This window comes from Sitophilus oryzae, unplaced genomic scaffold, assembly GCF_002938485.1.
Source record: "Sitophilus oryzae breed Bouriz unplaced genomic scaffold, Soryzae_2.0 scaffold_1218_pilon_pilon, whole genome shotgun sequence".
Lineage (NCBI taxonomy): Eukaryota > Metazoa > Arthropoda > Insecta > Coleoptera > Curculionidae > Sitophilus > Sitophilus oryzae.
In genome coordinates, this window is record NW_022145858.1 from 1,153,876 (window position 1) to 1,225,964 (window position 72,089).

A 72,089-nucleotide genomic window follows, 5' to 3' on the forward strand; every position below is an offset into this window, starting at 1 on the left:
AATGGGATACGATTCATGAATAACCGATTGTATCAACGAAGCTGAGTTGTCCAAGGGGCGTCCGCTAGCTAGGTGGCGGTGGAGAGGGTTCCCAGGGGGTTCCAAAGTACGTAAAAAACGAAATCTGGAACGATTTTCTTAAGCACGAAACTCTCACGAGAATAACATTGTGTTTCATAAAGTACCCTAGATATGGTCCGCTGGCTGGGCGGTGGTGGAATCCACGTCCGCTGATGGACCCAAAGAGGCCAAAAACCGTAAATTTGAAAACCATTTCCTTAAGCTTGAAATTTTGATGGAAGCTTACATTTTTATTGACATTTGCGAAAATAATCGTCCGCTGCCTGTATGTGGGTGGAAAAGTCGTCCGCTGGTGGGGTAAAGGAAGATAAAGGGTACCGAACATAAACGCGTTATGATGCACAATAGGCCGGGGCGAAAAAAAAATTTGGGGATTTTTATCTTGTCATACTTTTAAAAGTGTGTGGATTTGATTAAAACTTAAATTGCTTTTTTGTTTTTGACAAAAAAATTGGGGTTGACCGCGCCCCTCACCCTCTAAAAATGTCAAAATATCAAACTCAAAATTAATGGCCGTAATAGTGTTAAAACTAATCCATTGTGCTTTGACTAAAATTTTAATAACTGTAAAATATTATATTTATGACTAACTATGTAGCATCGTATAGATTTATTTAAGTGCGATTCACCAGAAATTATATGATTTTTTTTCAAAAATATTAAACAAGCAATTCCAAAAAGTTTAATCCTCATTTTCCTCATCACTGTCATCAGATTCATCACTGTCTTCAACCTCTTGTGATAATTCATCTTCATGCGCTTCATCAGTGCCTAGATTAAATATTAGAATGACATGAAAAGCAGAAATTAATAATAATTTGAATAAGTACCTTCAGCATTTGTGTTTTCTGGTGCGACCATTTCCACTGTTGACGGTAGCTGATCGCCCTCGAACCATTTGCACACAAATTTTCCTTCTTCAAATTACCAACCATACTCGGGATCCAAATTTGGAGGCTCCTTTTTGAAGGCGCTTTTCCAAATATTGGAGATAAAGATGGTTCTTAGAAGGTGTTGAGCTAGTTCCGATTGTGATAGCGGCAAAAGGGAACCATCAAAATTTTTATTGGGCAACTGCAATCTATATTCCTCTTCACTGAATTTATAAATCTTCATGAACATTGCCACCCGACCGTTGTTCACTTTATCAATTGATTTGAGTCCATACATAGCGCATACAAATTTTTCTATTGTGCCGAGAAGTAACCATCTGCAGGAACTTCTTGGAGATATTTCCAAAGGTACGTGGCACATCTTTCATAGCATTTAACAGAAAAAAGCCATCAAATATGACGTTACAATATGGTGGAAAATCACTTTGTATTTGTTTTTCCAATTCTTTCAGAAGAGTCGACTTGTCTGTTTTGCATAATGTACCGTCCACGTGGGAGAAACATAATGACATAGGTGTTAGCGGATGCGATAAAATTTTGTCAATATCCAGTTTCTTCTCAAGAGATATTCGCAGTAACTGCCCAAATAAGTCCCTCTCCATTCGAACTTCCACTAATTTGCCGGATATAGCATATATTTTCTTCGGCACCACAGAACTGAAGTTAAGTATTTTGTTTTGTTTTATGGGCCGTTCAAATCTTGTCCTGTCTTCTGAGCATTCCTGTAATAAACCTTCCTCGCTGCTCACTGCCAGCTTTTCGACGTTGATTAGAAATTTGGCAACGTCATTTTCAATTGAGCAGTTGGGTAGAGCTATCTGTAGAAATATTATATCAAGGTCCTTATTTAAGTCGGTTGCGAAGGGGTTAACATTGTCTTTAATATTTTCAATTATTTCGTACAATGATTTCAAATTTTTCCTCATCAAACTTGCTCGCAAATCTTCAGTTATATCTTGATTTTTTTTCAAACCTGTTTGTTCATATGTGTAGGTATTAACTGTACTCTTTATAGTATGGCACAAGGCCCAACGTTGACAGGCTGAATATGAATATGTTATATATGAGACTCCTGTCAATTTATTTCCTGCATCACCATTAGACGTCTGCTCCATGATGAGATCAGGTGGGATCATTGAAAAAGTTTTATTTGTTTTTCTAACACCAATAATTGCAATGTGTTTGTGGACTCGTTTCATAATTGGAGTGCAAATACTGAAATTACAAAAATTATATTTTATTTATATGGACATTTTCCTACTTTAAAGATAATTGAATATTCAATTTATAAATTAGGTATAATTCACTCACCCAATAACATAGTCAGAACTTTCTTGTCCTATAAATATCATCTTGGAACACAGGTCACCATGCTTTTCATTAAATGATTCAAGTTTATTTTGTAAAAACGTTTTAGCCTCTAAGTTAAAATCTATAGGTAAATCTATTCTCTCTTAAATTCCTTCATAAATACATCATAACAACATTTATAACTAGGATATTGATTACGATTTGCTAAGCCTTCAATGTAATTATCATTATGCATTTGAATGTGATATTTAATTTTTTAGTTTCCAAAGCTGTTGCTTTAGTTTCCAAAGCTGTTCCCGGAGTATGTCTATTTCTATAAAGGTGCATCAGTTCTTCCCTGACAGCAGAATAAACTTTACGAAATCTTAAAGAATCAGCAATACCTGTGCTATGATTATGTGAATGAATTAAAGTAATTTCACAAGGCATTTTCTTTATAAGGTCATAAGCTTCTTGGTTTCCTGCCAGTATTTTTTCTTCCGAACTGTATGAATTTTCACATAAAATTTTGATGGGCAGTTGGTATTTCTAGTCTTGTTTTTAGGGAAGGAGTATATATTTTTCTTATTTTGTAGAATTGTGGCATACAAATCTCTGTTTTAGTGTAATTTATGGCCCATCTTGAATATCTGTTGACTTTGTGACATAAGAAGTGCCAGTGAGATTTTCATATTCTATTAGCCACTTCTTAAACTGCTCTCTGGTTAATAAATTGATAAAAAAAATGGACCTTAAGGTCTCCCTGAACTATGGTTTGGCTAATAATTTTTGTTGGCCAATTGTCAGGTAGAGGAATCTAAAAAAAATACAAAATACATGTCAAGGTAGCTTAGTGAAAACTGGAAACATAATGATATAATTTAAATCATTCATTATTTGTTAAAAAGGCTAGTAGGTATCACAGAGCCACTAAATTTGTTTTTACTTTTATATAGTCAACTATATGCTCTCAGATGAAATTTCATCTGAGAATATGCTAGTACTATATAATTACTTAAACACTCAAATTTACTGAACTCTGTTTTTTTTACTTGCTGAAGTATCTGAAGTTAAGAATAAATAAAAGGAAGGAGGAAGGTAGGTTAATTAGGTACTTACTTTAATTTTCGAGTTCTGTTGAGCCATATTTTATACAACACACAACTTCATATAAATATAATACTTGGATAAAAAAATCCTTTTTTTCCTCGTCTAAGAAAAAATCAAAAGATTTCAAAATATTTTTGAGGTTAAGAATATAAGAAATGCGCCAAATGTCAAACGACAAATCTCTTAAGGCGTCTTATTGGTCGAATAACGGCCCATAACGGAACTGTGGAGTAGATGTACTATCGCGCAATTTTTTGGCACTTGGGCCTGTTTGATAGAGATTCAAAATATCTCCAAAGAGGACAGCACGATGGAAAAAAATTTACGTGTGCAAGTTTCTCATGGCACTTAGACCCCAAAACCGTAGAAATACCTAATATAACAAAATTGGCACATAGACCCTTTTGCATATTTCACTCTTCAATTGACCCCTCCTCAAAGCTGGTTAGTAAACCCGGATGAGACTCCTCCACTTTCATTAATTTCTCATCATAATAGGCCAGATAACGTGAATAATTCTGCTGGTTAAATGTGAAGAACATATTTGTAATACGTGGTAGTACCCCCTTAAATGTACAGAAATCAGCCGTCCGTCTCTCCTGAGGGATGATACTATAGATCTCATAAGATAACCAGAAGCACCATAGAGAGATGTAATGGAAGATTAAAAATGGTATTTACATGCCTTTTGGGGGAAAGGAAGCTACGTTAAAGTGGGAACCATTATTAATGCGTCTGCCGTATTACATATTTTTTCAATTAGAGGTAGAATAGAATATAACATTGACTTTCAAATTGGAAGATATTCCTAACAATAAAATTGGCCTCGAAATTGGCCAAAATGAACTTGTCTTGTCATTTCTAGAACAAGGTAGGCAAATGAGTCATCGAATTTTACATAGATATTTTAATTAGGTGTAATTTTAATAACCCTAAAAAATAAGTTTAGAATAGTAGGTACCTACTTCTTATTAAATTAAACACAATAAAACAAAAATGTTTGTATATAAACCCTAGATATTTGTTAATTTTTAATATTGATTTAAGTAAAACCTCCGAAAACCATGGAAATTAGGTATAACATTATTCAATAATGGAAAATAAATTTCTTGCAATTTTTAGGTATATAATAAAATTATATAAGAGTTTCTTGCCTTGAACTGCTAATATAGAAATTAATTCCACGCTGTGTTCGACATAAAGTGGATCAACCTGCTCTCACTACCGGTTTCGGGGCCCTACCCCATCATCAGGTGACCTTGGGTATTTCCACAATATGTCGAGCACAGCGCAGAGTATGTAAACACGACTTGTCGTAAAGTAGCGGTAAGATATTAAGCGGTAGTGAGAGCAGGTTGATCCACATTATGTCGAACACAGCGTGGAATTAATTTCTATATTAGCAGTTCAAGGCAAGAAACTCTTATATCATTTTATTATATTATTCAATAAAACACAATTTAAATTTACTTTTTTGTATTTTTATTTATCAAAAACAAACATAAAAATAAAAAACTCTTAAACAAAAAAACAAAGAAAGGTTTTCAAAAACATAAATTACTAATACATGAACAACTTTAATATTAAGAAATATTAATAATTATTAATGTTTCTATATATAACCTAAAATTGTAAATATCAGTTTTTGGTGAACGAATTAGGAAGTATGAAAAACTCTAAACCTACAAAAAACAAACAAAAAGGCTTCCAAAAACATAACATTAAAAGGAACTCAACTTACAAATACAAAAAACAACAAAACAAATCATTAAAAGAACCTAACAATTAAAAATTAAACAAATTTTTCTGAGGTACATTTGCATTTACAATTAGATTCCTTGTCCGCAATTCTTGCAATATTTGCATTAATTTCTTTAAGTACGGCCAAGGTTTCTACCAGTGGCGTAACTAGAAATTTTGGGCCCCGCAAATTTTCGCATGGGGTCCCTCAATTTGGAATAAGAAAAGAGAAAAAAATTCGGAAGTAGAGTCATTAAAACCTGAAGATTATTTTTCTGGGATGCGTTCAAATAGGTACATTTTTTAGTAAAAAACTCATTTGAAATTACAGATGGTTGAATTGGTTGATAATATATATTTATTATATATACCTGAACATGCTACATGCTTGCCAAATCAATTAAATAATATCTACAAATAAATTTAAATCTTGTTTATTAAGCTAATGAAAATGTTACATTTATACTATAATCCTATGATAAGTATTTAATACGAGTACAGAAACTGTAAAACGTATATTTTATGTATGAACAAAACCAGTGCCGTAACTAGCTCATTTTGCGTCCGGTGCGAGCTTACTTTTTTTGCACCCCTACCCCACCTTTTTCCAGAATTTTCCCACAAAAAAAGATCGGTAGAAACCGAGAGTTTTTCATAGTTTCTAATTCGTTCACCAAAAACTGATATTTACAATTTTAGGTTATACAGGTTGTTAACTGTACAGTTACTTATAGAGGAACAGAATGGCAACACTGCCTATTGAGAACGCATGCACTTATAGGGTTTTCTGCCAACTCGTCCCGTCGTGTCGTTTAGGCCGAGGTTGCCATATTTCAACCATAAAGCTCTTGCCACGAGTAATAAACAAATTAACAACCTGTATAGTATGAAGCATTAATAATTATTAATGTTTCTTAATATTAAAGTTGTTTATGTATTAGTAATTTATGTTTTTGAAAACCTGTCTTTGTTTTTTTGTTTAAGAGTTTTTTTATTTTTATGTTTGTTTTTGATAAATAATAATATCATTTTTTTAAGTTAAAGTATTATGATTAAAAAAACACTTTAATAATTGCAACATTGGAACCGAAAAACAAAATAAATTCTATCAAAATAAAAACAAATTCTTAAAATAGGTATTAAATGGTCACAAATATTATAGGAACAGTGGACACAAGTATTATAGGAACATGAGTTAACGGTAGGTATATTTACATAAATAAGAAAGGACTCATTGACACTTACCTACACTTACATATTAAATAACCATTTAAAATTTGATTTAACACAAAGAAACTTTTCTGGCTTTACGTGAAGCAAATTCATTAATGACTAAATCGTAGTCCAGATTTTTAGCTATGCAATTTTCTATAGACAAAATAGCTAAATTTGTTGTTAGTTTTTGTGTCATAGTTGACCTTAAAAATGTCTATTAATTTTAGCTTACTAAAACTTCTTTCACAAGATGATGTGGTTACTGGCAATATATTTTCTATATTCAGACTATCTTCCAGTTTTCCTAAAATTTATTTAGCCAAACCTTCGCCTGTTTTTTCATGTGATTCAATAAAATCGACAAAACTTTCCACTATAGTAACCTTTCCATTAATAATATGCACATATCTTAAAACTTGAGACATTTGTTCATGATGAGAAAAATCGGGGGTGCAATCAAACAAGATTGAAAAATACTTTGCTTCTTTCGCTTGTTCAATGATTTTGTGCCTAACTGTTGACCCTAGTAGATTAATAACCTCATTTTGAGTAAAAGGAGAAAAATACGAAATTTGACCTTTACTAACAGAGCCAATGTGCAACTTTAATTCCGGATTGAAATGAGCTATCATTTCAATGGCGCTTAGAAATATTCCGCTGTGTACTTCCCCAATCTTTTCATTACTTTCTCTTAAAGCTAAATTATTTTCTGCACAAAACAAAATAACACTTATATGTACCCTTAAGACATGTCGCCATTTTTCTTTCTCCTTATCTATTGCAATTTGAAGAGAAGCGTCAATTGAAGATATTCCTGTAAGTCCTTTTTCAATTTTGCAGATGAAGGGCAGAACTTTCGTGTTCCGGAATTCATGGACTTAAATGTCGCCAGTCACTAAATCCTTTTTCTGGATTTGCCATGGATGATACAGAAGGATTGAGATAGAATTTTTTATTAAACAAAAGACAAGGAAAACTTTGATTGAAAATATTGCTTGTCTCTTTTGGCTATAAATTAACCACGTTCGCTCTGACAACTGACCGTTGACTAATTTTCTTTGAAACCATTCCCTTGAAAATTTTCTATTATTTGATAATAGCAAATCAGACTGTGACATTTCTACTAAATGTTTTCCTTGATCGGGTCCTTGCTCAACAAGAAAACAGCGAATTGAATCATTCATAAGGAACCAAGATGCAGGATCATTCCGGTCGATGAAAGTGTCAACTCTATTTTAAGCAATTTGGGACTCTTCGGGATCGAATAAATTAACGTTATTATCCTTGACAGTTTTCTCTTTTGTTTGTGATATGGGTGGTGATGAAAACTATTGGTGATCCTCTTCCATGTCACTGAAATTAGTTTCACTATCATCAATAGTAGGGTGAAATTGCAGCTCTTTTGGATCTGATAAGAATAACGTATTTTGAGATTGAGATGTAGCGAATTCGATGTAGATATAGTTTTATTTTCATCTTCACTAGATTTGGTCAAGTTTAGTAAGATCTTGACAATGCTTTTTTTATAATTATATCTTTATTAACTAAAATATATACAACTGTTTAAAAATATACATTTCAATTGGTAAAATTCACAAAGTGGGCGACACCTACTGTCAAATTTGAATACTAGTATAGAGGTGAACAACAAACAAAAATTAGTATTATTTGTCGTGTAGGTTTTTTAAGTTAATTTTATTTTTTGTTCAAATCAGTGTAAATAAGCAGTTTTTACATACAATTTGTTTTAAATATTAATGTTTGGAGTGAATTTTAAGATATAAAGATTCTGCCCCGTATGTACATTTGAATCCTCGGAATCGGTGTTACAAGTTATATGAGGTTAGCCAAGAAATTTCTTTTGAGGATTTTTAAAACTTTTCTGCATTTAAATTTAGTTGTTTTGGTAAGCGATCTTTCAAGTGCTGAAAGATCGCTTACCATTAGTATGTACTTACTAGAAATTATTTTAGTTTTGTATAGTTTGGTATAAATTTTGAAGGAAAATGCAGTCTGTTCATAAAACAGTAGACACCAAATCTAGAAAAATATGTTCAGTGCCTCAATGTTCATCATATTGTACAGCAGATGTTTCATTGCATGCTTTTCCTAAAGATCCTAAGCTATGTAAAATCTGGCAAAACATATTGAAAATTGGAAAGCCGATAACAAAATATATGTTAGTTTGTAGCCTGCATTTTACAGAAAATGATTTCACTATAGGTAAGATATGGAATGTGTAATCGACATGTTTGGTTTTAAATAATATCTTTACTCTACTTTTAGCAACAAATAAGCGACGTCGGTTAAAGAAACTAGTACTTCCTAGTCAAAAAATCCCAAAGACGAGCCATTCATTAAAAAAGAAAATAAAGTCCAGATCGGAGCGACATTGGCTACAAAAATGCACATTAAATGTTGATGAAAATGTAGAAGTAGAAGAGCATGAAATTTCGCTAGAAGTTGATGCTCAATGTGTCAGTGAAGCAAAAGAACATGCTACTCAACTTGCTAGAACTGTTGATGAACCAAAAACCTTAATTAGTGCTAGCACGTATGAAGCTCAACATTCACTTATATTTTATAAAGATGCCTCAACAGAAACAAATTTCAGTGACTTTTTTGAATTGCCTCAAATTTTAAATACAGATGAGAAATTGATTAATTTTACTGGGATTAATTTTGATATATTAAATACAATTACAAAATGTACTGAGAAAACAGCTACTTTTAACAAGTGCCTCTGGAAAGACATCAGGACAAGACTAATTTTGTGTCTCTGCAAATTGAAAATGAATATTTCATTTGTATGTTTGGCTACTTTATTTAAAGTAAGTAAAAGTATGTGTAGGAATATGTTCTACTCCACTATAAGTCTCCTGGCCGTCAGCTTAAAACCGGGTATATATTGGCCAAGTAAGGAGGAGATCTTAAGTAATATGCCAAAGTGTTTCGACAAATATAGAGATACCCGAGTTGTCCTTGACTGTACAGAGCTGAAAATTCAAAAACTGAAATGTTTAAAATGTAGAGTCAGGACGTACTCCCATTACAAGGGAACACATACTATCAAGTATCTAATAGGAATAACCCCATCGGGATTAATATCCTTTATCAGTGCTGGATATGGTGGTCGCACTACAGATAAAGCAATTTTTAATTATGAAAACGTTATTGATAAAATTGATATGTATGATGCAGTTATGGTTGACAAGGGTATTTTAATTCAAAAGGAATGCGAGGAAAAATTGGTGAAATTAATTAGGCCACCTTTTCTAAGGAAACAGAAGCAGTTTTCAAAAGAAGATGCTGAGGCTACAGCTGATATTGCTCGTGCCCGAGTGCATGTAGAAAGGGCTATACAAAGAATAAAAGTGTTTAAAATCTTGAGCGAACAGTTTAATTGGTATTTATTACCATATGTGGATGATATAATGACTGTAATCGCATCAGTTGTAAATTTATCAACACCGATACTAGCAGACAATAAAATTCGTGAATGACTTAAGCTGTATTTTATATGTTACTGAATTTCTATTATTTAAGTATGAAAATTTTGTTGTATTTTTTTAGTTTATAGAATGTACACCCTTAGATAAACACATCATTTATAAGATATTTATTTAAACAATAATAACGCAACATATATACCTAAAATAATTTTCTTTATTAGTTTGCATTTTAATATAACTGAATTTCTATTATTTAAGCATGAAAATTTTGGTACATAGTAATTATTATTTTTTTAATATAGAATGTATACCCATAAATAAACACATAATTTTTAAGATATCATTTATTTAAACAATAATAATGCAACATATGCCTAAAATAATTTTCTGTGATTCTTTTAATCAATAACTCTGCAAAAGTTTCATTAAAATTAACATTAATTTTTATGAATGATTTTGAAAAACTCGAATACAAAATTAATTTTGTATTTCTTAAACCCAAAAGAGCCATCCCCAATTGAACCTGGCCATAATAAGAATGTGCCTCTTTCAGCTTCATTTCCGTTCCAATTTTAGTTACGAAATCACATTCCGAAAATTTCTCAGGTGGATTATCTTTTCCTAAAATAATAAGTTAAGAGTTATTAGGAATTAATCCAACAAAATAAGAATTGATAAGAATTACCAATAAATGGGCACTTTATTTCGAGTAATGTCGTGGGGGTATCATTCTCAAAAACAACACCATCAGGAGAAAATCCCAGCCATGGAAATGTTGTTGAAACTACTAATCCAGGAGTTACGATTTCATCCTCACATTCTTTTTTAAAAGCCTCCAAGGCTTCTTTCTCATATCTTCTTCCATGTTCAACAAATTTATTCGTAAATGTTTGGGAAAAAATAACTTTTTGGCTTTATTCTCCCATTCATCTTCCTTTTTAAAAGTAAAAATTGAGTAGCATGTTGAGCCTGACAAAAATTAAACCGATAGAAAATAGACAATACATATTATTTTATTTACATACCTGTAATTCTTAATTTTCTTTCTTCTGACCAAGAACTGGAACCTTGCTCGTATTTTGTTGCCACCTCTAGTACATTGCATGACGATAATACATTTACAATTTCTTGACAACAATCCTGTAAGTTGTATGTACTTATTTCAATTTGATTCTTTAAATGTTTTAACCACTTGGAATTTTCCGCATGTGCAAGAGCAACTTTCACTAGTGTAACAAAATGGCTAAAATATAAAAGTTATTAAAACAATAATTATAGAAACATGTTTAAAAAAATGTTTACCTATGAAGAGCCAAAGTTGTAGAAGGGTTTGTTGACCGACCTAGAAATCTGGTGAGTGCCGAATCTGGTACACCTAAAAATTTCAGAAAAATATATTAAAATCAAGTAACACAAAACAATACACTAAAACATTTTCAATATGCAGAAAATTTATTCAATCCTAGCAGAGCACTTTCAACTCTGCTTTCAATTGTGAAGTCAAACTTACTGCCAGAACACTTTTGGATGTAAAACCGAACTTTGTACCTAATCTGCTAATATTAAATAAATAATTATTTACATATAACACATAATTCTGTTTTACTATTATAATTATTTTTAATTTCCCAAAAAGAATAGTTAAATTAAATTATTATCTAGGGAATTAGTTATAACAACCTAACAAAATAAATTAATACCTGTGCTAAGAAGAGCAAAATTTTCCCTATCCACCTCTGAGGATGAAGAAAAGACGTATTTATTGTTCACCACTGGGTGACAAAATTCTTTGAATGGCTCAGGCTTATAGGTTTCTTGGACACCCTTCTTTTCCTTTCCCCATTTTTGCTCCAAATCTGTACAGCTTACCACTTCTAAATCCTCATTTCTACAGACAAAAAGACTTCATAAGCTGGATAAAATGGACTTAAGATATCATATAAAATGGCAAATAAATTACAATAGTGTGTAATATACTGAAGTTCACTCACCTATTAACATAAATTAGAGTGGCTATAATGTGTTTGCAGAAACCTGACATCCCTGCCTTGCAAGAACAACTACAACTCCATTGTTTTTACATCACAATTCAATGTAATTGTTATTTCATGAGGTCGAGTAGTCAGGTCAGAGGTTTGTAAACACAAGCTTTTAATCATTTTTGAATTTGATCCTAATCCACATAATATTACATGACCAGCTTTCAAGAGAGCTTCGCCTTCTTTAAGTGGTCTGCTCCGGTTCCCCTATGTATTCAATAATATCCGATAGAGTAACCTCTATTTTCGGCATTTTTCCAGAAATATCACAACACTACAAACTCAGTCTAATACAACGATCTAAAGTACTAACAACTTGTAACAGACCTTGTAAATACAAAATTACACGAACTTTTATGAACAAAATCAAAGAACATATAGTTGAATATACTGACAATCGTCTTGTAAATATGAAAAGATTTTGTTGTTCACCGTTATAGACACCATATTGGAAAATCCTAGCGCCATCTATTGGTGGCCGAATTTCGCCAATAATATTGTTAAGCTTTATCTTCGTGGTAGTTGTTTGAAGGCATTGTTATTTTTTTTTATAAATTGGTCTATGTCGTCTACGTTTATACGCTCTTCGCAAATATCATGTTTTTAATTTTTTTCTTAAAATTTTTATAATTTAATTGTGTTAATTCTGTTGGTAACATATTATATATCGTGGTAGTTTCTGTTGTTAGTTTTTGTGAAAGTTTTTTTGAGTTCTCTTGGCTATTCTGATGTCTGATTTTCTTCTAGTTTCGTATTTGTTTGTTAGTATTTAGAGAAATATTTGTTTTTATTAATTTATTTTTGATTTTGTGTAGAAGTAGTATATTATGATATTTTATTAATTGTCTTATGTTTAGTTCTTTTGTTTTTTGATATACTTCTTTTATTGGTGTTAGTTTATCTAGGTTAAATAATATTTTTAGTATTTTATTTTGTTGCCTTTGTAGCATGTTTAAGTTTTTTTCTGTTGTATTACTCCACGTATTAATTAAATATATATTCCTTGATGAAAATAATGCATGATATATTGGTTTCTTCACATTTGGTGGTATTATGCTTTTAAGTTTCAGAGTGTGGCAATTGTTCTGGCGTTTTGTTTTTTTAAACTATTTATATGTGTGTCCCATTTTAAATTGTTATGGATTTTAATGCCGAGGTAATTGACTTCAGATATTTCTTTTATTTTTTGCTCGTTTAGAATTATATTTAAGTCTTTTATTTGCTTTTTTATATTAAATCTTATAAATTCTGTTTTGGAGTCATTTATAGTTAGTGAATTGTTGAAGCACCACATTTCAAATTTCTTTTGATCATTATTTAGGTTCACTTGTAAATTGTTGTAATCTTTGTCAGAATATATATTTTGTTTTCGTCTTCTTTTGCTCGTTTTTTGCTTTCGAAACTCTGCACCAGATGGTCGCTTGTCTCTTTATTATATTTTATGAAAAAAATGCCCTCAATAAATATAAAACTTTACACAGTTTACTTTTCCGGATTGATAACTTAAGTCCAGGACTCAAGAAGCCACAAATAATCCAACTTGCGCGACTTTTCACAGAGTTTTATACTAACATTTCCTCGGGCGTAGCTAACGGTTTTTTGTGTTTTTTTTCATCAACAACCTGTTTATTGAACGTTTTTAAGTTTTTAAAATTATAGTTACAAAAAAAATAAAAAAAAAGAACCAGATGCATAGAGACTCGAACGCGGTACATAAATTAACCTCACACCCGAAACTCAAGCGTATAACCACCTGAGCCAACTAAGCATGTAAGAAATATTCGCCAACGCTGTATAGGTTGTGTGCAAGCATAATGAAGTCAGGGATGAATTATTGAAGATTGATAGCGCAGACCTGGTGTGATTACTGCCGTTTGAAAAATTATTGCTTCGTTCAAACAATGAAAATATATTTAGGTCTTTGGATATAAAAAGACTTTCTACTTCCTTTTCCCCAAATTTCTAACACTTCATACTTGTTTATAATGAGTTCGTTTTTTTCTAATGATCTGGCAATCCTACCTCCGTTAATCAAACTAAATTACGATACGGTATTTGTATTAACCCATTAAGTCCCACGGTACTTTTTTGTTTCTAAGTTTCTTGTTAAGTTCTATACATAAATTTTGTTAAAACACTTTATTTTGATCAAAATGATATATAAAAGTTATAGGCTAAATGCACGGGCTAAATGGCTAAATGCTAATTATTTTTAACTTAGATATATACAGGGTGTCCCAGAAATAAGTGCAAATATTTTAACTGGTAGTATAGTTCAACCCCAGAAACACGCCTATGAGATTTTTTTGCGAAAAAAAAATTTGGAAATCCGGAATTTTTTGAAAATTTTTTTAGTTTTTATTTAAAAAAAAATTTCTTGATAATATGGCAACAGTAGTAGATTAAATTTACATGAAAGAAAATCCAGAAAAGATCCAGTGGTTCCCAAAATTTTAGCAAAACATCACTTTTTGGAAATTTTCAAGATAAAATAACTCCGTTATTTTGGACTTACTTGAAAAACGATAAAGAGAAAATATGTTTCTTTTATCGAGATCTACCACCCCTTAAAATATATACACTTATTTCTGGGACACCCTGTATATGTACTTAAATGAGTACACTGGGTTTATAAAGTACATAAATAAAAAATAATGGAAAATCTCTAAACTAACAGAAACTTATTAAAAGTTATAAAATATGATACTAATGGGAATGATATGCTATGGAACAGTTACGTTCTAAACAAAGTGTTACTTTGTACTTTATGCAAGCCCATCTACTCCTTAGATGACACTGGACGCATCTTAGCTTTTTTTACAATTTTTGAGGGAAATGGCTTCGTGCTGCCTAATGGTTTGAAGGACTTGAGCCGCAGGTCTTTGTTTCTTCATATATTGATATTTACCTATGCATTTTACATAGTGCTTCACAATGTGTCTGGAATTCAAGTAAATCAGTTTTAACATTGAAAATGTTTCTGTTATCCTATATAAGGGAGCCCAAATCGAATTAAAATGCTACATTTGCCACACCATGACGTCATATATACAAGGGTATAGGAAATCTCGGCGCAGCGGTGGCAGTCGACTAGCGCGCGCAAAAACCATTACATCGCTAATTGTTTATTGATATATCTTTATTAGTTTGGGTGCTGAAAAAATATGTGGGTTTGTTTTGATACCTTGTCAAGACATAAGCGAAACTTTTAAATTGTTTCTTTTTCATTTATAGGGCCTTCGTTTTTCGTTAAATGAAGTTATATTAAAAATTCATTTGGACTGCTGAATTTCTGTTTGCAGGTGCTATGCCCTGAACTTCCATCGAAGCCGTATTTACAGATAAGGTAAGATTAGTCGAGTTTAGCTTCATATTTTGTAAATTTGTTTCTAGAATTTTTTAAATACTTTTAAGTGTGTGATCTAATAAAAGCTGTAACTCAATTTCTAACCCTTGTTCTGTGCAGATAATATTTTGTGGAATCAACTCATTTCGAAAGGAAATAACCTTAAATAGACTTGGCAAACAGTTATCGTGCAAATTATTAATTATTGACCTCAGCAAATTATATTTTCTTTGGGAAAGATCCAAATCAACAAAAAGCGCTAGAGTATCTTGCATCGAAAGAGACTTTTTGCCTTGCAACAATATTCGTAATATTTTTCTTTTTACTTGCCTCCTGTACAGCAAAAGAGAGTTCCTGCAATGAATAATTTGATACCAATTCGGAAACTCGTCTTTTTTTCGTTTTCTCACTACTTTCCTGGAAATCTATTCTTGGTCTTCCCCGGCTACATCTTGGTAAAGATTTAGGCTGTTTTGTCTCCTTAATTTGAGAAATTGACTTGCACAAAAAAATATCAGTTTGAAGCCATTTCTTCTGCTGCGACTCTAATGTTTTTCTAGTTCGGTGACATTTTTTCCATTTTGTACTCATTTTTACGCCAAAAATTCCGGCTGATTTGAAAACGACTTTTTACTGCTTTTTTGTGAGTAGAAATATTCAACAATTGCACTATTTTTTCAAACACGGCCAAATTTTTCCCTCCGTTTGGAGCCGAAATCCATGAGTCCAGCAAATCAATATATCTTATGGGAACTATATTACCTATAGTAAAAAATAAATGGTAATGGGCAAGTTTCGGCAAAAAAGAACTTCTGTTTGTAAAACTACATACTTTGGGTCATCAATTGAGCCCAAAAACAAAAATACGTTTTAATAAAATAAATAAAAAAATATTAGAAAAACTGAACAAAAGTCATACATACCTCGCTTATAAGGTTCCATTATATTTGCAATTTAAGGTGTAAAATAAAATGTAAACAAATACTATTTACTTTTTAAGCGACGTGGCTTCAAAAATAGTATAAATAACATTAAATTTTTGAGATGGGCACTTTTACGATAATTTAATTGATGAGTATAAAAAAAGACAAATTATTAACATATTTATATACAGGGTGTCCCACTTAAGATGGATACAAGCCAATATCTTGGTTGTTCGTTGAGCGATCATTTTCATTTTCGGCAGGAGGCTGTATGGCTATAAGACGTACATTTTGCCCAGAGTAAGAAATACCTCATAGACGTACGTTTTAATGGGGTTCGATATTTTTCGAGTCAAAAGTAAACTACCCTTAGGACAGTATTTATTTGATAAATCTGATAAATTATATTGAATTCTCCTTACCCAAGATACTTAAGTTCTAATTTTAATAAATATTGATACAGGGTGTGTTATTAAAATAAGATATTTTTATTTTTATTATTATTTTTTAAGTACTTACTGCGGCCACTGGATAAACAACTGGTTTATTGCCATTAACCAATTATTAACCAATTATCAATTAGTAATCGATTTAAGTTTTCAGATAGCTTCCATAATAATTAAGATACTATACAAAAAAACTAAATATTTTCAATCTATTTTGTTTACTTTAAAAGATTGTTTTTTAAGTTTGCTAATACAAATGAATAAAATGAGTTACATAATAATTTAAAACCCCAGTTTTCAATGGAATCTGAAATGTGATTTTTATTCGTTTTATTGAGGAATATTTTAAATAATCCAAATAGTTATTTAAAACAATCATTATTAACTTTGAAAATTATACACTAAACAAAGATTTATAAAACTATAACGAACTAAAAGTCCACATCTTCAACCATCTTCGACCAAACTTAAATCGATTATTAATTGATAATTGGATATAATTGGTTATTAATAATAAACCAGTTGTTTATCCAGTGGCGCCGTAAGTACTTAGAAAATAATAATAAAAATAAAAATGTCTTATTTTAATAACACACACTGGATTAATATTTATCAAAATTAGAACTTAAGTATCTTGGGTAAGGAGGATTCAATATAATTTATCAGATTTATCAAATAAATACTGTCCTAAGGGTAGTTTACTCTTGACTCGAAAAATATCAAACCCCATTAAAACGTACGTCTATGAGGTATCGCATTTCTTACCCTGGGCAAAATGTACGTCTTATAGCCATACAGCTTCCTGCCAAAAATGAAAAAGATCGCTCAACAAACAACCAAGATATTGGCTTGGATCCATCTTAAGTGGGACACCCTGTACCGGGTGGCCAACTAAGAATGGACGCCGGCTGTATCTCAGAAACTACTTATCGTATAACTTTGGGAAAAAAAATTCTTTTAGTAAATCGACCAAGAGAAATCGCTGGAAATTATTTTCAAGTTCGAAAAATGTCCGCTAGGGGACGTTTCTCTGATAGCCAATCAGAAAACAGGATTTTTCTCAAAAATATGCAGGTGAACAGGTATTTTAAATATTACTGTTGCAATCATCGAGAAATTTGTAATTTTTTTGATATAGAGTATTTTGCTCTATCTCATAAAATAAAGTGGGGGGGGAGGTTAAACTTGCTTTTATTAAAGTAAGGATAACTCTGGTTTAAGTTAGCCGATTTTAATAAACTAGTGCTCGTTTAAAAGAGATTTTCTTCCTTAATGATCTGCAGTATAAATTTTGTTTCCATAATTTTTTTTGTGGTAGCTAGAGGGCGCTTTTTTGATATAGAGTATTTTGCTCTATCTCATAAAATAAAGTGGGGGGGGTTAGATCATGTTATTACTTTTTTAGATGATATTTTAATTTTAGGTAACCAGAACAAGACCACACAAAATTTGTTTAAAGTTTTGATCTGAAAACAGCTGGATTAACAATTCAACTTAATAAATGTAACTTTTTTCAAAAAGGAAGTAAATTTTAGGGTATACAATTAGTGAAAACGGTCTTTCTACGTCAAAAGAAAAAATTGAAGCTATTTTTATATGTTCCCTACACCTAAAAATGTTACCGAATTAAAAGTCCTTCTTTTGGTCTAATTAATTTTTACGGGAAAGTTATTAGTAATTTAAGTAGTAAATTGTATCCATTGTACGCGCTTTTAAAAAAGAATATGAAGTGGTTTTGGGGAGACAAAGAAAATCAATGTTTTGAATTAATAAAATCTTATCACCTAAATTAAAATTTCTAACACTACTATTTTTATACTCGACTTGTTTTTGAATTTTATCTGATATAATCTCTTGATTTTTAGGTATTAATAAATCTAATTTACATCGTAAGCGTCTGTTAACTAATTAATTAATTCTGTGGGGCTTTTGTTAGTAAGGGCGTGTGATGTATTCCTATAATTAAAAAGAAATTCAGTAAGTGCTGTATCACAATTTCTATTTTCTGATACTGCCTTTTTAAGTGCTAATTTAAAAGTTTTAACTAAATTTTCTAGTTTTGCTGTAAAAAATGAGAAAATTCACGCGATGCAAAAGGCGGACCGTTATCTGAAACTATTTTACGAGGTAATCCAAAACGTGCAAATATTTTTTGTAATAATTTAATTACGTTGTTTGCATCACTGCGATTACATTTAAATACCTCCGGCCATTTGCTATAAGAATCTATTACTAATAAATACTTATTTCCAAAAATTGAACCCATAAAATCTAAATGAATTCTACTCCAAGGTGCATTTTCTAAAGGCCAAGGTTGGATTTGACTTCTGCCGGGGTTATTTAAGAATAACGTACAAGTAGAACAATTACGACACATTTCTTCGATATCTTTATCTATTTTTGGCCACCAAAAATAAGACCTTGCAATAGCTTTACATTTAATAATGGGTTTTGTGCAATTCTTTTAATAAAAGATTACGTAATTTAATTGGAACTATAACACGATATCCCCATAGTATACAACCATGTTCTAAATGTAACTGTTCGCGTTTAAAATAATTTTTAAATTCATCTTTAACTTCTAACTTTTTAGGCCACCCCTGTAGACAATAACCGTAAATTTTATTTAAAATAGGATCTTTTTTTTGTAAAAGATGCAATTTTTTTATAGTCTATAGGCAAATTCTCTTCCAAATAAAAAATATGCGAATTCTCAAATTTATTTTCTTTGGTGTTTTTTAAAGGAAGTCGCGATAAAGCATCAGACGGATTTTTTTTTCTGACGAAATATATTTAATATCATATAAATACGTACTTAAAATAATACTCCATCTCTGTAAACGACTAGCAGCATAAACCGGAATGCCTTTTTTCTTGCCGAAAATATTTACTAATGCTTTATGATCGCAAAGTAATGTTAATGGTCTACCATATAAATAATCATGGAATTTTTTTAAACAGAAAATTATCGCAGCGCCTTCTTTATCAATTTGACTATATGATTTTTCCGCGTCCGAAAGTGTACGTGAGGCATACGCAATTGGTTGTTTATCTCCAGTTTCGTATACATGATACAAAACACCCCCAAGACCGTACGCACTAGCATCACAAGCTAGAAAGATAGGTAGTCTATGATCATAATGAACTAATAATTTAGGTGAAGCTAATTCTTTTTTTATTAATTCAAAACATTGATTTTCTTTGTCTCCCCAAAACCACTTCATATTCTTTTTTAAAAGCGCGTACAATGGATACAATTTACTACTTAAATTACTAATAACTTTCCCGTAAAAATTAATTAGACCAAGAAAGGACTTTAATTCGGTAACATTTTTAGGTGTAGGGGCATATAAAATAGCTTCAATTTTTTCTTTTGACGTAGAAAGACCGTTTTCACTAATTGTATACCCTAAAAAATTTACTTCCTTTTGAAAAAAGTTACATTTATTAAGTTGAATTGTTAATCCAGCTGTTTTCAATTTATCAAAAACTTTAAACAAATTTTGTGTGCTCTTGTTCTGATTTACCTAAAATTAAAATATCATCTAAAAAAGTAATAACATGATCTAACCCTGAAAATAAAGTTTCAATAATTCTTTGAAAAATTCCGGGACTAGAAGATACCCCGTAAGGCAACCGATTCATTTGAAATAAACCTTTATGGGTGTTTAATGTAGTTAATTTTTTAGATGATTCATCTAACTCAATTTGTGCATAAGCCCTAGATAAATCTATTTTAGTAAAATATTTACCACCATTTAAAATTGTAAAATTGCTAAAGGTAAACTTCGAGCTTTACAAAAAACAGGAATAGAGTTTTCTTTTAAATACAATGTGGCTTTACTCACCTTAAATTTTCCTAATTTATTTCCAAAAACTTCATGATATTTATTTTGCAAAATTTTAGAAACCTGTGTAGAATCAATTTTGTCAATATGATTAATATTTAGTAATTTATCGACCGATATGTTTAATTCTTTGATCCCATTTCTACCTAATAAAGGTGGACCTCCATTTTTAATTACAAAAATTTTCAACTTTTTATTTAACAATTTTTAATTAACATTAACCCAAAGAAAACCTAAGATTTCTAAAATATTTCCTGCGTAAGATTTAAAATCTAAATCTGAACTATTTAGAGAAATTTTATTAAATTCTTTAAAATATAATTTTTCAGAAATAGCTGAAATGGGCGAACCCGTATCGCATTCCATTAAAATATTTTTATTATTTATTTTTATGTCAATTTTTATAGGTTTTTCATTTTTTTCTCTAACATTATACATTCCTAAAATATCAGAATCTGAATCCGAAAAATTATGTTCGTCTTCACCAGTCAAAAAATGATTAAAAACTTCTTTATATGATTGTTTATTTGGTACCTTTTCATTCTTCTTATTGCATACTGTGCTGATGTGACCCTTTTGTTTACACTGATGACATATTGCATTCTTGAAGAAACAAGCTGATTGGCAGTGATTGTTTTTCCCACAGTGACAGCACTTACTCCTTCCTGTCTTGGAACAAACGTTATCTTGAGATTCTTCGCGCCTATTTTTGTTGAATTTAGTCGTGAATTTTCCTATGTGTGATATTTTCAGAACATTTCCAGGTGCAATTAAATCGGAATTTCTTGCCGCTGCTTCTAAATTGAAAGCTATGTCGCATGCCTTTTTATATATCAGATTCTTCTGTTGAAAAAGTTGTTATCAATGTCAATGTATGTAGCAATTGTCTCATCACTTTCTTGTTTTCTCTGTCTGAATTTATACCTTTCTGCTATTTCAGATGGTCTGGGTTGTAGATGATTTTCCTTTAATTTAATTAAATCGCCGAAAGCCATCTCTTCTGGTAATACCGGACTACACAAGTCAACCATCAACTCAAATGCTTCATCACCCACTATAGTTATTAAAATTGCAGTTTTTAGATTTTCTTCCACTTTATTTACTTTAAAATATTGGCAGATTCTGGTCACATCAGAACTCCAATTACTTTCACCCACTCTGAATGCTTCTAATTTTCCAATTGACATTTTCTTCAAACTTAATTTCACTTAATAATTTATTTATTGGTTTCGTTTCCGACTGCGCCAGTGCAAAGTACTTAGGTTTTATAATTTATATATTTATTAATTTAGATATATTTAATAATATAACGAAAGCCAACTGCGAAGTGAAGTTTTTATTCTCAAGTTTTACATATATTTATAAACTATAAAACCACATTCCTTAATATATAAATAAGGTATTTTACACTTAGAAACTAACAATTTGATTTCATCATTTATTCTACCATAAGTAATATTCAAATATATTACAAAAACTACTAAAGTAATTGTTAAAAACACCACATGATCTGAAGGGACTGCAACTTTTTCTAGGAGATCAGGTACCACCATGGATCCTAAAGGTATTTTTTCGCCTGCATCCCGATCTGATTTTTTAGCGCCGCAGTAGGTTTCAAATGAGTAGCAGTATCCTGTAGAGCTAGTCAACAACTAGTTTATGAATTGTTTTGACGGATGATGACCAAAATACCTGACCATTGCTTCGTGTATTGAAAGCTCTGTGTGAAATACTCCCCACAGCATAAAGCTTTGATTAAAAAAAATCATCAAGGGACGCAGTTTTGCCATTTTGTCTTCCTTATCCAAACAGCTGTTGTCGGTCAGGTGAAGGTATTTTTTATTTCCTGAAATCTATTGCGAGACATACAGTTGCTAATAAATGGAAGACTAGCGTCTTCATCAAGACTCCAATAAAGACGTTCTCGAGGTAGTTTGTGAAATCCTGTAAATAACAGGATTGCAATGAACAATTTCATGTCAGCTCTCGAGACAAAAAATGAGTGATTGTTCTTTTGAGATGAATAACGGTTTGTCTCATACACAATGTGGTCTATAATTTCGTCGTCGAACAACTTTTCAAACACTTGTATTGGATTACAGTTTTCTAATCAGCGGCTCCAGAAGTTGATGGTAACGATATGTCGATTATTTCCTGAGTCCATTTACATTCGTCTGGCTTTATCTTCTTTCGCAACGGCTCGCCATTTTTCTTCTTAATGCCAAAAGATATTGAAGAAACACGTTTATTATCTAATGTTAGGATCCATGTTGAACGGGTAATAAGTCAGTTACGGCAAAAATATGGTATATTAGAAAAGAGTGTGCCTATAACTATGTTAAAAAAAAGATAATAAAGCATCTATGATTAATAAGATTGTTTCAGTATGTTGTGCTTTAGTAAATATATATCCTTCAGTTATTCAGATGTTAATTCTTAATTTGAAATTTAAATATTTGTAACATTATTATTTTTAAAAGTAAAAAAAAAATAAAAAATAAAAATTAAATAAAGCAGTTTTAAGTTATTACCTAGTTTCTTTTATTGTAATTTGCTGACAAACACTTTTTACAGTGTCAAGGTTCTTTTGGCACTGCCTTTAATTTAATACAGCTTAAGTGGAACCACTTAATGTCACAAAAATAGTTGTTGCACATCACCATCTTCTGTCCACTTTCTGGCATTTTACATGTGCACCAAAGGGCTTCTTTATGAACCATTGTAGATTCTTCATCAATTATGAAGACTTAACACGTTTCCATGAAGATTGTATGGCAGCCGATACAATTGAGGTTTGTGTTTGAGGAGAAGTATTGGTTTTTTTGGTAAAACACTTTCCCAGGAGTTCAGGCATCACAATCTGCTCATGAAACAGCATTGCTTCTTGGCTTTTCTTTGTCCAAAACTCGTGGTTAAATTTACTTTTTTCATAAAAAATGTCTTGTTTAGTCCATGCTACAAAATAACAGTATTTGGTATTTGTAACTGCCATTTGAATATGCAGTTGATAGTAGTAGGTATGATTATTATCTATGTGAAAAGGGGTATTGACTTCTAAATTTTCTGCCTACACCGATGGTTTGAGGAAAGATTTTTAAAATTGGCAATTTCTTCTATGGACGGATCTTTCACACAATATGGGCACTTTACCTCAATACACCCCTTTTCACCACAGTCATAAGATACCATACTGTCAGGCGTTGCATCAAAAAAGGAATTTTTGGAATCAATAATTAGCCCAACAGGACTCAGAGTCATGACCCCGTTGAGGCCAGCAGCACAATCACAATGTGCGGATAAGATTTAGCCACTTTTATGGGTAACTATCCATGGTAACTATCCATAAATTCAATGGTGGTAAGTTGAGTCGCTGTGGGTGCATTGCCTACAACAAAAAAGAAATTTAAATAGGGCCCTTCAGAATAGTCACGTTCCTGTTGTGATTGGTCGTGTTTATGCGTCGTTTTAACTGGACAGATGGACCGCGCTTTTTTTAAGTAAAAGAGACTTAATTTAAAGATAGTTAAAGATAGGTTAAAGGTTAAAGATAGGTAATTAATCTGTGTCTGTTAGATTAGAAATAAAATGCTGATATACCATGATGCTTAGTAAAATAAATACAATTATTATTATACTCATCACAAACATTATTTATTAGATATTTTATTGCAATACATAAAGTTACTCAACTATAATAGTAATAATAATAATAAAACAATCAACCTTGTACAAAAAAAACGGTAAATAATGTTTTACATTTCTTAGATATAGTTATGATCATAGAGAAAGGTAATAAAAAGAGAGAAGCAGATTGCGTAGTAAAAATTGGAATCGCATTCACTAGCGCTGCTGTGACAACAGGACAAACTAATTTAAAAAAATTTGGCGAATGCGCCGGGGAATTTAAATCCGCTTGCTTTACTTTGAATTTATTTGAAACTTTTATTGAAGCTTTTAACTAATACATCGACGAAAGTTGAATTTGTTATTATTTAAGTGGGTATAATTAAATATTTTAAAACAAATTATGATATTATTAAACAGACAACTAAAATTTTTAAATGGTTAATTGGCAAATTCAACTTTCGAAGATAAATTAGTTAAAATGCTTCAACATAAGTTTCAAATGAACATTTGATAGATATCAAACGAAAATTAAAGGGAAAACTAATAACAATGCCATATTATCTTTTAATCGCAGTTTATTTAATCACAGTTTTGTAAAAAATGTTAAATTTAATCATAAATATAAATAATTTTGTATCAAAAATAAAATTAAAAGTATTAAAAATAAAACATTAATATTAATAACTTAACCTCACATTTAATTTACCTTTCTTTTCGGTTAATCCTCTGCCTATTTCGGTTAATTCTATGCGTAGTAATAATAAAATTTTAATTACACCAATATACAATAATTATAACTGTTTATAATCTTCGTTGTTATAACAAATACCAAATAAAATCCTAGAAACTCAAAACAATTTTTCTGTCCACGCGCCAATTTCCAATAAAGTTATGATAGAGACAATACACAGCGTCCACACCGATCACGGCTTGTGCAGTTGCGTTAGAGGAAGATGGAAGCAAAATCGTCAGTCGTAGCTTAATTTGGACAAATTTAGGAGATCTGAGTTGCGCGGCAGGAAAACAAAATGCGATGCCATTCGTCCTAATTTAATCTGCCACTCTCTTTTTATTACCTTTCTCTATGGTTATGATCTAAAGAGGAATTAGAGGAAACATATGTTTGGTTAAAATTACTTTTTAAATCTGCACCTATCACTACAGTTTCTAAAACGGATGGCTTTGTACATTGATTTTTATTAGTTTTCCTTTTTTTCTCAGTTGAAAAAATCTATTCTGCTTTTGAATGTTTTTATTTGCAGGTTCATTATTAGAGTTAACTGGAACAAATGAATTAGTAGTTAAACTGTTAGGTCACTCAACTAATTTGTCAAATGTGTCTAAATGACGTTGAATTTGTAGAATTGCATCATCATTTAAAGTATTTGGATCAGTATTTTGCAACTTATTCATTGTAGATAATACTCGAGCAGAAAAATTCCCTTTCAAAACTTTAAAATTACCAACATTCCTTTCCAATAAGTTACTGTCTCTTCTATTTTCTTCACATACTATTTGCTCTGATTCTGTCAATTTAGTTTCTTTATTGTATAACATAGCGACAAAATGAATGTGTTTGCATATAAAGTTTCGAATGGAAGAATTACTGCAAGAACAAGAATATGTGTGGTAACATATTTTACAACTGTTACACATTAAAACACAGCTTCGACTTTGAATTCTTTTTACACAATACATATTTTTAATTTCCTTATTAAGAGATAGAGTGCTAATTAAATATTTGTTATCCTCTTTATCAAAGTCAATGTCAAATTTACTGATTAGAGCAGCTCTATGTCTTGTCAAAATATTTTTTGTGTGAATGGTGTGCTTACCTTTAATATTTGTTACAAGTCTATCAACGGCCTTATCTCTAAAGCCGCGTATCGATTTTGCGTGGTAGCCTCGCGAGGCTGCCTCAACAGGTAAATTTTTGAGCCGGTATGAAAGCCAAGCACGCGAAGCAGAGCGAGTCGTCAATCAGTGCGAGGCGCTCCACCATGGCACCGGTTTTTTTCACGTTCAGCTGTTGCGGCATTTTCTTTTATTGTGATCCATCGAATTTTAGCAGATAGGACGAAACGACGAAGAAAGCCGCGGTGGCGGATGAAAGAATTATTCAAAAAGCGACTACAGTATGGGAATAGACTTACAAGATATGGCATTTGAAGCAGTTGAAGATACCGTCAAAAATTTTATGCCGACTTCGAATACTTGTTGCATTAATTAGTCCTAAAGTACATACTACGCTAAAATAGCTTTTGTAATTGTAGTAATCAGTGCTGCTATTCCAAGGTGCTTGCAACATTACAGTACAGTTACACATTTGAGACAAGCGATTACTGTTAAGGAAAGATTAACCCTTACATTAAGATTTTTCACTACAGGAGATTCCATTACAAGTTTACAATATCTTTTCCGTGTGTCAAAGCAGTCTATATCGACTATTGTGCCAGATGTTTGTAATGCAATAATAGAGAGTCTTGTAGAATATGTAAAGGTAAGTCAAAACAAATAGATGAATAAAGTTCCTTTATTATTTATTTCGTTATATAAGCGTAAAAGATCACCAATATCGGAGGTTTCTCCACACTGCCCAGCTAACAAAGTTGTTCTATAAATTTAAGCTAATAGAACATTTATATCCTATTAAAGTTTTATAGATATATCTAGGACACTAAATTACTGTATTAATGGAGCATATGAGACTATTTTGTTTTCAAGAACTGAATTGTTCTTTAAACTCATTGCAAGAACGTTCTTAGGGCATATATTATAGAACAGTTATAAGACCAGTGTAAAATTTGCTCTATAAGGATGCTCTGTGACATAATTTTACAGCAACGTGCTTATAGAATCAAATTATTGTAAAGCCGATGCAAAATAGAGCTCAAAAGGACAAAACCACACCCTGTACAACTCTTATACAATTATCCCATAATGTCGCCTGTACAGTCTTAATAGAACTATTGTATAAGAGTTTGGTATGTGACGATTATGCTACGAATACCAAATAGCAAATATGGAAGCTGCTATCGAACTTAAAAGGGAGCAGCTCTATAAGGTTATTTTATAGAATAATAATGTAGTTCTTATACAATAATTATAAAGCAAATTTTTGTTTTTTCCATCTTTTTTGTTCCTTATAAAAACGCTACAGAATTAGGTACAATATCTCAATTATTATTGACTCCATTTTGTTTTAAGTGTACAGGTTTTGGGCAACGTCCGAGAGAACGTCTTGTTTAAAGTAGTAATAATGTCTTTTAGTGGTAAATGGAAGAAAGTAAAAAAAAGTGGGGCATTTCGGAGGCAAACGAAAAAAATTTATGAAAGTTTATTAAGCAATAGTGTTCATTTAAATCACTCTACCACTGCTACAAGTGATTTCCAAGAGGTTAAAGTGCCTGATAAAACAGTATTACAAGAAGACAGTGCCACAGTGAGCGAGGAAGAACAAAATACCATAAATTTCGACACAGAAAGGCAAAAAGATGGAGAAGAAATTATAAAAAGAAACGATTGGCTAATAGAGCTTCAAAATTTTGAAGAAGATGATTCAGTAATATCAGAATTAGAACAAAACGCCGAGTTTGCAAGAGATCTCCGGATGTGGGCGGTCAAATTTAATATCTCACATTCGGCGTTGAGGGATTTGTTTAAAGGAATTAACAAGCGTTTACCGGGTATTCTTCCTGCAGATCCAAGAACGTTTTTGGAGACTTGCCAAACTGTCATTATGACTAAGGTTGGAAGCGGCGATTACTGGCACCATGGTTTTGAGGCCTGTTTGAGGGAAGCTTTAACACCAATGCAAAACTTGCCAAAAATCATAAGTGTGAACATAAATGTGGATGGATTGCCTATTTACAAAAGTAGTAAAATTGAATTTTGGCCCATAGTTTTTAACATTTATGAGTTACCTCAAGTAAAACCTATGATCATCGGCATATATTGCGGTTCAGGAAAACCGTCCAGTTTAACGGCATTTTTACAACCATTTGTTACTGAAGCTCAAACAATCTTTTCGGAAGGACTCCTAATGAATGGAGTTCGAATTGATATCCAGCTGAGATGTTTTATATGCGACTCACCAGCCAGGGCGTTCATTAAAGGTAAGTAAAAATGTTTATAAACTGTGAATAAGTATAGTACTTTCACGTATCATTTTTTAGGTGTTGCAAACTTCAACAGTAAGCACGGGTGCTTAAAATGTACAACGGTCGGCGAATACTCTCATATTTCGCACACTGTGTTTTTTCCTAGAGCTGACTGCGAGAGAAGAACAAATGAAAATTTTCGTGCTAGACAATACGGGTCACATCATAAACAGGACTCTCCTTTACTCCTTTTGCCCATAGATATGATTAAGGATTTTCCCGTAGGAGACTCACTACATTTACTGGATTTGGGTGTCATGAAGAAATGTTTGTTAGGCTGGAGGGATGGCAGCTTTGGTAGCTACAAAACAAAATGGTGCGCCAGGGATATAGATAAAGTTTCAAAGTTTTTGGAAAAATGTAAAATGCCCTCCGAGTTCCATAGGTCTGTGCGTGGTTTGGACGTTTTATGTCACTGGAAAGGTACAGAATACCGCACATTTTTACATTACCTAGGAATAATTATACTCAAAGATGTCCTGGCCCCTGAAGTATACCTACATTTTCTACTTTTTTTCTGTGCGGTGACTATATGTTCATCAAATTTATATAAACATTTTCTGGATTTAGCAGAAACCTTACTCGATAATTATGTAGAATACTACAGAGACTTCTACGGGGAAGATTATATTACCAGCAACGTACATAATTTGACACATTTGGTTGAAGAAGTGAAAAATTTTGGTACATTGTCATCTTTTAATGCTTATCCCTTTGAAAACAAACTTTTTCAAATAAAAAAATTATTAAGAAATGGTAACTTACCTCTGGCACAAGTTGCTAAAAGGATAAGTGAAATAATAAAAATGGAAAATGCTCTCTTAAAAGAAAATCATTCTGTGGGTTTCCAACACTTTCCCAAATTAAAAAATGATAATGGTACAGGACATTTTTTTAAATTAGAGCTTAAAGAATATTCTTTGTCATCGGATTACCAAAATAAGTGGTTTTTAACTCAGAATAATAATGTTGTTACTTTCCATTATGCATTGTTAAATGATGAAGGAAAGACACTTATATATGGTTCCCCTGTAAAAGATTTGGCGGATGTTTTTGATGTGCCTATCAAATCATCTTATTTGAACATTTTTAAATCAAACCTAGTAGAATATAAATCTCCAAATCAATATTTAATATCTGAAATTAAGAGTAAGGTGGTTGCTATAGAATATAATGGAACAACTGTATTCTTTCCTTTATTACATTGTTTACAAAAATAAAATGTTAATACAGGTTTAACAACATAAAAAAAACGCGCCTTATACCTAAGATTATTATATTATTTGGAGAGTAAGTAAGTAAAGTAGTAAAGTAATTAGGAACTTTTTATGCTTACATATTAAAAAATACCTATGTAATATAACACAAACTAAAATAAACAGTATTCTTAAAAAAAATAAAACAATTTTCTTTTCTTTGGCATTGTAGCAATACTACTACAACTCCTAAAACCCAACCTTCCTAAAAACATTAATTTAAAATGTATCCACAATAGAATGATTCATACTTAACCATCAGTCACTTCGTTCTTCCACTTCATGGTCATGGTCCTCTTTATGCGGAACATCCCCGGAAATATCCTTAGAAGTGTCATTTTGAGATGCGATTTTTTTGGACCGCCTTTTAACCGTTGATGCGCGCGAAAAGTCGCTTTTGCTACGTCTCGTTGAGTTTCTAATTACATTTTTAAAAAATTCCTCGCAATCTTTATGCGTAAAACTTTTGTCTGACAACTGTATGACATTATAAAAAAGTAAGATAACGTTTTTGTACATTTTAAATGCCACTTTTTCTCTTTCGCCTCTTGCGCCACCAGCCCACGAACATAAGGTCATAAATTTTCTTGTAAACATTCTATCTACTAAAGTGAAGCTATTATTTACCCCATGACCATCTCCTCTTTTGCCACAGACGTAGCTTAGTTTCTCAGTCTTCTCTTTCATTATTTCTTTATCTCGTAAACTTTCTTCGAGTGCATCTAAGTCTTCAATGGTTTCAATTTGCTTTATAGAATCATTTTGGACAATGGGAGTTGCTTTTTTACAGGTGCAATTAATATTCGACACCTTCCCTGCCACTACATCCCCCATGGCCTCTAATTTGGATAACTGTTGCAATATTTTTAATTGATTTTCACTCGTTCCTAAATTTTGCAAAGTTTCAATAATTAAATTTTGGTTACTTATAATTATACTTTGATTCCCAAGAATGGTTGATAATGCGCTGGTTGGTAATACGTCATTTATCGTAGCAGTTAAACATGATGATTGTTCGACTGAATAATTGTTATCGCTTATTTGGTCTGCATTTATATACGAGTAGACAACGTTTTGTTCAGAACTGTCAGTAACTAAAGTATTTTCTGATGAGATGCCGTATTCAATAGTTTTAGATGTAGTCGCGTCTGCATCCTATAAAGTACAAAATTAAAATGCTTTATGCCTTCCATATGGAAAAAAACGGGAAAACTTACCGTGCAAACAGCCTTTATTGCCATTTCGTTAAAGTCATACCCAGATGTGCTTTTTTTGGGGAGCATAACTCTAACTCGTTTTGGCCTTGGTACTACCTCTGGTTCCTCTGACTCAGTTGAATCTTCTTTTTTAAGCATAGCTCGTAACTCCTTTTCAGCAGTTTCATATGTTTCCAATTCTCTTCTTTTCAATTTACAGCTCATTTGGAACCAGGAATCTTCAGGGATAGACGTCCCTATTTTAATAAGTTTTTCTGCCTTCATTTTTGGCCAAAAAAGTATCCCTTCTTGTTCCCAAGCCTGGGGGACTACGGTTAGTTGCTTAGAACCTTTTTCTATTGTCTCGACTATTTTATACATTTTTTGTTTGTTAAAACAATGCTAAAACAATAACTTAAACAAATAATTAATCTGGAATTATGCCTAATAACAACATACCTTTTATGAAATCACCGTTAAAAAATATCCTAAACAACTATAAACAGAAAGGCAACAGGTACCAAAATTGTACCAAAATATTGTTAAATAAGTTTTGAGGTTATGTTTACAAATATGTTGTCACATCACCACCTCCACACAAGGCCATCAACCTTTTTCAATATGGCGGAGATAGAAGTGCTTTATTTGGCGCGTATTTTAAACCCTGTTTTATTTTATTTCCAAATAGACATTTTTCACACAATGTCGGGTTAGATTACGTAATATTTCTAAGTTCTAAGAAAAGAGTCTAAAGTTCTCCACATAAGTATGGAATTTTTTGTATTATTACTTTTATGAAAACATCAGTTAGTTACTTTTTATAAAATGGTCTGCTTTCTCAAAAAATAGGTAGTGTTAAAATATTCAAACTTGAAGTACCATGTATAGGGTGTTCAAAATCATCGGAAAAAGAAATAACCAGAAATATATGACAGAAAATAGCGATATACAGTACGTCTGTTCGTTCTGTAGCTACGGGGTATCCGTGAGAGGGGAAACGAAATTCTCTCGATGTTTTTCGTAAAAAATTAGACGGCGCGTCCCATCAATAAAAATTCGACAAATTTGCAAGTAGCCAATAAAATGAGTGGGCGGAGCGATTTGCGGTGACGTACTCGTCAAGTCGACGTATAAAATATATTGCTGTTTATTTAAATGTTTTTTGTCCGCATTCCTTTCATAGACACAGATCCAGCAGACGTACTGTAAACTAAATATTCAATTCCAAACACTTACCTACCATAGTTTAGAATTTACTGAACGTTTAATAAATATATACTATTATGGACAGTATAGGAAGTTACTTGTCTTAGTAAAAGCCTTGGTAAATGCTCTTGGAATTATAAACTACACTGGCTTGGATCAAATAATATGGAATAGTTTTTCTATGTTTTGCAGCATTACACTAATGGGAATAACTTTAAACTATAATAGGTGAGGATAACTAAAAAATATAATATGTGTTTCAAGATTTTATATAGAAAAAAAAACTAAATACCTTTTTGGGGGTTCGTAAGTAAAACTAACGCTTAGCTTAGTTTTCTTTACTCTTTCTCATTACATAGGGCATTGTGGTAAAGACGTAATTCCTTTTTTTTGCATAGTTTTTCAATAAAATATTGGATATTCTGAACAAGATGGATTTAATAATAAATTCTGACGTATGTGAGGGTCAGTTGTGACCTAAAAAAAGACTTACATCCAGGCCATTTATATTTTCAAATGTCAATGTTGTCAATATCTTTCTGTGATCTTTTCGATGTAAAAAGCTTGATTCTTTTTCCAATATTTTACTTATAGTGAAGTAAGTGTAAGCAGTAGCCATAAATACATCCTCACTAGAGTAACAGAGGCTTTTACCACTACCGGCCTTTCAGGCTAAAGGTAAACAATTTAATAATGCGCTGCCTTCGCCGCCATATTTGCCTTGCCCATATCATGTTGATTGGCCTTGAGTCCAGGTGGTGGTGTGTATATTTGCATGAAATGAAACGTTTAAATAGCCTAAAGTTCTATAAAGGTTCCTGTAACTTACAGTTACAGAATTAAATTGTTCTGTTATAGTTCTGTTATTGCATCAACATCATCGTGCTCACATGCTGTCAATAGTGTCAATCAACGTAAATCTAAACTTCTGCAGTGTTGCCACTTTGATATATAATATGTAATGTAATACATATACAATACATGAATTAATTAACCATGTGACATTCAAATCAATATAGCTATAAGAATGTAGGTATTTAGGGCACTTAATTGGTAATTTAATAGGTCATCCTTGTTGTTAAGGAAAAACTTACCGTAACCATGAAATATGACAACATGACGGATATTAATTATTAATATTTTATATTGTATAGTAGCTACTTATGAAGCATATTTGCTCTTTAACCATTGCTATTGACACAAAAATGTCATATTATCAAGAATCCATGTTGTTAGTACAAACGAGGCCTTTTTCTGGCGGCCATTTTGTGAAGAAAAGGGAAAAATTGTGTTTACTAGCATATTTCTAATAAAGGATCAACGATAAAGGTGGAAAGCTTTTTATTATTACTGAGAAAGATATTAGGATAAAAACTTTACTTTTTATTTTTGATTTTTAGTTTTTTTTTACCATATAAAATTTCCAGAACTATGAAAATAGTAAGATAAATTGAGAGCGCGTCAAAAATATGTTATTATTACCCACATATTTCACCATAAAACTTGTTTCGCATTAAAATTGTCTTTCTTGACTCCACAAACCAACTTATAAAAATGTGTAATGACTTTTCAGATTATATTTTATTGTTTTAGGGTGTCCATTTTAATTTCCGACCAGGTAGTAGTGCAGCGTTATAGTTTTGTTTATAGTTATACCAAACAGAAATACTAAAACGATTTAAACATTTTTAAATATAGTACCATGCAACAAAATAATTGCATAATGAAAGTTTATGCACACTTTAAGAATATTAAACTAAAAGTTCTTTTGTAGTCCTTTTGCTATACCAGTAGGTACTCTAAGACAGCAGTTTCGAACTGGTACAGAAATTTTATAGGATTGTTTTGTAACCATTGTTTTAAAAGTTCTGTAAGACATCTTAGAATGTTTATACAACAATTCTATAAATGTTTTCTGCAGAAGTAAGAAAACAATTAAAAGGCTAAAAAGTTCTATAAAACGGTGCCCATTTCTATCGTACAAGTGTTCTAACAACGTTTTAAAAATGTTCTTAGAACAAACACTATTCTATAAAAATTGCTCTGGAAACGTTCTTACGATTTTTATAGAACATCAAATTGTTACCTGGGTGGCTATCAGTTTCTTCTGTTATTATATTTGGTTGATGTGCAGCCACTGAAGCTGTAACTGATGAGGCAGGTGAAGATAATAGCGTCGAATCTGATACCTGTGTAGAAGATCCCACGCAGGAGTTTGTATATGCTGGGGATTGCTGTGGAGGATAGTATCCATAATTAAGTAAGGGCAGCCTTCTTATATCAGCATCAAAAATTATGTTATTAATAGTCTCTTTTACATACGCAAGTGTTCGTGAATCATATTTCCTCAGTTCATTACCGACATGTTGACCATATGTGAAATAGGGATCCTTGTTATCAACTGCGCTATTCTGTAAAAGAGTAAATGCTTTGTCCAGCATAGGATCTTTAATCACGGTGGAATTTTGTGCTGTACTGAATTATGCTTTTCTTTGAAACTGGAGTCTGCAGCTTTGGTACTGAAGGTGCCAGAGTGTTTTGAAGCCCACTGGAGCCTGCGCTAGGAATTTCCAATATTTAGCAGATCTTCAACTTGAGATTGCTACTGCGTAGGGACCTCTACTTCGTCCTATAACAAAAAAAATCGTTTACATTTATATTTTTTTCAAACTTGCGTCACTTATGAATAGATGAATTATTGTAAGTGCTTCAGTTTTAATTCTTTTATTGAACTTTACAATTGCAGGTGCCATCTACGTCAGCTAGAGTGGCTGACTGTTGCGAAAGATTTTGAAGAGGGATGGGATTTTCCACATGCTATCGGGGCAATGGATGGGAAGCACGTTATTTATTTATTTATTTATTCTACAACACTCTACAGCTTACGCCAATTACAGAGTGGGTTACACACAAAAAAAATTCAATACAAAATAATTAAATTAAACAAAAAATAACATCAATGAGAAAAAATACATATCAATGAAAAAAAAACAACAACAATATAAACCAAGAAAAACCACTAAACTGAACTAACAACCGAAACCAAACTGCAGCTGAAAATATCAAAATTACACTGATATAAATTATATGCATCCTGCATACGTTTCAATGGCGAATATTTACTTACATTTGTGCGCGAGGAGGCCACATAAAATGTAGAGCTATACCGAGAGCTACGTGGGACCAGAAAATTGATTTGACTGAGAACATCCGGACTATCAATTTCATTATGTAATAACTTGTATAAAAATTTCAGCTCTGAATTTGTCCGTCGAACCTCCAAGGAATCTAGAGAATGTTTCTGCAATAAAGAGCTGTGACAGCAGCCAATTTGCGGGTAAACCCCATCGGTTCTTAAACTCAGATATTTCAGAAAACGACGCTGTACCTGCTCGAGATCATTAATATGCCGCATAAAACGGCGACCATACAATTGATGCATACTCTACATTTATATTTTTTTCAAAGTTGCGTCACTTATGAATAGATGAATTATTGTAAGTGCTTCAGTTTTAATTCTTTTATTGAACTTTACAATTGCAGGTGCCATCTACCGAAGAAGAGTGGCTGACTATTGCGAAAGATTTTGAAGAGGGGTGGGATTTTCCACATGCTATCGGGGCAATGGATGGGAAGCCACGTTATGTTGCAAGCACCTTGGAATAGCAGCACTGATTACTACAATTACAAAAGCTATTTTAGCGTAGTGTTGTTTGCTTTAGTTGATGCAGATTACAACTTCATGTACGTAGATGTAGGCTGTCAAGGATGCATTTCCGATGGCGGAGTGTTCAAAAATACGACTTTGTAAAGAAGACTGGAAAGTAACTCATTAAACATCTCATCTCCATGTGCTTTGCAACCTCCAGGATCAAATAATGAGCCAAAGGCTCATTATCGGAATCACAATCGCTTTCTTGATCGGGAATTCCCACAGATCCTGAACATTTTTTTGCAGAGGAAAGAGACTGGTACCATTCGTGAAATTCGGGAGAAATTGCACCATTTTTGCACAGTTTTAAAAGAACTCCTTTTTTCTTTGTTTTATTGGTAACAAGTTTCATACAATTTTTTTAATTGTTTTGGAGGGGCTGGTGGTCTGCCTCTTCCCTTGATTTTTATAACTTTATATTCACTGCTATGTTCATACTTATATTCGATTATATCAGCATGTTTTCGGCCATGCTTTCCTTTGAGTAACGTAAACTCTTAATCAGCAACCAATTAACTGTGTTCCTCTCAATGTCCTTAGATCTGTTTTTTATGAGCAATGCCGACAAAGCTTTTAAATCATAAAATTCATTGAATTTTAGTTCTCTGACATGGTATGGTTCACTCTGTCTATTACGATTCCTTTTGGATCTTGCTATATGGAAGATATTCAGCCAATCTTGAATGGTATAATTCTGGTATAATAATTATGGTAATTATTATATCGTATAATAATTATAAAAACACAAAAAAAACTGTGCGGAAACTTTTTATTTTATATAAAAAATGTTCTGACTTTAGAATAGCCGAAATCAGTTACATTTATGCTAGTTGTTCTGTTGAATTTTAGACATATTTTCCACTATAAAAACTCCAAAAGAAATGTGCGGAATAGCCGGGGAGGTTGGCACAGTTTGTAGTGCGTTAGTGCTTTACAAACCACGTATCTTTAGCTAACGTTAAATACGGACGACTTTTTGTTCTTTCTAATATCTATAAAATCCTAAATCGCTTTCAGAATGATAATGTGAAAACAATTCCGGCTTACTAGTATGACCCTTGCATTTTGTCCTGCAATAAGGTCTAACACGAATCAATCCATTGTCAATGGAAAACTGAAATGCTTCATGTCGTGTTCTTAGCAAATGCGATTTTTTCATAATTATTCGAGACATTTCAAATATAAACTGTAAGCAAAGCGAAAGGAAGTAAGTGTACAAGCAATATACAAAGTATCTTCTGACTACTAAAATTTCATTCCTACACCGTAGTAATATAAAAAATGTTTTACCAGCATTCAGACCGTGTTAGCATCTCAAAAAAATCTACGGAATTTTGTCTCTTTCATGTTTTATAACGAATAGTGATCCTCTTCGCGACCTTTAACACAGATCAATGAATAATATCTATTCTTAATGCTATAACATGCACACCATTTTTTAAAAAGTAGGCAGTTTATACAATAATATATTCGCCTTATATTATCTATTCTACAAGAATTGTTATTCCTCCGAAAGATGTTTTACCCCACCCAGCACCCCTATTAGCTCCCGGGTCCCGTAAGCTTCTAAACTGAAAAATGTATGAATAACAAAGTGCACAAAATAACATTGACACTTTTTTTATATTTCTATGCTCGTACAGGCTCGTATAAAACAAAATAAAAGTTCATTTTTCATGTAACTGATTTCGGCTATTCTAAAGTCACAGCATTTTTTCATGTAATATAAAAATAAAAAATTTCCGACACTTTTTTGTGTTTTTATGTTTAGAAAAATGTCTAAAACACACCCCGAAGACTAGTTCTGATGTAATAGATTTCGGCTATACTAAAGTCCGAAAAATGAAAACGACGCAGGAAAATTTTTGTATATTTGTACTCCTAACGCCTTCTAGAACGCATATATAAAGTCATTTTTTATATAACAGATTTCGGCTAAACGAAAGTTGAGCCCTGGAATTGGTTATTTTTTCTATTAATGTCTTCCAGGCAAGAAAATCTACAATTCAAAATTTTTAGAGACCATGCTTTCATCCATTTATAAAGTGTTTTATTCAATCTTTTTCTTCATATTCAAATCCTTTTCTTCAAATTCAATCTGTTTTCTATGCTCATCAGTTAAATGAACTTTTAATCCTACATTATAACGAAAAGAATTGTTACAGTTTCTCTCTAAACACTTGTGTAATGGATCAAGAATTGGGCATCATTCTAAACTTATATTTATTAATAATATTACGTTTTTCGTCGGTTCCGTGTGGATAGAAAGTCACAATTTATTTAAGCACAATTTATTTAACACTAATTAACAAAAACAATAACGATTAAAAGACTTAAAGAACTATTTATAACTTATTTACAATTTATCTAATTATTTATCTAACAGAAGTTTATTTTGAATTAGCGCGGCGATTGTAACTCTACGCGTCGATCGGTTATTTATCTCTGTCTTCCTTAGGCCCCGGCGTCTGCTTATATAGGAGAGAAACAGACAATCCAGATTTGTCTAGTCAATTCTTATTCGTTCTTAGAACGTCGGCATCGCTGGGCGTATGAGTCATAGGCGAGTGGCCAGGCCTAAGGCTGAGGTCACACGGCACGGGTCCGCAACAATAATTAAACAATATTCTATTATTTGCATAGTAACTAATATTGCATATCGACGAGACCCAGTTTCGGGGGTTCATCGCTCTTTGCGAAATATGCAATAATGCTTTGTAAGCATTTCGTCAACACCCCTTATTACTTTTGTACTAATTTATGATTATTCACTCAACAGATGTATTAAACTATACTTGGTTTTACTGGCTATGATCCCATCCCTTTAAACTTGTACATATATTTTGATTTATCATACGACACAATCTTGGGCTTTAGATAATGTATTTTCTTTCTATGTTTATTTAAATTGGATTGATTAGAATAAAACTAATCACAAATTGCACAAATAACACTCATTGTACTGTAATATTGATATTGTACTCTTTATTGTGACTTTATTGTTCCAAAGCGACGCGACGGCAGGAGAATAGATAAATTAGTATTTTTACGGAAATAATCTAAAAAAACACTTAAAACAGTAAACAAAAACAGAATGTCTAGAATGACGTCATTGACAGGTCGGCCATATTTGCTGGAAGGCAAGCAGAATCGATTGGCTTCATTTAAAATACCCGCTTTGGATTGTAAACTTCGTAATTTATGGAGATTTTTTGGGACTTTTGTTAATTTTGAATAATACTTTGATCAGTTATAATACCTTCATTTTGTTGTGTTGTTAACTGCGCGATGTGAGGAGAAAGGGATAAAGTATCGTTTTTTCGATTCCCGGCTGTTTTAAAGAATAGAGGAGAAAATCTTCAAGCTCTATCAGAAGAAAGGCGAAATAGAATAATATATTATAAGCAGAAAAAAACATATTTTTCATTTTAAATATAATTTATTTTCAACAGTGCTTTTTTTACTAAAAAAATATTCATAACAAAGACAATATAAAAATTTGTCATGATAATACACTTGAGATTCCCGAGAATATACCTTGATGTCTCACAACATGAGTTTGTAATATAGGTACACAATAATGCATGTAATTTGATCTTACTATTACTTTTTAACTGATCTAAATTACAAAATTCTGTTACAATACAAAACATAAATATTGATATATATTTTGGAGAAAAATAGAAACAAAGGTTTGTTCAATGTTTGGAAGAGGGTGGGTGGTAAAAGCAACTAGTTAAAAAAATATTATTGCCTACAGTTAGGACAAAACCAATATGTATCTGGTACTAGTAATATATTAACAAAATCAAAATGAAACCATTGACTAGAACAATCATCATTATCACATATTAACATGGGTCGCCCATCATCTGGTTTCTTGCAAAGACACCATAAATTCATTTTTGCCATTCCACCTTTTTCCGTAAAATACCTAGAGAGAAGTTAAAGTTTTATCACATAATTATAAAATTTTAAGGCCTTTGATATATTTTCCAAGCAAAAATTATCATAATTTATTCTCTCAGCATATAAATAATTTTTTGACCAAATAACAAAATCACAAAATTTTCGCTTAGTAACAAACATGAATCTGGTAAAAATAACAATGTTGCCTATCTAAGACTAATTGCCCGTCTGAGGATATAAGGCATGTATTTTTTTATCTGCAAAATCCTGCAGAGTTATTTCATCATTATTCAATAAATATGGACACTTAACTTCTAAACACCCTAACCCACAACAATCACATGATATCAACCCATTTGGAGAAGCGCTTAATTCAGGATGGTCCATAGAAATAATCAGGCCACAAGTACCTAATGAAAAGTTTTCATGTTGTGTCTTTATATTATCCTCATAAGCTTTAATTGCCGTTTTTTCGTGTTTTAATCCATAGCTTTTGAATGAAAGAGGACTTTCTCTGGATAACAGATGCCTTCCAACACAGTTAGGGATGGATTTTCTAATGAAGTTCTACATACTGATTTGAACTTTGATGCTGTGATTCGCCCTGCTCGATATTTAAACCAGAGAAGACTTTTAGATTGTTCCTTAGTATTTTTTCAATCAATTGAATTTCTTCGGAAGTTATATTTAAACTAATAACTTGGGAAGCCACTATCAGCTCTTCATAAGGCTGGTTATAAAAACTCTCATCATACTAAGTTCCTAAACCCCTTGGCATATTACATGGCTCACTTATTGTCACTTCCTGGAGCTTGCGCAAAAGAGTACACATTTCTTCATGTTCGATTGGTGAAATAGTGTTTTGAGCCAAAGTTCGAGTTGCTTGAACTTCTCTAGTATTCTCTAAGTTCATTTGATTTATTGGTACCATATCCACAGTTTTTAATGATGGAACTGGCCAAGTTGATAATTTAGAAGTACAAGCAGCCTGCTCATCTGTGGTGTTTGGGCGAGCATGAAGGTAAAAAAGTGTGACTGCGACATGTGTACACATTTCACCCAATCCAGATTTCAGTTTGAATTTTTATTTATTAGTTGTATCGCCAGCATGAGTCCAATTCATATATTGAAGGAACTGAAATAACATTCTTTCTTTTCGTTTTTTTAGTTTTAAACAAACGCCTCCGCAATTCAATTTTTTTATTTGCCGGAATGGCAGATCCACTAGTAGATGGTAGAGAATATTTTGATTGCTGACTTTTCCGAATAGCATCTAGAGTTGACTCGATAGGAGCAATTATTTTATCGATTGCCTCTACTTCCTCCAATGTATGAGAACCATCAATAAGTCGCTGTATCTTCTGAATGAGTTTCTATTTTTTCTTCACATACAGCTTCAGTGCTTGTTTTCATAGTACTCACTGATGTGACAAGATTTTTAGTTTCTTCTACTCTTTCTGCGTCAGTTTCATCAATTACCAAGTCACCTAGAAAAATGTTATGTTGAAGAAAATGTGTCCAACTAACAAACTGAATGAATATTTTTTTTATTTTTGAATAAAAAGACATTCGTCTTTTTTGGTACTAAAAAGAGCCAAATTTGATCCTTCAAAAATATATTTAAAAAGGGTTAAACCAGCTGGTTCAATATTTCTGTCTGTTAACCAATTATTTTTGTAAAAGTTGTAGAGTTCCGTTTTGTTTCTCCAGCGGGGCTCTAGGTAAAGTTTAGAAGAGGACTTTCTACAATAATGAGATTCTAGCTTTAGTAAATTGGCAAAAAAATCTCAAACTGATTTGTTTTTCGCATTATTTCTTAAATGTTTTTCTTTATCAAAATCGTTACCATTAGTTTTTGCATTAGATTTTTGGGTTTCAGGTGAATAAAGACTTTTATTTAACCAGAAAGTGATGGTTCTCTATAGACACACAAAGCGTGTTGCAAAACAACGTTTTGCATACTCTTACCTTGTCCTCTTTGTTATCAAAAAAAATGAATAGGAGCATGTTCTTCGGCTCTCTCCTTTAGATTTTCGGTTCTGGCCCATTTGACACTTGAGGCAATCGCTCTTCCACTGACAAATATTTTCTTTTCTTCCCAGGTGAAACTACAGAATTGTTTAAATATCTTTTGTCTCTCTTCTTCTCCTATGTTATAACATTTAAACGTGTTTTTTTCTTGACTTTCCTTCTTTACACGAGCACCTAATTTTTAAGTTTCTTTCGTTCTTATGCACCACAAACCTTCCTTTCCATACGAGGCCACTTCTTGCCTCTTCTTCTTGTTAGCGTTATATTCCCAGTCTTGACTGTCACTCAATCTATTTTTCTTTCTTTTGCGTTTGGTATTCACAGTATGTGAGAATGAGCAAAATATTACAATCTAAAATCTAAAAGTAACACCAGATTTCAGTTTGAATTTTTACTATTAGTTGTATCGCCAGCATGGGTCCAATTCATTTGTTGAAGGAACTGAAATAACATTCTTTCTTTTCGTTTTTTAAGTTTTGAACAAACGCCTCCGCAATTCAATTTTTTTATTTGCCGGAATGGCATATCCACTAGTAGATGGTAGAGAATATTTTGATTGCTGACTTTTTCGAATAGCATCTAGAGTTGACTCGATAGGAGCAATTATTTTCTCAATTGCCTCTACTTCCTCCAATGTATGAGAACCATCAATAAGTCGCTGTATCTTCTGAATGAGTTTCTGTTTTTTTTTCACATACAGCTTCAGTGCTTCCTTTCATAGTACTCACTGATGTCACAAGATTTTTAGTTTCTTCTACTCTTTCTGCGTCAGTTTCATCAATTACCAAGTCACCTAGAAAAATGTTATGTTGAAGAAAATGTATCCAACTATATAACAAACTGAATGAATGTTTTTTTTTATTTTTGAATAAAAAGACATTCGTCTTTTTTGGTACTAAAAAAAGCTAAATTTGATTCTTCAAAAATATATTTAAAAAGGGTTAATCCAGCTGGTTCAATATTTCTGTCTGTTAACCAATCATTTTTGTAAAAGTCGTAGAGTTCCGTTTTGTTTCTCCAGCGGGGCTCTAGGTAAAGTTTAGAAGAGGACTTTCTACAATAATGAGATTCTAGCTTTGCGAAATTGGCAAAAAAATCTCAAACTGATTTGTGTTTCGCATTATTTCTTAAATGTTTTTCTTTGTCAAAATCGATACCATCAGTTTTTGCATTAGATTTTTGGGTTTCAGGTGAACAAAGACTTTTATTTAACCAGAAAGTGATGGTTCTTATAGACACACAAAGCGTGTTGCAAAACAACGTTTTGCATACTCTTACCCTGTCCTTTTTGTTATCCAAAAAAAAAAATAGGAGCATGTTCTTCGGCTCTCCCCTTCCGATTTTCGGTTTCTGGCCCTTTTGACACTTGAGGCAATCGCTCTTCCACTGACAAATATTTTCTTTTCGTCCCAGGGTGAAACTACAGAATTTTTTAAATATCTTTTGTCTTATCTTCTTCTCCTATGTTATAACATATAAACGTGTCTTTTCTTGACTTTCCTTCTTTACACGAGCACCTAATTTTTAACTTTCTTTCGTTCTTATGCACCACAAACCTTGCATCCCATACGAGGCCACTTCTTGCTTCTTCTTCTTAGCGTTATATTCCCAGTCTTGACTGTCACTGAATATATTTTTCTTTCTTTTGCGTTTGTTATTCTCATCATCTAAGGCACCATTTTCTTCTTCCTCCTCTGAGCTGCTCTCTCTTTCCATTAAGATTTCATCTTCATTTAATCCAGAATCTTCTTTTTCGTCAGCAGTATAGGTCTCAAATGATGGAACTCCTGATTCACTTGCATTAATGCCTTTAGAGACATCACTAAAACCTGACATAGTACCTAGGTTGCAGATAAAAGCATCCAAACCATTGGTGTTATCCGCTAATTTACAAAAATTTATTAAAATCGGTTTTAGAAGTATGAATTTTGTGCAGACGTTCCTTACGTAACGTAATTTAGCACTAAGAAGCAATTACGTAATATAAGAAACGCCTGCGCAGAATTTATATACCACAAAATTAGTATACCACAGAATTTAATATCACTCTTATCACTTAGGGGTATAAAAAATAGATAACGTATTCCCAGACCTACTGAATATACATACAAAATTTTATCAAAATCGGTCAAGCCGTTTCGGAGATGGTAACAAAAAATTAAAAAAAACAACCCCTATTAAAAATAGGGGATTACCGTAGAGCGGTGGAAATTTAGGGTTGTTTGTATTTATTAATGCCAAATAAAAAGATATTTTTTTTAAATAAGAAAAATTTGGGTGGGCTACCCTTATCACTTAAGGGTATAAAAATAGATATCAACCTATTCTCAGACCTACTCAATATACATATAAAATTTCATCAAAATCGGTCAAGCGTTTCGGGAGATTGCAACAAAAAATTTAAAAAACAACCCCTATTAAAAAATAGGGGATGACCGTAGAACGGTGAAAATTTAGGGTTGTTTGTATTTATTAATGCCAAATAAAAGATTAAAAACATTTTTTTCTTTTCAATCTATCTTTTTTTCAAAATCGATGATCGATTTTATTTATACAGTTTTACAGGTTTTTTTACTTGTTAGAATAAGAACAAACAGTTTAGTTTTGCTTGAATATTTGTTTACTGTGCATCTCTAGATCTAGTAAAAAGCCATCTAGCAATGAATTGAAAATTTAGTATAAGTGAATTAATGAATATAAGTATATAAGAACCGAGCAGTTGCCACCTTCAACGACTCTCCGTTTTTATGTCTGAAAAACCACCCAAGCTGGCTTATTTTAAATATAAATTCGATAATCGATATCGGGAATTCGGAATCGGGGAAATCGAGATTGGTGTTTGCGCTTTGAATATGTTATAGACTGAAGCTTTGTCTACAAAGTTGTTTAAAATTTATAGTGATATAATTTCCCGGGATGAAAATACGGACTTTTCCGTGAATGTCTGCATCGCGTCTCCGTGCGGTCTCGCATTACCGCAAGAAAATGACCAACCACTCACCATAGCTAAAAACTGACCATGAATTCGTTTTCTGCAACCATAAATTAGTATATGAACGAATTTTCAAGGAAATCGACGTTCCGAAAACATCACAATCAGTAGAACGATATTAAATAGGGATTTTAGCCGCTTCAGTTATACATTACTCAATTTTGAAATTCCATAAGAGAAAAACATGACGAGCTGGTCCAACTGTACACTTTCATCAGTATATCTCTATCTATCTCACTAAATTCACCTATTAAATCCTCGATTCTGGAAAAGTTTTGATAAAGTTTTAGTAATAAAAAATGATAGAGATAAGAGATGACAGAGATATGACAGGTATCAACGCACCTTTCTAACTAACATTTCTTTAGCAACCCACTGTTTAGCCAGTTTAACACCGAAATAGGGATGTACGATTCGAATCGATTTTAATCGAAGATCGATCTTTTTACCCAAAAGATCGATTAAAATCGATCGATTTTTATCAAACGATCTTTTGGTAGAATCGATCTTTTTTTCAAAATCGAAGATCGATTTTATTTATACAGTTTTACAGGTTTATTTACTTGTTAGAATAAGAACAAACACTTTAGTTTTGCCTGAATATTTGTTTACTGTGCATCTCTAGATCTAATAAAAAGGCATCTAGCAATGAATTGAAAAATTAAGTATAAGTGGTCGCTGCCGCATGCGCTATGTTTGTTTATCACTTTGATATCAGATGTCAGATTTTTGTCGGTGATTCCCATATTTTTATATTTTACACCGAGCGGTTTGATTTGGCCGCATTTCATTTTTTTTCCATTCATTTTTTTTTCATTACCGCAACAAAATGACCACCCACTCACCATAGCCAAAAACTGACCACGAATTCGTTTTCTGCAACCATAAATTAGTATATGAACGAATTTTCAAGGAAATCGACGTTCCGAAAACATCACAATCAGTAGAACGATATTAAATAGGGATTTCAGCCGCTTCAGTTATACATTAATCAATTTTGAAATTCCATAAGAGAAAAACATGCCGAGATTGGTGTTTGCGCTTTTAATATGTTATAGACTGAAGCTTTGTCCACAAAGTTGTTTAAAATTTATAGTGATATAATTTTCCGGGATGAAAATACGGACTCTTCCGTGAAGGTCTGCATCGCGTCACCGAGCGGTCTCGCATTACCGCAAGAAAATGACCAACCACTCACCATAGCTAAAAACTGACTACGAGTTCGTTTTCTACGACCATAAATTAGTATAAGAACGAATTTTCAAGGCAATCGACGCGCGACGTTCAGAAAACATCACAATCAGTAGAACGATATTAAATAGGGATTTCAGCCGCTTCAGTTATGCATTAATCAATTTTGAAATTCCATAAGAGAAAAACATGACGAGATTGGTGTTTGCGCTTTTAATATGTTATAGACTGAGGCTTTGTCTACAAAGTTGTTTATCATAACTGTGTATTAATTTAGTTAATAAAAATTATCAATTTTGTGTCATACTTTGACTATTTTTATTTTGTTACATTTCTAACCCACAAGTATCTTAAAAAAAAGTTAAATTGACTTGAGAGAAAGTTGTTTGAGGAAAAAACGCCGTTTGATGTTTTTAGAATTATTCCAGGTATAAATAACTCTTGAATTTATTCCCACTATATTTAGCAAAGTGAAAAATATGGTTAGGGGCCATCGTCTGATATTTCGTGAGGTGTTATATGAAGCACATAACTTATCGACAGTGTCAACTCCGCTTTTTGATGTGTTGTAGTCTGTAATGATTACGGGCTTATATTTCTCCCCAGTTGAGCATCTCCCCTATTGCATCATCGTGGTGCATCGTGCTTAGCAAAATAACATTTTTTCCTTTTTTAGGGACATAGGATAAAACTGTAATTTTTTCTTGAAAGCCAAAAACGGATGAACACTCGTTACGTTGCTTGGTTTCTATAAATATTGGAGCAAATTCTTTTTTATTTTTACGAACCGTTCCCAATACAGTGAGGTTATGATTCTGTACCAAATCCAAAGCTAGTGGCAAACTGGCAAACCAGTTGTCCATTGTGATATTTCGGACACTGCCAGTGATCGGAGTAATCAATCTTTTGACAACCAAATCTGGGGAATAACTTAATGCAAATGGACCAGCCGGCTGCTTGCCTAAATATACCTCCATATTTGATACATAAAACGTTTTGCCATAGTAAAAATTTTCAATCCATATTTTGAAGCTTTATTGGGCACATACTGCCTAAAAGGACATCTTCCTCTGAAAGCTGGTAACATCTCATCAATTGTTACGTATTCTGAGTTAGTATAATTTTTGCTGCATAATGTCGTGAACTGTTCAAAAACAGATCTTATAGGAGCAAACTTATCGAGGTACTTTCTTTCGTCAAGACTATTTAGATCATCAAAGCGTAAACAAGTCAGTAAAAATCGGAATCTTTGCAGGCTCATCGCGGCACGGAATACCTCGACACCAGTTCCATCAGTCTGCCATAGTCGTCAAGATTCAGACGATTTGCTTTGTAAATATCAGCCAAATACAGAAGTCCTATCACAGCTTTCACCTCGGATGCGTTAGTGTCTTTGGTTCTTGAATATTCTTTGTATGTTCCCTTTTTCTTTTGAATACAAATATTGGTGCACTCTACTATTATTGCGATTAGATCGGGAGTAAAAAAACACGATCAACATTGCAAAATTGACATGGCATTCTTCGCAGGACATTTTGGGCCAGGAAGAGGCCTATGAGATCTAGGAGGGCCTATGAGCCGGGGAAGAGGCCTATGAGAGATATGGGCCTATGAGATCTTGTACGAACATTTAATTTTGGTTTCTCTTTCAACCATCTTGTTTTTTTATCCCTTCCAATCAAATAATTACCTGCACTTTCTTCCAGTTCATTTTCTTCGGCACTCTGCTCACTATCCGTGTCCTGGTCATATTTTCAAGATGATCTTCCTCCTCGTCTTCGCTTCCGGAAAACTCTATAAAATCCTCATCGGGCTCAAACGCGTCTTGTTCCATCCCGCGCTGCACTTCTTCCATGTATTTTTCTAATAATTTTTGTTCTTTCTGATAACTATTGTGCGACATAATTAATCTACAAAAAATGTAAATTACTAGTTAGTAAAACAATACTTTATTGTGACAATATTTACCTGTGAAATACTCCAATAAAGCGAAAATCAAATTAATATATATTAGTTACGTTATTAGTGCGGTGGGGTGTGTTAAAAGCTGGGCTGCAAATTGGGGTTTCAGGCTTCCCTTTGCTGCTTTTATTTTCCATAATTGATTTTCGTTTCTTCATCATTTTTTTTATCTACTGGGTTGCACACGGTGTCTCGCTGCATCGTTTGCTTCCTGTTTTTTTGTGTTTTGGGATCGGTCTCATCGCTTCCTGAATCCTTACCGTACTGATAAGGCCTGAAGGCAGTAACATCAGTGTACACTAGTGTAGGTGTGTTTGTGTGAGTGCCAATTTACGCGAGGGGAAATGAAAGACATTCAATATTGCAAATTTTTCACTTAAAAACGCATAAACGTTGTCATATAAAATAATGTGGCCAGTTTGCAAAGTGGTTACATTAGGTTTTTTTTGTATGTATTTCGCTTCTGGAGATAGCTACAGAAACATAGCCAACAACTATAGAATGGGGGATCGAACAGTAGCTAAAATAGTAAATGAGGTATCTGTTGCAATATGAAACCAGTGTATTTTTTTTATTAATTGCACTAACAAAATACTAATATTACCGAAAGTTGGGGCATGTTCGATAATCAAATTAGGTGCACTTAGAATAATATTGCAAGTCAATAACATTTTGATGAATTTCTTGAAATGAGGATTCTTCAATTATGTTATTTTTATATATTTTGACCTACCCTCTGTATCAAGTAGTATACATATACTACTTGACTTGCAAGCATTATAAGTGCACCTAGTATGATTATCGAACATGCACCTACTTTCGGCAATATAAATATTTATAAAATATTAATAAGAATCCCATATGTTACACACTAAAATAGCCACATGGTATTTAATCCGTAAAGTAGTTAATAAGAGAGACAAGCTCAGAAGGTTCACGGCGGCGTGGAAATACGTTTCTTCGGACTACGTGCTGTGATTGTAGGGACATTTTATTGGTCTGCTCATACATTGACATAAAAAACAGGTACAAATAGTCCTTAGGAGCTATTCTTTCTTCCAATCTTTTTCTTTCTTCCTTTCTTTGTTTTGCCCGTTCTTCGCGTTGCTCAATGGTTTTCTTTAATAAGCTGTCAATATCGACTTTTTTCACCTTCTTTGATTGGGACGGTGGCGGTGTAGGAGGTTAGCAGGCTCATAATTTGCAGGCGAATTACCTGTATCATCCTCATCCGTATCAACGTTGGAATTTTGTGGTAAAACCGATGCTTCATCATTCTCCACGTTGTTAGCAGGGTCATCAGAATGTAGGCTTTCAAATTCGATATGTTGCTCTTCTTCACTAGGTGTTTCAGAACGATCTTCGACATCATTGGTATCAAGGTTTTCATTCACCATATACCGCAACAAGAATTCCATTTGAGTTGGTTGGATTCCATACAGGTTGTCTCAGAACTAAGATCCATACCAAAGCTATATATTTTCTTATGGAACACCCGGTATTTTATTTAATTTTTGGATTCTTGGGCCCAAAAAAAGACATTTATTATAAGGGTTAAATATGTTTCAAATCATTGGTTTTTGAGATATTTAAAAATATTTAAATATGTATGCGACAAGAGAATTGATTATCAATACCCTGTACATTACTTTTCAGAATTAATTCTTGTGCGTTGAGTTTAAAGGCAAAAAAATACACTTTACTGAAAAATGTTATTGCTTCCTGAAATTTATACAGGGGTACCAAAAATTAGTTATTTATTTTAAGGATTTATTTTACATAAAAACTTTGTTATTTCAAATGCAACACCCTGTATTTTTTGAAATAAATCGAAGCAGATTAAAATGCTCTTTCAAACTATTTTAGGGTTTCCTATACCTATCTCAGATTTTGAATAAAAAGCGACTTTTAAATAAAATGGTAATCAAGATAGCTGGTATCGCCATGGCAATTTTCTAGTGACAGTTAGTAACTATTTTCAAAATCGATATTAGTTTATAGACTTTATTTAAATCTCTACCAGTTTACTTTTATTTAATTGACCTACAATAGTTTGATAAATAATATTTATTAATAATATTTATGTATTTATTATTCTATTAAGAAAAACGAAGAAGTAGTTCTTTATTTTATTTTACGATAACTTGTAGATATATGAATTTTTTATAAAAGAGCCAATTACGGCAAATTAAATTTCTGTACTTCCAACGACAGGTTTCTGCCTAATAGTTTTTTTATAAACTACACTGCCAATTCTGCAAAATAGGAAATAGGACAAGTAGTTTTTCAAAGGAACGCTTATCAGGAAGATTCCTATTTGGATATCTTTGAGCATTAGCTTTTGAGGCAAACAAAATTACTAGTAACATATCCATTATATATCAACGTATAGGGAACACCCCCACGTTTGTGACAAAAACGCGGGCGGAAGTATTAGATTTAACAGGGAGTGCTAGTGTAACTAGTTCCGTGAAATATTGGAGGGTCTCAACGGAACCTTCCCTATCAGATCACAGAATCATCGAGTTCAAATTAGGAGGAATCATACTCCAAACTGAAATTCGAAGGAATCCAAGAAAAACCGATTGGGAACTATACCACACCAATCTCGTAGACAACCTGGACCAAATAGATGCAGGTAGGGCTAGGAACCACCTGTATCTAGAATGGTACGCAAAGGAAGTCAGTGGTGCAATATTGGATGCATATGAATCTAGTTGCCCCACAAGTAAGGGCATACAAAAAAGTAACAACTGGTGGAACAAAAAGCTGGAAATCTTAGATCGGAGGTCCGACGACTCTTCAACAGAGCCAAACCCAGCGGCGGATGGCAGCTCTACGCCGAGAAATTAACTGAGTATAATAAGGAGATTAGAAGGACAAAGCGGTCTGACTTCAGATGCTTTTGCGAAAACATCACTTCAACTACTTATGCAGCTAGGCTACACAAAGCTATGGCCAAGAGTGGACCCATCCCCAACATGGCACTTAAGAAACCTGACGGAAGCTGCACGGAAGGAGATGAAGAGAGAGCTAACCTCCTACTTCATACACACTTTCCAGGTAGCATATCTATTGATACGCAAGTAGCTCCGACCGAACCCCACAATCCTCGCAGGGAAGACTGGGAGACGGCCAAGCTAGTAATAACAGAACAAAAACTGAAATGGGCTATTGACACCTTTCAGCCTTATAAAACAGCAGGAATAGATGGGATTTTTCCTGCCCTTCTAAAGAAGGGTCAGGAAATAGCTACACTCCATCTATTAAACATTACAAGAAGCAGCTTAGCGATGGGATATATACCAACCATCTGGAGAAGAGCGAAAGTCATCTTCATACCCAAAATAGGCAAAACTGACTGGGCTAACCCCAAATCATTTAGGCCTATTAGTCTCACATCGTTCATATTAAAAAGGATGGAGAAAGTAGTGGACAACCATATTAGAGTAAATCATCTACAGGTTAAACCACTGCACGATAGTCAGCATGCATATAGTGCGGGCAGATCCACAGAAACTGCTCTGTACCAGTTAACTGAGCTAATACAGGCAAGCCTGGATAGCAAAGAAACAGCACTTTGTGCCTTCTTGGACATTGCAGGGGCGTTTGACAATATACCTCATAAGGTGGTCAAACGATCTCTTGAAACAAGAGGGGTGAACAGTACGATAATTCGCTGGTTTTGGGAAATGCTCACAACACGAACAGCAGAGGCTGAGATAGGTACCAAAACTGTAGTTGTTAAAACAACGCAAGGAACTCCACAAGGTGGAGTGACCTCCCCCCTACTGTGGAGCTTGGTAGTGGATGAACTACTGGAAGAATTAACTCTAGCGGGAATACACTGCATAGGGTACGCAGATGACATAGTCATCATTGCACAGGGGAAACATGAAGGCACCCTGTGTGATATTATCCAAAGAGGATTCCGCATCGCTGAGAGATGGTGCAGGACTGTCGGGCTGAGTATTAACTCAGATAAAACCGCAGTAGTGCCATTCACCAGAAAGCGAAGTTTGAAAAACTTGAAAAGAATCCATCTAGATGGAAAGGAAATACTGCCATCACAGGAAGTGAAATATCTGGGAATAACCCTGGATAGTAAACTTCTCTGGAACAGGCATATTAAGAACATTACCAGCAAAGCCACAAAGGCTCTCATGATATGCAGAAGACTGGCGGGAAATAGGTGGGGCTGCGCCCCTAACATTTTGCGCTGGATGTATACCATGATAGTAAGACCCATGATTACTTATGGAGCAGTTGCTTGGTATACAAAACTAGAGCAACGTACAGCAAGGCAAACCCTGTGCAAAGTACAGAGACTGGCATGTATCTGCATCACAGGTGCCATGAGAACATGTCCAACAGCAGCAATGGAGGTCATTCTAGACCTAACACCACTGCATATTGTCGTCGGTAGTTATGCCAATGCGACAATGATTAGAATGGTCATTGACGGAAACAGTACTGGGAGAATTTTCAGGTCAGGGGCTTGGAACACCCTCAAAAAGAAAATTCCACTTCTCCAACTCCCAGTGGATGACATACCAAGAATTTACAACTTTGAGAAACACCTCACTGTAGTATTGAGTAATAAAAAGGATTGGAAGAAAGAAACGCTTACTCAGCATATAAAAGACCATACCATCACGTGGTATACTGATGCTTCCAAAACCAAAGCAGGGACAGGGATAGGAGTATTTGGGCCGAAAACTGAATACTCCGAACCAATGGGCACCTACCCCAGTATCCTTCAGGCAGAAATTTGCGCTATCGAAAGATGCGTACAATTTATCTTGGATAGGAACTATCGAAAACAGGAAATTGCCATCCTATCCGATAGTCAAGCAGCACTTAACGCGATCAACTCAGTAACCATCAATTCGAAGTTGGTCAAAGAATGCCTAGAGAAGCTCAACAAATTAGGCAAAGAAAATAAAGTCCTCCTACTCTGGGTGCCTGCTCACCAAGGGATAGAAGGCAATGAAAAAGCAAATGATCTAGCTAGAAAAGGAGCGAACATTCCACTAACTGGACCAGAACCGTTCTGTTTTCCAATCGGGAACCAACTGAAAGCGGAACTGAAGAATCTGGAAGACTCCATCCGTAACTTGGAATGGGTGTCCTCCAATGGTCTAAGACACTCGAAAAAGTTCCTTAGAACTTATGACCGAGAAAAATCAAAGGGTTTCCTTGATTTAAGTAAAAACAATCTTCGGATTTTCACGGGGTTTCTAACAGGACACTGTCTCCTCAACGAACACCTCAGTAGGCTGAAAATTTTAATCCAAATTTCTTGTTTTCGGCGATTTTAATCCAAATTTCTTGTTTATATTTAGTTTTCATGTAGTGAGAATGACTGGTATCATATAATACTGAATGTCTACGCACTAATTCAACCAATTTTTCTTCCATCGATTCCATTATTTTCGAAAAACCGGCAAGTTTAAAACTCAAAACAAACACGAGGCGGTACTTTGTCACGCATTTTCTGTGTCAAATGCAGAAGTGCGACATAGCCCGCGTGGAAGACAGAACTGCCCTGGCCTGTGCTGTGCTTCAATACGCGGTGTTAAATTACAACACATGATTTACACAACCTGCGCTGCTCTGCCCTGCCTCGCGCTGCCTGCGTCTCAATATGCGGTGGGCCTTATGCAGGTTTACGCAAACACATTTCTGTGCTACCCTACTCTGCGTTCCAATTTGCGCGGGTCTATACATTTGTACCGAATACCGAAACCTGCACTGCTCTGCTGTAGTATATAAATATTATTACACCCTGTACATAATAATTTAGATATAAGTCTTTCTTAAGTTAAGTTAATTAAGGTCAGTTTATATTATATGTTTAGAATTAGTTGTTTATATAATATTAGGAATGCAACTATGCATTATTGGATGTCGCGCGATATGCTAATTAGGGTTAACCGAATTCAATTTACTATTAAGATTTACACGAGAACAGATTGTACTAGTTATTCGAAATAAAGTTGGTTTTAAAATTCTTATAACTAATACAATTAACTATATGTTATTAAATTTACAGATTTTATCGGCTCAGCTTTGTCCAAGTTCGGCAATTTTGGGAATTTGAAGAATTTGCTGCCTATAAGTTCGAACACGTCCATGTAAGTAGTGCGGGCAGCGTATTGCTTGTCCTTCACGGTGTAAATGTGGACGTCCTTGTAAAGACCTTTAAGGGCCCCTGTTTCCCAGACTTCGAAGTTATCTCCGTTGACTAGGACAGCATAAATGGTGGCATCCCAATCAGCCATAAGCTGATTGAACGGAGCTGTCTTTTCGGGGGCATCTTCAAAATCAGCCGGTATTGGGACCAATTCGTTCCTTTCCCTAAACCCAGCAAATATGCGCGCCGTAATGTTCATGAAAGCTCCCCAGATGTACAGTTCGTCTATGGGGTAGTGCTTGGGAGATATGTAATCGCCTCCTTTGTATATACTCGAAATGTGAAGAAAAAATTCACAGATTTTGCAACATGCGCAACCATCATAGGCGTATTGAAAATACCAGACACAAGTGGTTGTCGAAAAAAAAACTTTTTTTTACAGACCCGTTAATTTTAAATGAACTTATTCGATACTTTACGGTCACCCTTATAATGTTTACTACTGAACTGTGATATTTATTTCTTGGTTACAGAAACCATGTAAGTTCGTGGCGGTAAGCAGCAAAAATAAATTACATTAATAAAAATTAATGTAAAAAACAAAATTTGATCACAAAAAGTTTTTAATATTTTTCTAAAGTAATAACCATAAATATAAAATCTTGACACTTAGCTTTGGACTTTAATAATTAAATATAAATCTGAAACAAAATTTCTGATTTTAACGGTAGGTACCTATAATTTTTTTAATATTAATTCTGAAAAATAAGAAAGTAAACGTAATAATAATTAATATCGGTTTAAAAGTCGAAACTACCAGTTTGATTAGATTATCGATGCATACTCTGTTTTTTTTTTCTCAGGTAAGGCAGACGATGACAAGAAAAGCAGATCACATCCCATACCAATCTATTTATTTTACTAAAAAAAGTTTCCAAAATTTTTTAAGTTAGCTATGGATGGGTTTAAATATAAATCCATCATGCGTCGTCTCTTGTTGTTTTTAACCAGTTTTATTGGTTTATTTCAAAAATGACAGATAATATTTCAATTTTACTGGTTTGACGGAACGATGAACGACAAACGGACGCCGGATTAGGATTCTAAGCCCCTCAATTTTAATATCTTTGACATGTGTGCCTGCCCAGAGGCCTGTCATAAAATATTTTTGAAATGCCGCGAATAAGAAACTTCTTATTTCTTATGAAAATCATTTTTATTATCTTGGCTCTCCTAGACGTTTTCCATATCCGTATATGCACAGTGGTAAGTCACGGTAATATTTATTAACCATATTCATATTAGGTATTATTACTTACCTTCCTTATTTATATTTCCTGTTGTCTCTGATGGTCCTTCAAAATCTTCCAAGGTCGAAGAAGAAGTACCGATTGTAGTTACTGATAAAACTTTAGCAATTTTCTTGCGATTTCTATAGGCTCGACAACGTTCGACGTTTAATTTAAGTTTTTCTTTTTCATCTTTTCTAGGTTTTTTTTTTCATCTTCTGTAGTATTTAAGATTTTTTTTAACGAAGATTGAGTTAATGAACGATGAACCGTTTCGCTTATCCGCCATTTTTTAAAAGGTACCACAGACCACTTGATTCGAGTCATCACGTGGGTGATGTAATATGTATATAAATTAAAGTAAGCCTGACAATATTGTATCTATATTTGTTTATGGGCGGGAGCATTCCATGTTTTTTGTGGCATGTATATATCTCTCGCAATAGTAGTTATTATTATAGTATTAAACGAGGTTTTGAAAAGTTTAGTATTTTATTTCGATAATATTTTATAGCAAATTCTGTAAAATATTACAGTGGCGACGAGAACGTAAAATCGGGTTTCATATTAAACTCTGATTTTATCTGAAAAACCCACGATTGTGTCGATTAAGTGTAATTAGTGTTTTCGAGGTGTTTTTTGAAGACAATGGCGACAGCTACCACGCCAACCTCAACCGAAAATGTCGGACATTTGCGCGAGTTTGATCCTCTAAATTGCGACTGGTCAATATATAAAAGACGAAATGAAAATTATTTTTCGGCTAACGAAATTAAAGACGCAGTTAGGAAAAGGGCAATTTTATTAAACCTTTTAAGTGAAGATGCCTACAAGTTGGTGTTTGATCTATGTTTACCTGAGGAACCAGAAAAAAAAGGGTACGATGTGCTTGTAAAATTAATCACCGAACATTTTAAGCCCCCTTCTTCAATTTTTGCTGCAAGATACAAATTTTATCGTGCTGTGAAAACTCAAAACGAAAACTCTCGTGAGTGGGCAGCCCGGTTACGCAGCTTAGCTTCACCTTGTGACTTTGAAGCTTGACAACTAGAGTTAGTGTTGCGTGACATGTTTGTAGTGGGGTTCAATCCTGGGCCAGTGCAAGATAGGTTCATGGAAGAAAAGAAGTCTACCAAATTTGTAGATATGATTGATATTGCCGCAGCAAAATCTGCAGTAAGAACCTACAACAATGAAGTTTTAGTCAAACAGGAGTCAGAACTTCTCTATGCTAGGGGAAACCAGAGGCGAAGTCATTCCACAGGGCTAAGGGGCAATAATAAGCCAGCGCAGACGTCACACTATTTGCGGTCCAAAGGTCAGTTCGCTGGTCAATTATCAGCCAAGAAGGATGTGCGATTCTCCAGCACATCAGCTTGCAGGTTTGTGGTCGCAAAACCACGAAACAGGTCAGTGTGCGTTTAGAGATTGTTTTTGTCATTGTTGTAAAAAGGGGCATCTTGCACCGGTATGTCCCAATAAAATAGAAATAATGTAAACAAACCGATGTTAGTTAGCCATTCTCAAAATTATTTAGAATCTGAAGATTATTGTTTATTTACTTTAGATTGTACAAATAATGCAATTTTAATTAATTTAAAAATTGAAAAACCTTGATGTTTCTTTTAATTTAGATACACGGTCTAGCTATAGTGTTATTTCAGAAAATTATTATATAGAAAAATTTTACCATAAAATTTGAAACACACCAATAAAGTATTTAACTTATATAATGGTGACCAAATTGTTCCAATGGGTTATATTACCTGTAATGTGATTTAAAATAACAAAGAATGTGAATTAGATCTATATGTTATTAAAAATGCAGTCGGTCCGCCTTTATTAGGTAGGGATTTTTATAATTTATTCTGTTTATACATTTCAACAATAAATTTTTTAGAGTTGCCAGTTGATATAAATAGTTTAGTGAAAGAATTCAATAAGGTATTTGCACCAGGGCTAGGTACTTTTAAACAGGGATGTATTTCGATCAAATTAAAATCGAAAAACGTATCACCTAAATTTTTTCGAGCACGGCCTTTGCTGTTTGCGATTAAAAATAAAGTTGATCTTGAATTGGAAAGCTTAGAAAAAATTGGGGTCATTACGCCCGTTAATTACAGTCCTTGGGGAACACCTATCGTTCCTGTACTAAAAAACGGTTCAGTACGAATTTGTGGTGACTTTAAGGTTACCGTTAACCCATACATCGAAATTGATCAATATCCTTTGCCTCGTATCAATGAACTTTTTGTCAAATTACAAGGAGGCGTTCATTTTTCCAAGTTAGATTTATCTAACGCTTATCAACAATTTTGCTTAGATCAATCTTCAAAGGAATTGATGACAATTTCCACTAACAAAGGTTTATATCAATATAATAGGGCACCTTTTGGTATCGCAAGTATACCTGCCAAATTCCAAAAAATTATGGAATCATTGTTGCAAGGCCTTGACGGTACAGTAGTATTTCTTGATGATATTTTAATTACTGGATGTAATCGTAAGGAGCATTTAATTAGGCTAAAAAAGGTTTTGCAAATTCTGCAGGAATCAGGTTTAAAAATTTCATTACCTAAATGTAATTTTTTCCAAGATCAAATTGAGTATTTGGGTTTCATTATTAATAAAGAAGGACTACATACATCAGACAAAAAAATAAAAGCCATAAAAGATGCAGAGCAGCCCCAAAATTTAACGCAATTAAAATCTTTTTTAGGTCTTATAAATTATTATGGTTCTGTTGTGCCTAATCTGGCAACACTGCTCCATCCTTTATATTATTTGCTAAAAAAGGATGTTATATGGGCATGGTCACCAGAATGTGACCAAGTTTTTTTAAAAATAAAAGATCTTACATCAGCACCCATATTAGTGCATTATAATCCAGACTTACCTATTATGAGTACCGACGCAAGCGATTATGGTATTGGGGGTGTGCTTTCTCACCTTTATGCGGATGGCAGCGAGAAGCCCATCGCGTTTGCCTCACGCACTCTTTCAGATTCTGAGAAGTTTAGTCAAATTGAAAAAGAGGGACTAAGCATAATTTTTTCTGTTTGTAAATTTAATCAATATTTGTATGGTCGCAAATTTACTTTGTTAACTGATCATAAGGCTCTTACGACAATTTTTCATCCGGAAAAAGCTATTCCACAATTTTCAGCAAATAGACTGAGACGTTGGGCAGTCATTCTTTCAAATTATCAGTATGATATTAAATTTGTTAAATCAGAGAAAAATTATGCCGATTGTTTGTCGAGAATGCCTTTATCAAGTTCGGAAAATTCTGATTTCGAGTGGCAAAATGTTGACGTGAAGTTTATAAATTATTTTAGCCAAAATATGATTTTCCGATTAATTTTCCGATTAATTTTGAGGCAGTTAAAAATGCGTCATTAAAAGACAGCACTCTTTGTGAGGTAAAAACATTTTTGCTTACAGAGTGGCCACAAAATATTTCCGGTAATTTAAAACCATTTTTTCGCATTCGATATGAGTTAAGCATTGAATCAGAGTGTATATTGTGGAACAATAGAATAATTATTCCCTGTGTTTTTCAAAAACAAATTCTAAAAGACTTGCATTCCACACACATGGGAATGGTTAAAACTAAAAGTTTAGCTAGGTCATATTTCTGGTGGCCAGGTTTGGACAAGGACATCGAAAATATTTGTTCCGCTTGTCCTTCTTGCCTATTGTATAAGAAAAGCCCTAGCAAGGCAATTCTTGACACTTGGCCTTGGCCAGAAGAACCTTGGATAAGACTACATGTCGATTTCATGGGGCCATTTTTAAATATACAGTTTTAGTGATAGTTGATAGTCACACTAAATGGTTGGAAGTTTTCGAGTAACATCTATAACCTCCAAGGTAACTATCGACTGTTTAAGGAATTGTTTTTCAAGATTTGGATTACCCAAATTTATAGTTACAGATGCAAAAACTTTTACAGCAATGATTTTCAAAATTTTTGTGTATGAACAATATTAAGCATAAAACTTCACCTCCTTTTCATCCTTCCTCAAATGGGGCCGCCGAAAATGCGGTAAAAACAGTTAAAACTGCACTTAAAAACGCTCTAACTAGTAATAGTACTCAAGTAGAGAATAATTTAAATAGGTTATTATGCAATTTTCTATTTGATTTTCGAAATACGCCTCATTGCACGACTGGTGTTACAACATCGCAGTTGATGTTTAATAGGAAAGTGCGTACTAGGTTTAGTAATTTGTTGCCTGAAAATGATAATCAACTTTGTGCGAGTTCTACTAATGTAAAAAATAAAGTCATTAAGCAGCAAAATATACAAAAATATTATCATAGAGGCAATAGATTTATGCAGTTTAGTATTAATGAAAATGTTACAGTTAAGGATTACAGAAATGTCCAAAAACCTACTTGGATACGTGGTAAAATTTATAAAAAATAAGAAAATGTATGTACTTGGTAAAAATTCCTTCATTTTATGACATTATTTGGAAGCGGCATTTAAACCAGATAAAGAAATTTTTTTATTAATGAATCAGCTATTTCTAAAGAATTAATTGATGAACAAGGCGTAAGTCATAATGAGGGGATTTCTCAAGAAAATTCGATTGTAAACTCAACATCTCCTGATAAAGTTGAAAATATTAATTCTGATCTCAGTGAAAATCGGCCAAAACGTTTAGTGAAACCAGTGCAACGTTTAATGTATAATTAGTTTTTTTTTGTAGGAGGGAAGTGTGATGTAATATGTATATAAATTAAAGTAAGCCTGACAATATTGTATCTATATTTGTTTATGGGCGGGAGCATTCCATGTTTTTTGTGGCATGTATATATCTCTCGCAATAGTAGTTATTATTATAGTATTAAACGAGGTTTTGAAAAGTTTAGTATTTTATTTCGATAATATTTTATAGCAAATTCTCTAAAAATATTACAACGTGAACTATTGGATTTTATATTTATATATTATATTTGCATTTTATATCCGATTCAACTTATGACTTCCGTTCTGATTACTCCTACACTGATATAATCTGTATTATGCTAGGTTAATTAAGGAAATTTGCGACCAATTTTGAATTAAGTTATACTGCAAAGACTAGCATAGCCTATGATTTGTCGTTGTCAATTATAATTTAAAAGTAAAAATACGTAAAAATATTATTTTTATAAAGCCACAAAGGAGAACAACAAATTGATAATGATTAAATAGACCATCCAAGAGATAATGAAATTAAAAAAAATAATTAAGTTTTAACTGTCATAATTTACAAGGAAAAAGCAGTTCTAGCATAATTCAATAGGTTCAAAATTTACACGACCATTAGTTTTTACCTTTTCGATAAGTTATGAGATTGTTGGGATACGAGAGGTGCTTAGACATTTTCATTTTCAAAAACGCCTTGTATTTCGAAAATGAATTTTACTTCGAAGTGCAAGTAAATTAGTGGATATACCTAAATAAGCCAAATAGGTATCTTTTTTTCAAGTAATTATGTTTATAAAATAGGCGAGTATTGTTTTAACAAATACTTATACGTATATTACGTCAAAGTGCAGAGGCAACATTATTTTTGATGTCGACTGTAAAATAATGTGAAAATTACGGGAGATAAAAAAAATTATATACAAATACATAAAACATGATAGAAAGTTTAGAAAATATTATATTACAATCAAAAATAACATACATACATACATATAAATTTAAAATGTGGTAAAATACAAACATGAGGTATGGGTGCAAAATATGACATGTGCTTGGTGGCTTACACACTGGATAAACAAAAAAATTGCTAATCAATTAAAAAATGCAATAAAGAAGTTAGCGTCTTTTTAACTTATATTAATAACAACTAAAGTATACTAAAACCAATAAATTTTACAACTAGACAATTCCATAATTTCGGAGAAAAAAGAATATTATCATATGTATGGGTTTAAAGTCTAAAGCATTTCGCTATTAAACTCTTAAGAAAATCAAGAAATCAAATTTAATTAACTAACCCTAAGCAACTGAAATAAAAATTACAGAACTGTTTTTATATGAAAAAATACATCTTGATACATGGAAGACGTGTACTAAATTTTATAAAGATATTTAAAATAGTATCAGTGTTATTATAAAAAAAACTGATTTTCCTGAAAACTTTACCGCCCTGTATAAAAATGGGAGGCAACATTAATTTTGATACTGTTAAATAATATGATAATTAAAAATATATAAAAAATTGTGTACAAATACATTAAACAGAGAATACAAAATTATATACATACATATAAAATTAAGCGTAAGTACCATAACAAGGATAATACCTTATTGTTTACGAATACAGTGTGAACTTACAAGATTCACAGTTACGAACAAAATAAAATGAAATATTCATGAAATATAACACACACCCTATTAGCTTCACGGCTTATACAATCGAATAAATCACATAATATTTCTCACACCTACATACTTGACTTAAAACTCAAAAAGTACTCACCAATATCTTAAACCTAACAGATTTTAATCAATTTTCAACACTTTTAACACTTCGAAGCGTATTTTACCATTATGGATCATTTTATTTACGACCTCTACCTCATTTCGGCCTTCGAACGACCTTGCCCTATTCCATATTCCTATAACGCCGGCTAAACAATCGACGTGTTGACAGGCAGGTTATCGAACCCATGCGGCTCTAGCATGTCGTTTTTTCAAAGTTGGGTCCCATATAAACGCGGCCAGAAGTATTTTCAATACTAAAAGCGGAGAGACACAGTTCGGCTTCATCAAGGGGCTGAGTACGAGAGAGACTTTGTTTTCAATCAAGGTATTGATCCAGAAATGTTATGATCAACGCCAAGATGTCTTTGTGTGCTTCATATATTATCAGAAGGCTTTCGACAACGTTAAACACGATATTCTCCTAAACAGACTGCTCGAGGTAGGAATAGACGCCAAAGGCATTAGAATTATTCAGGAACTATATTGGAACCAAACCGCGGAGATAAGAGTTAACAAAAATTTATCCACAGACACCTTCAATGTGTGTAAAGGAGTCCGCCAGGGCTGTATACTGTCACCAATACTTTTTAATATATACGTCGAAAAGATATTTCAAATGGCCCTGGAAGGAGAAAGTGGAGGAATTAAGATTAACGGAGTTCCAATTAACAATATAAGATATGCAGATGATAGGCAATCCTAGCACCAACTTTAGAGGATCTCCAGCAAATAATAAATAAGATAGAGGACATGGGAAATCGTTTCGGTCTTAAAATCAAGCTACCAAGACCAAACTTATGGAAATAGGATGCCAGCCTATAATCAACACCGCATTGACGGTGGATGGAAATATTATAGAGCGAGTACCACGATTTAAATATCTGGGTGCTATGATCAATGAACGATGGGACTGCGATGAGGAAGTTAAATTCAGAACGAATTATGCAAAATCAACATTTTTTAAACTTAAAAACTTCCTATTAGCACTCAGTCTCCCGCTAGTACTTAGACTACGGGTAGTAATTTGCTACATATAGTCCATCTTACTATACGGTGCAGAAACGTGGTCTCTCAAGGCTAGAACCCTGAACTGCATCGAGGCTTTCGAGATGTGGACACTCCGGAGACTCTTACGTGTACCATGGACCGCACATGCCACCAACAAAGAAGTTTTAAGAACTGCAGGTTATGACCGAGAAATGCTTAATATAGTTAAAGAAACTTATATTATATATAAGTTTCTTATATATAATATATACTTAATTATACTTATATATACTACTCGGCCATATCCTTACAGGAGACAACTATTACATTCCTAAGCTGATTCTACCAGGAAAAATAGAGGGACGGCGAGGCCCAGGAAGAAAACAACATTCTTGGCTAAGAAACATACGGGATTGGTGTAACATCAGCGACGCAGCCACCATATTTTGAAGAGCCGAAAACTGCATTCTACACATTGTATGAAGAGTACGGACAATCGCCAACGTGCGGCTAAGCACAAGGCACATGAAGAAGAAGAATCTGAAAAAAAAACATTAAAATTCAACATTAAAAAAAAGTCAGTGGCGCATTTTTTTTGCAATAATATCGGCGAGGGTGCCCCCCGGAACGCTACCGAACTCAATCATTTTAATTTACTTAGGGCTAGGGGAGGCTCCTTATAACTATAAATAACACTGCCAAATTGCAATAAAATTGGAAGAACCTTTCAGATAATATTAAAAAATCGATTAAAAACTACACCCTGTATCTTAGAAACCAGGCATTTTTGGACATATGTTTATATGGACTTTTCTACTTAAAATTGGCCCAGGAATTCACCCTTAAATTTAGTACATATAAGAAACTCCCTAATAATAACATGTATTCCATTTAAACGGAAAAATAATGTCTAATATAAGCAAAGTCAAACAAATACCATTCTAAAGTGACGCATGACGTGACAATACAACCATAAATCTCATAAGAATACGCATGGTGTTGATGTCAATGCACTTTAGAAAGGTACTTGTTCAACTGTATACACGTGATGAATTAAAATCGCTTTCCACACACAGTCGCCATCGCCGTTTTGTTCATTTTCAGCTGATCAAAAAGAAATTTTATAGGTAAGTATCTTGTGCATTGCTAGAATGTCAATTTTTTCAAGTCATTAACAAGTAAATTATAATGCCGACCGGAAAGATCACAATTACATCAGATACATATAATACATGAAATAATGAAATTAAACAACCATAGAAAAAGTTTCCCTTTTAAATAACGATATATCCTGCCACCAGCAAATGAGTATCTAAATTCTAAATTAATATACATGTACGAGCGCCTATGCACAAGAAAAGTGACACAACTAAAAAAATAAAAATTTTCAGGAGAATGCTTTAAAGTTTTAGCAAGACTTTTAGCTGGTATTAAACTGTAAATTTTATAATTACGTTACATATAGAAGTCGTAGATATTAAAGCAACCTTTTGATTATAAAACCTGCTATTTTTTAGAATTTATCTTTTTTTGCATTTAGATTTAGATGCCTATTTGTGAATTTATGTCACTTTTCCAGACTAACTAATAGTTGTTGTTTGAAAACTAACTAATAGTTGTTGTTTGAAATTATGACTATCCAAACAATATTTAATAAAACTTTATTTCATTCATATAAACATAAAAAACGAATTCTGAAAACAACAAACTGGTTAAATAAACCAATATTAAACTACTTAAAAGTATGATTTAAATGACAACTATATAAATAGTAAAAAACAGTAGGTAACATACATACATACATACATAACAATATACAACAAGAATCAGACTCTCAGACAACTTCAGGTACTGTTTGCTTAACCTAACAAAAACTTTAAAGACTGTTAAAAAAATTAAAATAGTATTTTGGTATAACAATTTTTAAATAATCCTAAAATACTTTGCTTTTTTTGTCATTCAAGGCGGGTTTAGTTGCATACAACTGGTGTAAAACTAATTGATCGCTTCTATTGCTGCGGGATGTTTTTATTTCGTCTATTTGAAACTCTTTTTCTACAAAAGAATTTTTTTGGAAAATTATTTGTTTTGGTTCTTAATAAATTTTACAATTCTTAAGTCGCCAATTTTTAAAGGCCCGTTGGTCGACGTTTTGAGGTTATTAAATCCCAATTTGGCAAGGTCCTTTAAATCGAAAAAATTTTCGTGGTTTAACTCCTCTATTGCATACGGTTGCCCTGTCTTCGCGGTTCTAAAAAGGGTGACATATTGTTCAGAACATAGATCGGTCCTGATTTAAGCGAACGTGTAATTTGTCGTACAATAACCGAATGGACACTGTCGCCCTCATTCTATGTGTGGCCTTTAATTAGGAACTTGTGGGTTATGGAATTAACGTATGCATAATTTTGTACTATGTAAAAATACGTAGCTAGCATAAAACGGTTTTTCTGCTGGTCGCAGCAATTGGCCGAAAAAAAAATTATGTCTATGACTTTGTTTTCATTTTGGTCGGCATAAGCTTCTAGTGACTGTACATACTTTAACACGCAAGCGCCTATTTCACACACTCCTCTATTAGCCTGAGATTCGTCCCACACGAAACATTTGGCAGTATTTGTTTTCATTTCGTAAACGGTTAAATTAAATACATTAAGTTTTGACGTGTAATAAAAACAAGATACACCATCTCTTGGACACTGCAGTACGGCTTGGAGGTCATAGACAGCCACAATAGTATCAGGACTATTTTCCTTGTCATGGGGTTTTCTCTTGACGAGATAAATCTTTTTCTATCAAATGGCTGTCGTAATTTTGTTTCAAGCTGTGTTTTTCTTCATCAGAAGCATTGAAATAAGCAACGCAATCCTCGCATTGATCTTTTTTTTTGGCGAGTAGAAAGATATATTAAATTCGGAATTAAATGTTCTACTGAACCTTAGATAGTTGCCAAAAGGTTCGTTTTTCTCTTTACAGGTATTCACGTAGTCGTGATGAATTTCTGCTAAGGATCTCCCTCCAATGTAATCTCTTTTAGAATCGCTTCGTCTATAATGGCTTTCGATTTTCGGAATGCTTTCAATATGACGCCTTATCCCATTTTTAATTATGTCTCCTACTCGATGATGTTTGCCATATTTGCCCCGCATTTCAGAAGAAATCATACCCCCGGCACAAAGTGTCTTCTTTTCAATGACTGTTCTTATAGGTCGATCTGAAATGACCAGCGTTGACTTAAAAAAAGTTTTACATACTCTATGCCTCCTTCCATCTATCACAAAATAAAAGGCGTATTTGGCTTTCTACTGCTACCTTCGCGTGTATAACGATATTTCACCCCTAATTTTTCAATATGTGCTGACAAGAAGCAGCGCTGGCTCTGAAGATCGGCCAGTTTCCAGTAATCAGAAAATATTTTAAGTCGGGTCTAATCTGGTATATTAGAACTGCATTTCAACCAACACGTTTCTTTGACGGGTTTCCTATTTCCTTCTTTTTAAATTTCTTTTTTGTTTTGCTACAAGAAATGTAAGATTGACCAGAATTTCTCTGCCTTTTCGTTATATTTTTCTTCCAAGACTCTGGATTTACTTTTCTCTTTCTGACCTTCTTCTGTTCATCAGGTACTGCGGTTAGCTTAGGTTAGACCATCCGGCAAGTTTTCATCATCATCGCTGCTGGAAGAAGATTCTGGTACAAAATTTTGATCACGTACAGAATCATCCGACGGAAACGGCTCTTTGTCACTTTCTGATATAAACAGTCTTAAGCACGTTACTAGAGAAAAAGAATAAAACTACTAACCGTCATTTTCCGACAGCTGTGATTCTACTAAATTAAGAACAGGTTCCTTTAAATTTGGAGAGCTTTCAGCAGTGCATGCGATTTCTGTATTATTAAACGGACTTGCCGCAGAGCAATCCATTGTTGAGGCCTCGTTAGAAATCTCTGTACCTATTATAACAATATTATTAATTATATTTTATTGCTTTCAGAGATTGTAACAATGATAATTAAGATTTGGAACAGGTAGTTCTTTAGAGACACTTTATTTTTTATGATATTTATTTTATTTTTTTATTATGGAAGATTGGTTGGAAGAGTTTGGACACAGGATGTACGGAAAGGTCATGGACATAGAGTGTACTATTTGTGCTATTTGATACTATTTTTTGTTCGCGGAGCAATTTCGTGCAAGAAAAGTAGTACCAAATAGCGCAAATAGCGTGCTCCACGAACCCACCATTAGTTTCAACTACCGTAAGTTTTTTTTATAATACCAATTACCAATATACGGTTTGTTGCCTCGACTTTATTTTATTTCATTCTCAACTCTAAAACACTGGCTATGATAGAAAAAAATGAACGCTGGTCAATATTAATGCCGGGTTTATACAACATTTGCATAAGTCGTAATCATAATCATAGTCTTGATCATCGTCATAACCACAACGCAATTCTAATGTGCGTTTATAGAACATTTTCATAATCATAATTTTTATATCAGTGAAGCTGTGTAACATAATTAAAGGCTAAGTTCATGTTTGTCATGGTTTGTTTATAAGAAGTGGATAGTTTAACTTTTATGATTATGACTATGATTGTGATTACGACTATGTAAATGTTGTATAAACCCGGCATAACTTGCGCAAAGACCTAATTAGAGTTTATAATCATCTGCTGATGATGCTAACATGGTTAACGAAACGCGCGTCCAGTGTAAAAGTAAAAGTGTTTTGGTGTATTGTGGTGATTTAGTGTTTTTATTTTCCTAATTATCACTTAAAAAATGTATCATTTCTAACTTTCAAGAAATCTTCAATTCAAGAAATCTTGCAAGACTCTTGAAATTTCGTGCATATTAAAGTTTTGTCTTGTCTTGAAATTCAAGACAAGAAGTTTTAAAAGTCTTGCCTTGAATGTCTTGCAAGAGTCTTGGTCTTGCAAGACCTTTTCAAGACTCTTGTGCAACACTACACCACTTCACACACTTCATACTATAAATATATACTGCCACCAAACTAGTTTATACTTCATAGAAATACAGGGTGTTTCAATGTTATACCGGCAAACTTTAATAGGCGATTTTTCAAGTAAAAATAATGAGAAAATTTCATATGAATAGGGGTCCGCAAATGTTTCCTAAGGGAGCTACGCGCCTTCAAATGGGGCACCCTGAAGATGTTTTTTTTTCTAAATATTTCCCAAACGATGGAAAATAAAATCTTGAAAGTAACTGCATTGTATTAGCTTTCTGGGCTTAATTCAATTTTGGACTCAGAATTTTAGAATTTAAATTATAGGCGTCCGTACTAGGGGTGGTTAAGATTATCCCATTTTTTTAACGGTAAAATTTTTGGACATTTTATTTCAGAATATTATGTACCAAGAATTTTTACGTAAAAATGATCCTTTATGTTAATCTTGATAGAACTCTTTTCGAGAAAATTGCAATTTCCGAGAAAATTGCAAAATTTCATGTTACAATACACGCCACTGAATTTTTTAGGTACTGGGTGAACTTGGTCAGAGCTTGACAAGGACTGAATTATATGGTAGATTTCATGCAAATAAATAACTTTTCCCTTATCTCCAAAATTAATAATTTTTCAATGACCCTCATAGGAAAAGAGGTGTTTATTTTGATGATATCTACCACATATCCAGTCCTTGTGAAGTTCTGACCAACTTCACCTAAGACCTAAAGAAGTTCAGTAGAGTGATAGGAAATTCTGCTATTTTCTCGAAAACAGTGGGTCGTATCGAAATTAACAAAGAATATCATTTTCACGTAAAAATCCTTCCTACATAATATTCTTAAATAAAAATATCCTAAAGTTTTACCGTTAAAAAATGGGGTTATTTTCATCTTTATCCACCCCCAGTACGGCCGCCTATGATTTAAATTTTAAAATTCTGAGGCCAAAATTGAATTCGGCTCAGAAAGTTAATACGAAGACGCACTTAGTTTTAAAATTTTATTTTCCATCGTTTGAGAAATATTTAGAAAAACTATCTTCAGGGTGCCATTTGAAGGGGCGTAGCTCCGTTAGAAAGCATTTGCGGACCCCTATTCATATGAACTTTTCTCATTATTTTTACTTGAAAAATCGCCTGTTAAAGTTTGTCGGTGCAATATCGAAACACCCTGTGCCACGCCCTTTCTAATTTGAAGTTCAATAAAACACAAGTTTACTTAATGCAGAATGAGTTACATAGAGCAGTGTTCCCAACTCTCAAAAATTTATCTCCCTAAAAATCTAAAACGCTCGCTTAAAAATCCCCAAAATATCCCTAAAAACCTAAAAAATATCCCGAAAAAAAACCCAAAAAATAAACAAGTGTTTTAAACACCAAAAATTTTTAGAACAGGAAATAATTAAAAAAAAAGATAAGATAAATATATGCTATTTCTGAAGACGCCTGTTGCCCAGAGTGGCCTCTGTTTTTGACTATATAATTTTACTTTATTTAAAATTTAAAACGGCTAACTTCAGTTCGTTCCGTTATTGGTTGTTATTGCCACTAATTGCCGTACCTATAGTCGGTACTTGAGTCGATATCAGGCAATCAGGCTTGAGCACGGGCTTAGATGAAAAAAATGCGTACTATAGACGAGACTTGATCAAGAAAGCGACACACTACCCATGCTTAACTTGAAGCGCGCTCAAGAACGGCAAGCGCCTTGATTAAGTATTGCCACAGAGCAATATTTGGGACAAAAACCACTGCTTAACAATTTATTTTCTTTTTCTTTGTTGATTTGTTTGGCTGTCGTTGTGCTGCGACCGTGCAATGCCGACATTGCCGACGCGTCATGCGTCATTATTCTTATTCTTACGCCACGCCAACACGCCAACTGCCAAGCCGATCAGGTTGTTTTTCAAATTTAGTTTTTGTCTTTAATTGTTTTTATTTCTATTCTGTGAGCACATTTGTTGATGAGCAGATGAGTTGATTTCTATTTTATGCTGTGAGTGTGTATAACGAGTTCAGGTAAGTTCAAGATTTTAGAAAAGAATATTGTATTGTAGCATTATAATTTTTTATTTTGTAGCAAGTGAAAGGACGCCATTTCCCGTACGGAAAACAAAAACGGCAAAACACAATCAAAAACACACAGGAAAAGGCAGACAAAAGTGAAAAGACGAGTTGGAAAATTATATATTTATATAATTTACACACCTAGAGCTAAGAATAAATCATCAGCTTCTTGTTGTTCTTGTTGAGAATTAATATCTTTAAAATCGTACATTTTAACATTAAATAATTTTAACATGTCAGGAGATGGATTGAAATTAACGCATGACCCATAATTTTTCTGTAAGCTGCACCGTATCATCATTATATGTTGTAGTGAATCTAACGATAGTTTGTTTCGGAGTTTATTTTTAACAATGTTATATATTGAGACAGCACGTTCAACACTAGCGTTAGATATAGGAACACATAGAAGGGCCATTGCAAATTTCGCGATATTTTCAAAGCGTTTGTTTCCACCAGCATCACAATCTTCGTACACTTCACTATAGAAATCCACTGAAGTGTTAAGATTAGACCATGATTTATTGTGCAGTTTATTCCACTCGGTTTCAACGTCGTCTTTGTTATCATATAAAGCAGATCTGGTAAAGTTTTTCAAAACGTCACTTAAACTAGGTTTGACTTGAGACGTAGCAACTTTTGGATGAAGATTTGCCATCATCTGCAATACTGACAAATTTTCAGGCAATCGACTTTGAATTTCGCTGGTTAAAACAGTCAAAAAGTTTCGGCATCGTCCTTTGACATCTGTTGGATTGAGACATTCAGCAATAGCTCGAAATTCAAAACTGAAGTTAAGAGATGAAGAGTGCATCACATACGGCTTAAAATCAAAGTTAACCAATTCACTGTCTCTTACTTTTTGTAGTTGAGCTGGAACTACAATTCTTTGAAGTAAGCTTTTGAACATTAAAAATAGATCTTCAAATAACTTTGTAGGTTCAATGCTATCACTTTGAAATAAAATATTCAATTGAGTCACTATTTTTAGTTCCGATTTTAAAAAGATCAAAAAAGCTTTATATGGTAAGCGTGACATAGTATCATGCAACTCAGACGCTGCATAACAGTCTTTTTCATTTAACAAAAAATAAGTCTTTAACTCCTCCCATCGACAAAGAATAGTTTCAATAGCATCACATCTTGCAAGCCAACATGTACCACAAAAGCCTTGATTTTTTTTTGAATTTCTGTTGTTATTCATTGTTTCATATAAATCTTTATAGTGTTCCAAACGTTTAGGACTATTAGAGAAATAATTATGAGCTTCACGGACAAAATGCTCGAGTCGATTTGGTAATACAGCAGCTGCCTTTTCTGCGCATAAATGGAGCGAATGACAAACACATCTCATTACTATCAAGTCATTCAACTCACGTTTAAAGATGGCCGTAACAGACTGATGTTTTCCGACCATAACACTGGCACCATCAACACCAATACCGACCATATTTTGAATTTTTAAATGGTCTGCTTCTAGCTGAGACTTAATTGCAAAATGAATAGATTTTGCGTCACAATCAACAATTTTGCATGCATGGACCAAGAACATTTTTGATGAGCATCGTACACTTAGTTCTGTGAAGCTTTAATTTAGATAAAGTATCTGACGACGGGTCTAACTGTGGCAATATATCAACAATATGATCGACAGTCTTTACTGAGCAATGTTCTGCAATAAATGCAGCAATTTTCAGTTCAGCTATCTTTATTTTATCTGTTACCTGTGGTTTAAATATCTCGTCTATTTTTTTGGTGTTGACCGCTGATTTTTCTTTAAGAACAGAATTCACATGCTTGCTAGTTTTGGAATGGACAATTAAACCTTTTCTATGGCATTTTAGTGATATTCGACAGAATTTACAGTATGCTAAATCTAGTTGTCCAGAAGGGTCCGGACCAATCCAGTCTGCAGAGAAAAATAATCATTTTAGTTTTAGTATTTTTAATTAAGTTTAGTTTTTATTTTAGTTTAGCTTTTATTTTAGTTTAGTTTTTATTTTAGTTTTGTTTTTATTTTAGTTTAGTTTTTTTTTGTTTTAGTATTTTTAATTAAATAATAATACATACTTAAACAAAAAACAGCAATTTTAAAGAGTAAATAATAAATTGCAAGATTTAAATTGATTTATGAGATTACTAGTTTAGTCCCGCGACTTCATCTGCATAAAATCCGAATTTTATTAATGTAATTGTATCTAATATTATAGCTCCTAGCGGAAATTATTTGAAAGTACCTATTACATGTGTCTCGTTGTAATTGATAGTCTATGAATAAAGATAGTTGTTTGACAAAATTTAACCGAACTGTGTGTTATTTTTATACATTATCGTTATATTTTGGACAAATCATAAATATATTTATAAATTATAGCCTATGTGTTATTCTGATGTATAAGCTACCGTATGGTCGACAAAATGGAGCCCAGTTGGCTGGGAAATGACGATCCAGACGATCGATAACATTTCCCATTCCCATATAAATTTACATATAAAATGACAGCGATCTTCATTTAAT

At 33.1% G+C, this 72,089-nt stretch overlaps 5 protein-coding genes and 1 pseudogene across 10 annotated transcripts; 3 read left to right on the forward strand and 3 right to left on the reverse strand.

Moving 5' to 3' along the window:
* Positions 1-7,917: 7,917 nt before the first annotated feature.
* On the forward strand, positions 7,918-9,837 carry LOC115874078. 4 transcript variants are annotated; one of them, XM_030889138.1, is made up of 3 exons: positions 7,918-8,004; positions 8,303-8,552; positions 8,616-9,837. In XM_030889138.1, the coding sequence occupies exons 2-3, from the start codon at positions 8,336-8,338 to the stop codon at positions 9,830-9,832; spliced, it is 1,434 nt and encodes a 477-aa protein (XP_030744998.1). In that variant the 5' UTR covers positions 7,918-8,004; positions 8,303-8,335; the 3' UTR covers positions 9,833-9,837. The 4 variants fall into 4 exon arrangements, with proteins under 4 accessions (XP_030744998.1, XP_030745000.1, XP_030744999.1 ...); XM_030889140.1 differs by having other exon boundaries at positions 7,921-7,969; XM_030889139.1 differs by lacking the exon at positions 7,918-8,004 and adding an exon at positions 8,118-8,171.
* Positions 9,838-9,965: 128 nt separating this feature from the next.
* On the reverse strand, positions 9,966-11,853 carry LOC115874079. Its single transcript, XM_030889141.1, has 6 exons — positions 11,773-11,853; positions 11,482-11,669; positions 11,084-11,156; positions 10,807-11,024; positions 10,467-10,750; positions 9,966-10,402 (listed from the first exon to the last, which is right to left on the reverse strand). The coding sequence occupies exons 1-5, from the start codon at positions 11,820-11,822 to the stop codon at positions 10,581-10,583; spliced, it is 699 nt and encodes a 232-aa protein (XP_030745001.1). The 5' UTR covers positions 11,823-11,853; the 3' UTR covers positions 9,966-10,402; positions 10,467-10,580.
* A 14,294-nt stretch (positions 11,854-26,147) lies between these two features.
* LOC115874093 lies at positions 26,148-35,639 on the forward strand (annotated as a pseudogene).
* On the forward strand, positions 26,597-31,271 carry LOC115874080. The gene is made up of 2 exons (XM_030889142.1): positions 26,597-28,125; positions 28,186-31,271. Exons 1-2 carry the CDS (start codon positions 27,270-27,272, stop codon positions 29,388-29,390), a joined length of 2,061 nt encoding a protein of 686 aa, XP_030745002.1. The 5' UTR covers positions 26,597-27,269; the 3' UTR covers positions 29,391-31,271.
* On the reverse strand, positions 29,501-31,174 carry LOC115874081. Of its 3 annotated transcripts, none has more exons than XM_030889144.1 (3): positions 30,644-31,021; positions 29,683-30,581; positions 29,501-29,631 (listed from the first exon to the last, which is right to left on the reverse strand). In XM_030889144.1, exons 1-2 carry the CDS (start codon positions 31,001-31,003, stop codon positions 29,685-29,687), a joined length of 1,257 nt encoding a protein of 418 aa, XP_030745004.1. In that variant the 5' UTR covers positions 31,004-31,021; the 3' UTR covers positions 29,501-29,631; positions 29,683-29,684. The 3 variants fall into 3 exon arrangements, with proteins under 3 accessions (XP_030745004.1, XP_030745003.1, XP_030745005.1); XM_030889143.1 differs by lacking the exon at positions 29,501-29,631 and adding an exon at positions 31,082-31,174 and having other exon boundaries at positions 29,649-30,581; positions 30,644-31,024; XM_030889145.1 differs by lacking the exon at positions 29,501-29,631 and having other exon boundaries at positions 29,649-30,313; positions 30,365-30,581.
* A 7,365-nt stretch (positions 35,640-43,004) lies between the features above and the next one.
* On the reverse strand, positions 43,005-43,354 carry LOC115874094. Its single transcript, XM_030889158.1, has one exon. The coding sequence runs from the start codon at positions 43,314-43,316 to the stop codon at positions 43,005-43,007; it is 312 nt and encodes a 103-aa protein (XP_030745018.1). The 5' UTR covers positions 43,317-43,354.
* Between the last annotated feature and the right edge of the window lie 28,735 nt (positions 43,355-72,089).

Bases quoted from the DNA above. Each gene is read 5' to 3' on its own strand.
- LOC115874081 (XM_030889144.1), bottom strand. From the start codon at position 31,003: ATGTATAAAATAGTCGAGACAATAGAAAAAGGTTCTAAGCAACTAACC. The intron at 30,582-30,643 runs GTAAGTTTTCCC...TGTACTTTATAG, and splicing joins CAATAAAGGCTGTTTGCACG to GATGCAGACGCGACTACATC.
- LOC115874079 (XM_030889141.1), bottom strand. From the start codon at position 11,822: ATGTCAGGTTTCTGCAAACACATTATAGCCACTCTAATTTATGTTAAT. The intron at 11,670-11,772 runs GTGAGTGAACTT...TTTTGTCTGTAG, and splicing joins ACTCTAATTTATGTTAATAG to AAATGAGGATTTAGAAGTGG. The intron at 10,751-10,806 runs GTATGTAAATAA...AATTTTTGTCAG, and splicing joins AAGAAAATTAAGAATTACAG to GCTCAACATGCTACTCAATT.
- LOC115874080 (XM_030889142.1), top strand. From the start codon at position 27,270: ATGTCTTTTAGTGGTAAATGGAAGAAAGTAAAAAAAAGTGGGGCATTT. The intron at 28,126-28,185 runs GTAAGTAAAAAT...ATCATTTTTTAG, and splicing joins AGCCAGGGCGTTCATTAAAG to GTGTTGCAAACTTCAACAGT.
- LOC115874078 (XM_030889137.1), top strand. The intron at 8,553-8,615 runs GTAAGATATGGA...CTCTACTTTTAG, and splicing joins AGAAAATGATTTCACTATAG to CAACAAATAAGCGACGTCGG.
- LOC115874094 (XM_030889158.1), bottom strand. From the start codon at position 43,316: ATGTCAGGTTTTAGTGATGTCTCTAAAGGCATTAATGCAAGTGAATCA.